The sequence below is a fragment of the Capricornis sumatraensis genome, chromosome 17 (assembly GCF_032405125.1).
Source record: "Capricornis sumatraensis isolate serow.1 chromosome 17, serow.2, whole genome shotgun sequence".
NCBI classification, from domain to species: Eukaryota; Metazoa; Chordata; class Mammalia; order Artiodactyla; family Bovidae; genus Capricornis; species Capricornis sumatraensis.
The window spans coordinates 59,073,505-59,144,748 of NC_091085.1; the positions used below are offsets into that span (position 1 = coordinate 59,073,505).

A 71,244-nucleotide genomic window follows, 5' to 3' on the forward strand; every position below is an offset into this window, starting at 1 on the left:
GTTTACTTTATCTAAGGTAGCTTCCCAACCCAGGGATCGAACCCAGATCTCCCACATTGCAGGTTGATTCTTTACCAGCTGATCCACTAGGGAAGCCTGAGAATACTGGAGTGGGCTTCAGTATTCTTCTCCAGCAGATCTTCCCAACCCAGGAATTGAACCAGGGCCTCCTGCATTGCAGTCTGATTCTTTACCAACTGAACTTTCAGGGAAGCTCAAAAGACACTTAATCACTGTCAGTTCCCTTCCTGCTGTCTGCTCAAAATGCTTTCTTCCTTAGACTTCTTTTCATTTCTCTGAAAAATTTTTGGGAAATCTTCTTTGGGCTCTCCTTTCTTTTTTAAACAGCAGGTCTCCCCTTAGTTGGTTTCTCAATGTCTGTGGTTTCCACCTAAAACTCATTCATGATATACAGATGACAATGACTTATCTAGTAGAGAATTTCTCTGTTAAAATGTCCTGATTTCATGTAAAAGAGTAGTTCTTGTATGTTGGGAAGTGGTGGTATTCTTGGCTAACAATGTTTTTTTTCTTTGGTAGGGCATACTGAAACAATTAATTCTATTGCACAGTCTGAAAACAAGTGGACTAACTGAAATTAGAATATTATTTATGTAGCATGGAATTAGTTCTCTGAGAAAACCAAGTGGTCAGATTGCCCATAAGTATGTTTGTATGTATAAATCGGTTATTTCAGATAAATTAATGAGAAAAGTTAAAATTGAGAAAGCTCTGTTAAACTTTATTTTTCCTTACAAAATAGATAAAAATCCATCTTAGTGGTAGAATACTTTGATCTGGCTTGGGAGACTCAAACTGAAAATGTGTCTGCCTACTTGAAATAGGCATCCCCCGCCCTGCCCTGCTGAACTCCATGTATCTTTAGGTCTCCTGTGCTCAGCCCCCGCCTCCAACCCCATTTTCTCATGGGTTAACTCTAATCCTCTACCAACTTATACTTTATGTGTATTTCATGTTCTGTCTTTCATTTTGAGCTTTTATGCAAACTTACGGATTCTCCTTCGTAAATATCCTGGAATCCATTCCGCGCTCTTTATCTCTGTACCCTGCTGTTAGCACTGTATCATCTCTTTCCTGGTCTGCTGTAGCAGTTTCCTAAGATGTCTCCCTGCTTTGGTCTTACTCTGCCCATTCTCAGTTTGCTTCCACACTGCTGTGGAGTAATTTTTCTAAGCCACAGATCTGACTGCATCATGCAGTTCTCTATCTGAAAACCCTTTAGTAACTGCTGTTGCTCATAAGATTAAATGTGCTCTCTAGCATAGTGCACAGGCTGTAGGCGATAATTTCCTCTCTCTCTCCATCACCTTTGGGAACCTCATATTTCTGTTCTGAGCTTCCATACCCACGGTGAACATGGTGAATTACTGTAGCCATCTTTTTTGGAGTGCCAGTATCTTTGTGCTGCCATGAGTTTGAGTGCACTATCCAGAAGATCCTTGTCTGCCTGGCGATTTCTTACCTGAGACTTGCTTGCATTGTCATCTTTGTAACCTCTCTCCAGGTTAATTCACCGTTTCCTTCTCTGTTCCCACAGCATTTTGTAGACATAGACTCTTGCTGTGATTTACGTACTTCTTTGTCCTTTCCACCTTTTTTTTTTCAATCATCCACTTTATTTTTGAATTACATAGTATGGCTTTTCTTTCCTTTTAAAAAATATTTTTTTATTTGGCTGTGAACTCTTCACTGTGGTACGTTCCCTGACCAGGGACTGAACCTGGGCCCCTTGCACTGGGAGTGCAGAGTCTTAGCCACTGGACCACCAGGGAAGTCCCTTGTCCTTTCCATCTTAATGTGAATTTCTTTGGATAAGAGACTATTTTCATCTGTTTTTGCCTGCTATGTAGAAGATTCTTCATAAATATTGAATGAATGGATTTGGTAGCAAATATTGGTTTATATTTAGAGGAGTATTAGTTGTCATTTTAAGCTTTTTATGTTAATATTTAATATTTTGTTCTAAAGATGGTGGAACCAGGGCAAGATTTACTGCTTGCTGCTTTGAGCGAGAGTGGAATTAGTCCAAATGACCTCTTTGATATTGATGGTGGAGATGCGGGGCTTGCAACTCCAACACCTACCCCTCCCATACAGCAGGTAAGAGTTTTCCAAAGCATCTGTAAAAAATGAATTTTTTCTTATTTTTATTTTCTATTATAGAAATAGGTATTAATAAGTTTTAATTTTAAATATGCATGTGAACATTATTGTTATTTTGAGTGTTAGTGTTCATTCACAAGGTGGAAAATACTTGTAGTGCAAATCAAGACGTTTTCTGCTTTGATATATGGTGATATAAAAGCAAGAGATGAATTGCTTAGAGTTATTATGCGAGGACCACTAATCTCAATACTTGTCTTTGTAGTTTATAGGAACATTTTTCTGAGATTTCAAACATTTTTCATTTTTTGTGTAGGTTTCATGATACACATTCTCTGAAAGCAAAAATAAGATTCTGGTGTTACTGTAGTTTAACGAAGATATTGCAAATATTGTTATTTTGTACCTGGTATCCAGTGGTTTTACATTCCATTTGAATGTAAAGCTTGGTTTTTTTTTTTAAATTTTAATGAAATAAATACATCTCTTGTTCTTGAAACAGAATTCACTGCCATCATTCTTTGTTTCTTTCTCTGATGTTTTCTTTCCAGTCAGTGCCACTTAGTGCATTAGAACTAGGTTTGGAGACTGAAGCAGCAGTTCCTGTTAAACAAGAACCAGAGACGGTACCTACTCCGGCACTTTTAAATGTTAGGGTAAGAATTATTTAGATTTGGCATTGCTATGAAAATAGTTTAGGATTATAGTCAGAAAATAACCTTTATTATAAAATAGTTTATTTCACTAGTTCTGCTTTTTGCTGCTTTCCCAATATTTTACTCTCATCTACTTTCATGACTGAACAACTGAACTCAACTTTATAAAACATTTCTTTCACTCTTCTGTTAGTTATGTTGATCAAAAGATAGGGAAAAAAGCACCTTTATAGTTTATTTATTGAAAATGATCAAGAACTCATGAAGTACAAATGAACTACACATCCCATTACATTTTTCATTTTAATAAGTTTGGTCCATTGGCACATATAATTATTATGTGATATTACTATGCTTTAAATGTAGAGTTCCTCATTTCATGTTAAACATAGCAGTTTTGTTGTTGGCAGCTATGCCTTATGGGGTCTCAGCTTCCCCTATCAAGAACTGAACCCTGGTCCTGGCAATGAAAGCCTGGAATCCTAACCACCAGGGCATCAGGGAACTCCCTAAACATAGAAATTACTTATTTAAGAGCCCTAGGGGTATAAATTATTAGATAAGCTGTTAGGTTAAAATTTGATGACTTTGTGATAAAGTATTATTGAAAGTTACATTTAAAATTGATAAATTATAATCTAGAAGATTCTTGCTAGAGAAGCCATGGAGAAATAACAGATACTTTGAAGGGGGCAGAAAGTAGAAATAGATTTAAACTTATAAAAAATATCTTAGTTGTTAGTTGTAGAAGTCACAGACATACTGTTATCCTCAGATCTTGACTATTTAAAAAATTTTTGTCCAGCTCCTAACTCCCATTCCCAACTAAAAAAAATAAAATGCTATATAGCTTTGTCTTAGACTTAAAGGAAGAATCCATATTATCACTAATATTTGTAATTTACCTGGGTGGATTTTTCATATGTCATAGGAACTTAAAACTCTGCTTGGTGGCTTTATCTTAGTAAGTTAAACGTCAGTATAGTCTGTGCAATAGACAAAAAATACTCTACAGGAATCATAGAATGTTAGACATGAAAAATGATCCTCTGAGAGCCCACCTCCGGGCATAAAGTGATTTGCCTAGGGTTATCTTATTAGTTGGAGCCGTGCTGGGATTAGAAATTATGTTCCTAGTCCTTGTGTTATGTAGGGTTGTTGTACATCACAGCTTACTTGGGATACTCTCATTTTATGGTTGCTGCCCTCAGCATTACTGCTATACCTTGTTTTCCTTAAAGTGGTGTATTTTAACTTGGTGGTGGTTTAGTTGCTAGGTCGTGTCCGACTCTTTGCGACCGCGTGGACTGTAGCCCTTCAGACTCCTCTCCATGGGATTTCCCAGGCAGGAATACTGGAGTGGGTTGCCATTTCATTCTTCAGGGGATCTTCCCAACCCAGAGATCAAACCAGCACCTCCTGTATTGGCTGGTGGATTGTTTACCACTAAACCACCAGGGAAGCCCTTTAAGTAGGTAGTTGATAGCTAATGATTATTAGAAACGAAGTGCCAGTGGTTAGCTAAGGTTCTTAAGTCAGTTTTAAATTTTTAAACGGCCTCCTCTGTTTATGGATACGAGTTGCACTAGAGAGTAAAGAATTTTTCACAGGTGTGATGTATATGGTTTTCTTTTCTAGCAGCAGCCTCCATCTACTACAACGTTTGTGCTGAATCAAATAAATCAGCTTCCGACCTTGGGATCTACAATTGTAATGACTAAGACACCACCTGTAACCACGACTAGGCAAACCATCACTTTAACCAAGTTCATTCAGACTACTGCAAACACACGCCCTTCAGTCTCAGCACCAGCAGTACGAAATGCCATGACTTCTGCACCTTCAAAAGACCAAGTTCAACTGAAGGACCTGCTAAAAAATAATAGTCTGAATGAACTCATGAAACTGAAGCCACCAGCTAATATTGCTCAGCCAGTTGCAACAGCAGCTAGTAAGTCTTTGTTTTCAGTAGTGTCAAGTTCCTGCCTTTGTTAAGATATGTCAGTATGTTTTCAGGGATTTACTTAGGTCTTGAAAGAACTGAGCATGAAAGATGATGTCTACATGACTCTCCTTCAAGGGAGCAAACATTTAAAAGCTTTAAGCTTTGAGATAATGTGTGAAATTGAGAGGCTACATTAACACCATAAGATCTCGAGTTTTGTATATTGTGAATAGCTGGCTGACATTTTTCTCAGTCCTTTAAATCATTGCTTCTCAAACTTTATACCTATGAGTCACCTGGGGATCTTTTTATTAAAATTTTTTATTTATTTTGGCTGTGCTGAGTTGTCTGTTACTTACTGGCTTTCTCTGGTAGTGGCGAGCAGGACTACTCTCCATTTGCAGTGCTTGGGCTTCTCATTGGAGTAGCTTCTTTTGTTGTGGAGCACACACTCTAGGGCGCTTGCGCTTCAGTAGTATGGCTCTCAGACTCTAGGGTGTGGGCTCAGTAGCTGTGGCGCATGGGCTTAGTTGCCCATGGCATGTGGAATCTTCCCAGACCAGGAATCTAACCCATGTTGCCTGCATTGGCAGCCTGATTCTTAACCACTGGACTACCAGGGAAGTCCTTACATGGGAGTCTTGTTAAAAAACAGAATCAGATTCAATAAGTCTGGGGAGGGGCCCAAGATTCTGTGTTTCTAATGAGCTTTTTAGAGTTGCTGTTACTGGTGGTCTTTGGACCATGCTTAAGGTAACGGGCTGATGCTTTGCTCTTTTAATTCATATAGTTTTATGATCTTACCTGTCATTAGCGTCATTGCTTGTTGGTAGTTGTGTTTTTAGTAAATTTTTTAAAAAATGTATGAACTTTTATTGTAAAAATAGTTCACTATATTTTCTTTGACGTGAGCACTTATAATGCTTTTTAAATAATAGCTTTATTGAGGTAATTCACATACCATTGTACCTTCTAAAGGGGTACAAGTCAGTGGATTTTAGTATATTCACAAGAATTGTTCAACAATTACCATTAGGTAATCTAATATTTTAAGTGTAGGTTTAGGTCTAAAGAGAAAAAGCTCAACAGTGCTTTGACCACTTTTTTTAGAAATTCATTTGTGGTAAAGAATGTAAATTTTACAGTTAATTTTTCTTTATAGAGTGGCTTTTATTTATTGCTCAGTTATTTAACAGATAATTTATTTGTTTATTTTTGGCTGAATTGGGTGGCTTGCTGGATCTTAACTCTCTGACCAGGGATCAAACCTGTGCCATTGGCAGTGAAAGCATGGAGTTCTACCACGGGACTGCGGAGGGATTCTCAAAATGTGAACTCTTGGGAAGGATATTCTTTCCTTCCTTTTTCCATTGAGTTAAATAGTATTTGCCTGCATGCCTGGTGATTTATACTAATATGTAACATCCCATTCGGCCCTTGGAATGAGGTTACAGATATTGAGTAGAGAGTTCTCCTTCCACACAACTGCTTTATTTCCAGTTGTGGGAGATACATTTTAACATCTGATGCAGACCGTATGTGATTTTGCAGCAGAATTGATTGATTGGAAGTTCTAATGTCCTTGCATTTGTGAAGTAGAAGGCCGGGGGCATTCTGAAGGAATGGGCAAGGAGTGTTTGTAGAGTGATGCAGAACTAACATTGTCTCCAGTGACAAATGTAATAAAAAATATCAGATAATCTAATTTTTCTGTTTGAGTCCATACGGTTGTGCTTTATGGCTGTAGGTTACTGTCTTGAACTAACTGGAGCCTGGCAACTTGATGCTCATTGAGAAATCGTTTTAACTATCTTAGGACTGATTTCCAACCTTTGTCATGGAGAGCAGGACTATGACCCTGACCTAGCTGAGGTGCAGGGCAGCATCTGATCTGAAATGGCTCTTGGGAGACTTAGGGCTGATCAGCAGTTAGTGAAAGCTGATTTTCTTTAAAGTCTGGGTTTAATGAGGAGAAAGACTGCTGCTCTGCCATTGTGAGGAAAGAGTTGAGAGAGCAAAACGGTAGATTTGAAGCTGACCAAGTAATATCTAGTACAGTAACATCTACATCCAATGTAACAGTTTTTAAAGATAGATGACTGCAAGTCAAGGCCATTCTTGTGTGGAAACCTGAGAAGTTGTCATACTAGAGGAGGGACGAAAAAGAAACACGGTGAATGAATACTGAAGATAAACTAAGTTTTGTGTTGTAGGAGAGGGTCATTTTTTTTATTGAAAGGGAAGAAAGATGAACAGTGAAATAACAAACAGCAAGGTTTCCCACATTCTCTGTCTCTCTTGTCTTTTGTTTTTGGCTGCCCTGCCTCGCTTGTGGGATGCTAGTTCCATGACCAGGGATTGAACCCAGGCCCTCAGCAGTGAAAGCATGGAGTCCTAACCACAGGACCACCAGGGAATTCAGTGCCTGTTCTCTTCTGTTTATCTGTGTGGATACTGCCCTTTTGTAGTCCTTAGCCCTTTGGGTTTCTCTTTGGATTCTGGTCTCGGTTGAGTTCCAGTCCTTTCTATGAAACTGTTCACTGGCTCTTCCATGTGAAACAAATCTGTGTCCCCAAGTTTAAATTTATTATTTCTGTACCAGTTTCTTTATCTAATGCTTTAATCCTAGTCATTGTGTAGTCCAAAGTGACAGGCCACCAAAGTACTCCCCATCTTTTTGATAGAGTATGTAAACAAGATGCTGATGCATTCTCCTGATGCGATTTCCACAGTGATCTCAAGCATTCTCAGTACTGGGAATGCTTCAGGGATGGCTGGAGGCTGGTTACAGGGGTTCTGGGTTGCTCAGTCAAGCAGTTCTGCTTTGATTGAGAGGTTCTGTTTTTAATGTTTAAAAAGAGTGTGTAAACCACTAGTATAGAAGCCCAGGTTCTTTGTTTGGATCTTTATTCTGAGGGAAGGAAGACCAGAGTTCCTTGATTTTTAAATTTTTTTCCCCTAATTAAAAGAAATAATTATTTTGCCTAGAAAGTTAATGATGCCTCCAGATCAAGTGAGATTGACTCTGTCTCTGTGATAACACAAGGTGTTTTGTTTTGTTTTGTTTTTTAATGAACTAAGTGAAGTGTCTCAGAATAATGCTGCTGCTGCTGCCACTGCTAAGTCACTTCAGTCGTGTCCGACTCTGTGTGACCCCATAGACAGCAGCCCACCAGGCTCCCCCTTCCCTGGGATTCTCCAGGCAAGAACACTGGAGTGGGTTGCCATTTCTTTCTCCAATGCATGAAAGTGAAAAGTGAAAGTGAAGTCGCTCAGTTGTTCCTGACTCTTTGCGACCCCATGGACTGCAGCCCACCAGGCTCCTCTGTCCATGGGATTTTCCAGGCAAGAGTACTGGAGTGGGTTGCCATTGCCTTCTCCACAGAATAATGCTAGCCTTTGGTAATTGTTTTGAAATAAACTGCCAAATAGTGTTCTGGTTGAGGTGTCTTTTTGATAAATAGTTTTCAAATTTCTTGTACACACATTCTTTTTGTTTTTAGTTCTTATCTGCATAATGACATGTAGCTTTGAATATTTTTATCCTAATGTTTAATTGGAAATAAGCAGATTTGTATTCTTTGGTTTGTGAAGTGGGTAAACTTTACTGAATTTTTTTTTTAAACTGTAGGAAAATTGTTTGTTTGAACAATGTCTTGTTCTAAAATGTAAGTTGTCTCTCCTCATCAGCTGATGTAAGCAATGGCACAGTAAAGAAAGAGTCTTCTAATAAAGAAGTAGCAAGAATATGGATAAATGACATGAAAATGAGGAGTTTTTCCCCAACCATGGTGAGTTTCAAAAACTGTATCTGTTTTTGTGTGGTATGAAAATACACTTGGCTGTACCCTTGGCTAAGTGTATTTTTTAGGTGAAGGAGAGTGTCTCAGCCACATAAACTAAGCATTAAACCTCACTGGAATAAGCTAATGTGTTCTAAACAAGGTGATTGTAACTTGCATATTTGATAGAGTATTACATAAAATACTAACACCTTTTTTATTGTGAATCCTGTCTGATAAGTAAAAAAGACTGAGGAGTTAACCAAAAGTATTTCATAGTTACAGTCATTTTATGATTGAGCCTTATTATATAGCTAGTTAGGAACTGTCAGATATATAATGGTTTAATTGTAAGCAATTATATGATAACTTTTTAAAATTTATTTTTAATTGTAGGATAATTACTTTACAATGTTGTGTTGGTTTCTGCCATACATCAACATGACTCAGCCATAGGTACACATATGTCCCCTCTCTCTTGAATCTCCCTCCACCTCCCACCCCATATAATAACTTTTTTTTTAAATTACATTTTGAAAGTGCTGTATGCTTCAGGTAAATTGATACTATCAGTTCAGTCCTCAGTTGTGTCCGACTCTTTGCGACCTCATAGACTGTAGCACACCAGGCCTCCCTGTCCATCACCAACTCCCAGAATTTACTCAAACTCATGCCCTTTGAGTCAGTGATGCCATCCAACCATCTCATCCTCTGTTGTCCCCTTCTCCTCCAGCTTTCAATCTTTCCCAGCATCAGGGTCTTTTCAGATGAGTCAGCTCTTTGCATCAGGTGGCCAAAGTATTGGAGTTTCAGCTTCAACATCAGTCCTTCCAATGAATATTGATGACTGATTTCCTTTAGGCTGGACTGGCTGGATCTCCTTGCAGTCCAGTGGACTCTCAAGAGTCTTCTCCAACACCACAGTTCAAAAGCATCAGTTCTTCAGCACTCAGCTTTCTTTATAGTCCAACTCTCACGTCCATACATGACTACTGGAAAAACTATAGCCTTGACTAGATGGACCTTTGTATGAAAAGACAAAAAAATTGATTCTATACCTGTATTTAATAATTGTTTAACCCTGCCTCTGTGAGATGGGTTTCTGGTTCCCCCTTTTAATAAACATAATTTAACACCATGTGGTTTAAGTAGTAATAGAAGATACAGCAAGAGGTGTGTTGTGATGCTCGCAATAAGGATTATAAGTTTGGAGGAAGATGAGACTCAGGTGGCCTGGTAGGAGTTCAGTTTATGGAGGAGGTGTCATGGAGTTGGGTTGAGTATGGAGAAACTGAGAGGGCATATTAGGAAGGGAGCTACAGCATCAGTAGGCACAGAGAAGGTGGTTGCTCTGTGCTTGGGATACTTGGCTTGCGGGAAGAAATTGGAATGGTTGACTGGGGGCTCTGTGAAAGGTCTTGAGTTTGTTAGATTTGGGAATTGGAGCAGCACCAGGGAGGGCGACTAGATGGAAGTAGAGGGACATGTTAGTGACTCAGGATGGATTAGGAAGAAGAAACAGGTTAGGTGGTTGTCAGGTAATCCAGAAAGGAAGTGACAAGGAACTAAACTTGAGGAATTTCAGAGGTGAATGGAAAAGGTAAGGGGAAAGAAAAAAAATGAGAAAATAAGAGGTGACTGTACATAACGATACCAGAGGATTGGTAAGACTGGGAATGGAATTTGGACTTGGGGGGACAGCAAAGCAACTTGTGCCTGAGGTTTTGAACAGGGGCCAGGAGAATAAATCCTGGCAGTATCAGTTTACTTAGTGATTGTGTGCCAATAGCTTACTTGAAAGTTGATTTTTTTGAAAATAAGTATGTATTTTTCTTAAAGATTTTAGTGTTCAAGTTTCTAGTCCAGCCCATGTTGCCCATAACGTCAAAAGTTCTGTATTGTCCTAGTAGTTAAGTGACATCTAACAGATTGCAAACTGGTAGCTTGTGGACCAGAACCAGTTGACATGTGTTTTGTTTGGCCTCCACATTATTTTGAAAAATCTTGAATGTGTCGCTAACACATAAAAATACCTAGAGTTGTAGTGAGCATCTCCTGTGTGTTAGTCACATGTTCCCCATGTGCCACAGTGTCCCTCCCCTTCATTTTGCTCCTTCACCCTAAGCTTGGTGTCAGTTGCCACTTTCTATCCAGCTGGCTTAGAAATATTACTTTTCTGGTCCCTGAATTTTGTGACCAGCTAATCCTCCAATTATATCTGTGATAAAAAATTTTTTAAGGTAGAGGGAGAAGGGAGGCTGGTCATTTAGTATAGTATATATTCCTGTTTTATAGATGAAGAAGAGGTGCAAAGGGTGGGTAGGGAAGACTGAGGATGTAGTGATTTGCCCAAGGCTACACAAATTCAGCAGAATTGGGGTTTGTGTCTGTTTCTTTGACCAGCCCCATTTGGTCCCTTATTTCTGAAACTGGGTTTCATTTTGGCATACTTCCTGAGAATATTCAGAGTTTTTTTGACTTTTTTTTCCCTAAAGGACTTCATGGATTGATGTTGGCTGAATGTTTATCTATCGTTTCCCTATTCCTTCCCACATTTATTGAGTATCTGTGTGTCATCATATTCTGCCCTAGATTAAGTAAAAATGAAACAAAAGAGAAGCCTGATCTTAACCTTTTAATACCATTTTATCCTTGGCATTACGTGTAAATCCTAACTGGGTTTTCTCTTTGTCTTTCTCTGGTCTCACAGCTTCTCCCTGCATTCTTCCTTGAGTAAGCCCTCATTCATAAAGAGATTCCCTTTATAGTTTGCTGGTAGTGAAAAGAAGCTTTTTTAGGGCTTCCTATCCCCTGTTCTCCCTGTCTCTACCCCTTTAAGATTCTGTAGAGGAATACAAGGTAACATGGCTATAGTGGCCATTCACTCACTTTGCCTGGGACTGTCTGGGCTTTTCCTGGTCTGCTGTTCTCCTGGTGTAGTTACTAATAACTCGTCATTTTACTCTGAGATGTGCCAGTGTTTGGAGAGATGATGATGTGGTATTGTTTTTGTGTCTGTGGAGACACAGACGTCTGAAATAAATTCAGTGTTTCAGAAGAACATTTAAACTCCCGAGTTTTCTGGGGTTTTGGGTTTAGGACCCAAGGGAAAGAAAACAGATGGAGGTGAAGTGAAAAGAGGGTGGGAGTGAGACTTAGAGAGAGTTCCTGCCCATGAGGTTGTAGAATGTGCTGCTGGGCTCAGCCACCTTTTTCCTCCAAACCTCTTGTTCTTTCTGTTCTTGGAATTGGAATGAAGAGTGAGGACTGGAGGTTAGAGAGACATCTGGGCATCAGGGAGGCTGGTGGGCAGTGTTGAAAGGGAAGCTGGTTTGAGAAGGTGGTGGAGCCCTGTGGTGATCCATGTGTGTGTTTGTGATAATATCACATCACAGATTGTCTGTGCTCATCATTGGAGAAGCAGGGAAGCCATAGAGTATGACCTAGATTTTAGGAACCTATAGAATGGCACGTCCTACTTCCAAGATGAAGATAGTGGGTATTCCTGCAGAAGAGTATTTCTGTGTGTTGGTTGGGCCTCCGTTCTCTGGACTTACTTGATTTTGCTGTCTTGGTATTACAGAAGGTCCCTGTTGTGAAAGAGGAAGATGAACCAGAAGAAGAAGATGAAGAAGAAATGGGTCATGCGGAAACCTATGCAGAGTATATGCCAATAAAATGTATGTCTTTGAGATTTGTTAAAATAATGAACAACCTCTGGGTTCCTTTTAAACTTAAAAACTTTCCCCCACACATTGTTACCTATTAGGATCTGTCCATGTTGGGTACCTCAGGATTTGATAAGTATGAGCTGTGTATGAATATGTTTTAAACTATAATATGTTTTAAAATAGCTACATGAAAATTCTACTGTGAGTTTTAATTTTCCTACACAAATTTAGAACTTTGTTTTGGAATGAAGTCTTTTAAAACCCAAGAGCGAAAAAAGCTTTTTCCTTTCAAGTTAATTTTGCTCATATCAGCAGTGATTATAAAATCAGAGTAAATTACAGAGATGTAAACATATATCTTAGCGTTATAGTTTATACAGCTTATCTAAAACAAGCTATAAAACCATGGGAATCTTGAAATGTGCTATTTGAATTCAGTGGTTTAAATTAACACCATTTCTTCCTCTTTTCCCCACAAGGACCGTGATTCAGTTTTTTTTTTTTTTTTAAGTGGCCAGTATATTAAGTTGAAAATGAGTAATTTTTAGTTTATGTATAAATTTTTTCACCTTTTCATTTTCTGAGGGTAATATAGGAAAATCTGTGGCTAGAATTTGTTTCTCATACACTCTGGGTTTCTATAAAAAGTCACTAATAAGACCACTTAAACTAAAAATCTGTTTACCAATTGTATATGGATTCTAGTTCCCTGCTTTCTAGATCATTTAAAATGAACTTAACCTAGGAGTGTGCACTGCCACTGCAGAGAACCTCGTGGCATGAATTGAGGCAGTGTTTTCCTAGATCTGTTTAATCAGCAAGTCTCTTTCGATAGATTTATTTATTTTACTCTCTTTTTAACTGGAGGATAATTACTTTACAATGTTGTGTTGGTTTCTGCCATATAACGTGAATCAGCCATGCTATGCCTAATCACTCAGTCATGTCCGATTCTTTGCAACCGTATGGACTGTAGCCCACCAGGCTCCTCTGTCCGTGGGAATTCTCCAGGCAAGAATACTCGAATGGGTTGCCATCCCCTCCTCCAGGGGGTCTTCCCAACCTAGGGATCGAACCCAGGTCTCTTGCATCGCAGGTAGGTGTTTTACTGTGTGAGCCACCAGGGAAGCCCGAATCAGCCATGTCTATATGAATCCCCTCCCTGTTGAGCCTCCCCACCCTCACAAGTCTCTGTTTAAACCATAGGTAGTTGGTAAGTAGATCACGTTAATTAAATGTAAACAGTACTTTACATCAATCAGTGACTTTATATAGGATCCCAGGGTGTATAGTTACCTACATTTCTCTGTCAGAGGAGAAATGCTGTAATATTTTATGATAAGAGTGGAAGTGTTATTACTCAGAATAATTAAAATGAAGTATTTTTAAACCTTTGTTTAGTAAAAATTGGCCTACGTCACCCAGATGCTGTAGTTGAGACTAGTTCTTTATCCAGTGTTACTCCTCCTGATGTTTGGTACAAGACATCTATTTCTGAAGAAACCATTGATAATGGCTGGTTATCAGCATTACAGCTTGAAGCAATTACTTATGCAGCCCAGGTAAGCCATAATATTTTTTAACTATGTACAGTTTTTATTTTTAATTTTAAAAATATATATACTATATATATATATAGTCACAATATATACTAGTTTTAATTCAAAGTTAAGTTTTCCTTGAATGAAAAACTTGTGAATGTGATTTTTTTTAGTTTTATGTATTAGATAATGAAAAGGATAGCATGGATTTGGTGACTGCATTTATAGTGGAAATGATAAATTGTCATAGCCTTTCTGGGGCTCACTGGTAACATGTGTTAAAATTAAAAATGCATATATCCTTTGACCTAACAGTTCCATTACTGGAACTGGGAGACTGTTTCATGGAACTATTAGATAAGAACACACATATCAGGCTATTTGTTGCAGCTTTTCCCCCCTAGAGACTGAAAGCTAGAAAAGATTTGAAAGCTCACACCCTTGGGGAGTGATTGAATAAACTTTGGTGTTATCATATGGGTGTTGTACTAGCTTTTATCTTTGGCCAGTTGTCTTGAGAGGATTTCTGATATACTCCATTTTTGTAAAATAAATATGCAACCATCCACTATATTTATGTGTTATAAAAAGGTTTGTATTTGATTGTATAGTCATTGAAAAATTATGGAAGAATGCTCACCAGTTTGTTAGCTTTAGTTACCTGCTACATGCCAGGGTAGCAAGGGGAAAAAAACAAAATCAGACCTCGAAGATAGGGCAGATTTGGTTCCAGACCACCACAGTACAGCATAAAATGAGTCACATGAACTTTTTTGTCTCCCGGTGCCTGTAAAACTTAGTGTTTACACTATGATGTCTGCTAAGTGTACAGTAGCATTATGTCCCCCCCCCCCCCAAATGTATATACCTTAATTTAGAAATAATGCTAAAAAATGCTAATCTTCACTTGGGCCTTCAGCAAATTGTAATCTTTTTGCTAGTGCAAGGTCTTGGTGTTGGTGTTAATGGCTGCTGACTGATCAGAATGGTCGCTGCTGAAGGTTGGGGTGGCTCTGGCAGGTTTTAAAAATGAGACTGCAGTGAGGTGTGCTGCATTGATTCCCTCTTCTTTTCGCTGATCGTTTCTCTGTAGCATGCAGTGCCGTTTGATGACATTTTACCCACATTGGAACTTCTTTCAGGGTTGGAGTCGGTCCTCAAACTGTGCCACTGCTTTTTTAACTAAGTTTATGTGATAGTCTAGATCCTTTGTTTTCATTTCAACAATCTTCACAGCATTTTCATCAGGAGTAGATTCCATCTCAAGAATCTACTTTTTCCATTGAAGTCTTGAACTCCTCAAAGTCATCCACGAGGGTTGGCATCATCTTCCAAACTCGTGTTAATGCTGGTAGTTTGACCTCTTCCCATGAATCACGAATATTCTTACTGGCATCTAGAATGGTGATTTCTTTTTCAGGACGTTTTCAATTGATTTTGTCCAGATCCATTAGAAGAGTCACTATTTCTGGCAGTTACAGCCTTACAAAATGTATTTCTTAAAGAGTAAGACTTGAAAGTTGAAATTACTCTTGGGTTCATGGACTGTAGAATAGCTGTTGTGTTACAAAGTGGGCATGAAAGTGACATTGATATTCTGTGTCTCCATCAGAGCTCTTGGGTACATCATCAGTGAGCAGTATTACTTTGAAAGGAATCTTTTATTCTGAGCAGTAGTAGGTCTCAACAGTGGCTTTCGTATATTCAGTAAACCATGTTGTAAACAGATGTACTGCTCTGTTGTTCGATTTGCAGACCACAGGCAACATAGATTGAGCATAATTCTTAAGGGCCCTAGGATTTTTGGAGTGGGAAATGAGCATTGGCTTCCGTTTCTGGTCACCAGCTGCCTTAACTCCTCATAAGTCAGCCTGTCCTCTGAAGCTTTAAGCCAGGCATTGACTTCTCTTAAGCTGTGAATACCCTTGATGGCATCTTCTTCAAATAGAAGGCTGTTTCATCTACATTGGAAATCTGTTGTGTAATGTTGCCACTTTTACCCTATTATGTTCTGGATAACTTGGTTTAGCTTCTACATCAGCACTTGCTGTTTCTCCTTGTGCTTATGTTATGGAGAAGACTCCTTAAACCTCATGATCCAGCCTCTACTAGCTTCTTCTGCAGCTCTCACTTGTCTGTCTTCATAGAATTAAAGAGAATCCAGGCCCTGCTCTGGATTAGGCTTTGGCTGAAGGGAATGTTATGGCTGGTTTGGTCTTCTATCTCGACCACTAAAAGTTTAATATCAGTAATAAGGCTGGTTTTCTTTCTTATTGTTTGTTCACTGAAGTAGCACTTTCAGTTTCCTTTAAGACCTTTTTCTTTTCACAACTTGGCTGTTTGGAGTAAGAGGCCTAGTGTTCAGCCTATTGTGGCTTTCAACATGCCTTCCTTATGTTATAATCATTTCTAGGGAAGATCCCTGGCTGCCTGGTGGTTAAATCTCTGTACTTCCAATACACAGGCTGTGGTTTCCATCCCTGATCAGAGAACTAAGATTCCACATGCCCTGCAGCCTGGCCTTAAAATAAAATAATCATTTCTAGCTGTTGATTTAAAGTGAGAGACATGGTTCCCATTCCCTCTATTTGAATGCTTAAAGAATCCATTGTAGAATTATTAACTGGTTTAGTTTCAGTACTGTTGTGTCTCAGGAAATAGGCCAAAGGAGAAAGAGAGAGATGGGGGAAATGGTCAGTAAGTGAAGCAGTCACAGTACACACAATGTTTATTAATTATGGGCAAAGTTCATGGCACCCTGAAACAATTACAGTAGTAACATCAAAGATCACTCATCACAGATCACAGTAACAAACATAATAATAAAAAAAGTTTAAAGTATTATGAGAATTACCAAAGTATGATACAGACATGAAATGAGAAAATGCTTTTGGAAAAATGGCACCAATAAAATTGCTTGATAAAACATTTCTGTCAGTTCGTTAAAAAAAAAAAAAAAATGCTGTTTCCCAGAAGTGCAGTTAACAGTACATGCTGCAAAATGAAACAGAGTATTCCTGTATAGTAAGTATAGTTTCCACACTAAGCTAACTGTATGTCATTGGTATAAAAATAGATAATATTAATATATCGCTAAAATAATATGAGAAACCGATCACCAAAATATCTAAAGGAAGAGATTAATTATCAGCATTTTCATTTCAGCAACATGAAACGTTCCTACCTAATGGAGATCGTGCTGGCTTCTTAATAGGCGATGGTGCTGGTGTAGGAAAAGGAAGGACAATAGCAGGAATCATCTATGAAAATTATTTGTTGAGTAGAAAAAGGGCTTTGTGGTAAGTGCTAAAGACTGTCTGTGGGAACTTTCATTTGCAAATGACCAGCATATGAGGATGGGTCTTAATGAGTACATGTATTTTTGTAGAAGTGTCAAGGCCTGATTTTATTTATTCCTGAATACTGCTAGAATGATAGGATTTGCATTTAATTTGTGTATTTTTCTTTTCCCTTTCTTTTTTATAGGTTCAGTGTTTCAAATGATTTAAAGTATGATGCTGAAAGAGATTTGAGGGATATTGGAGCAAAAAACATTTTGGTCCATTCATTGAATAAGGTATGAAAGTCTTCTATTCAGTTGGTCATTCAGTAAATATCTGTGAGGCAAGAATGATAGTTTCCACTTTGTAGGGTTGTTAAGAGGATTCAGTTCAGTAGCTCAGTTGTGTCCGACTCTTCGCGGCCCCATGAATTGCAGCACGCCAGGCCTCCCTGTCCATCACCATCTCCCGGAGTTCACTCAGACTCAGGTCCATCGAGTCCGTGATGCCATCCAGCCATCTCATCTTCTGTCGTCTCCTTCTCCTCCTGCCCCCAATCCCTCCCAGCATCAGAATCTTTTCCAATGAGTCAACTCTTCACATGAGGTGGCCAAAGTACTGGAGTTTCAGCTTTAGCATCATTCCTTCCAAAGAAATCCCAGGGCTGATCTCCTTCAGAATGGACTGGTTGGATCTCCTTGCAGTCCAAGGGACTCTCAAGAGTCTTCTCCAACACCACAGTTCAAAAGCATCAGTTCTTCAGCGCTCAGCCTTCTTCACAGTCCAACTCTCACATCCATACATGACCACAGGAAAAACCATAGCCTTGACTAGACGGACCTTAGTCGGCAAAGTAATGTCTCAGCTTTTGAATATGCTTGAGTTATTTCACAAAGAGTATAGTGAGTGCTAGCCACAATTGTTGATTTTTGGTTTAGATAATGTGCCAGGTGGGTTATGTAGTGGCAAGTAAAATAGGCATTGTCTCTTTTTATGGGGTTCATTCTCTCAGTCTTCAGGGCTTTTTTCATTTATTGTTTTTATACAACTGCTATTGATGGATGAAACTAATACAGTGCATGTAAGAGGGCAGTGTAATAGAGCTGTGTGGACAGGTGGTGTGTCATTGCATCATGAATTGTGGTTTGGAGACTGGTTTTAGATATTTGTATATTCAATGAACTTGTATACCTGTACCTGTGTTCATGTTAAAACAGTTCTGTCATTTGGAAGAAAATAAGTTTCACTTTCTAGAAGCACAGTTTAATGTTCATTTAGCAAGTTTTTATTGGCCTACTAGGCACCAATTCCTGGAGTCACAGGGGTAGGTAGACTAGACAAACCTAATTCCTGCAGGCACTTCTCTGCGAGGCCTTTGACAGTGAATAAATAAATGTACATCTAGTCCTAAGTGAGCAAATGTACAGACTAGTCCTAAGTTGCTTCAGTGTTGCTCTGCCCATCAGTGACTTTTTTTAGGATAAGGTTTACTAAATGGGTTGGTAGGTGAAAGTATTGTGTCTTGGATAATTACCAACAGTTCAAAACTAAAACATGTAATGGGCATCTAGAAATATTTTTAATTTCTGAGTCAGTATAATTGAGGAGGGCTGCAGTCACTACTGATCATAATTCTTATATATCCCTCAGATCTTAATTACAGTGCTTTGCATATAGAAAATGCATAGTAAATATTGGTAGAATGAATATTGTGCCTTTTTCTTGGGGAGAGTTTGGTTTGTAATGTTTTTTGAGGATAGACTTTGAAAACTGGATCCTTATATATTAATTATATATATACACACACACACATGTGTGTATATATGTATGCACTGGTGTGTGAGAAAGTTTGTGTATGATCTTAAGAGGTCCTTTGACTTTCCTAAAGCCCGTCATGGTACCATCATTTCCTTGCTATATAGATTTGGGTGGGATAAATACTTCAGAGACAAAAGTGTATTGGTACCATCATTTCCCTAGTGTATAAATTTGGGTGGGATAAATATTTCAGAGACAGAAGTGTATTAAGTTCTTCTCTTTTCTTTTTCAGTTTAAATATGGAAAAATTTCTTCCAAACATAATGGGAGTGTGAAGAAGGGTGTTATTTTTGCTACCTATTCTTCCCTTATTGGTGAAAGTCAGTCTGGTGGTAAATATAAAACGAGGTTAAAACAACTTCTACATTGGTGCGGTGATGACTTCGATGGAGTGGTATCCTTTGCAACAAATTTTATGTTTTTTAATGACATGAAAGTTAATGTAATATATGGGAATTCTGAAGTTAAGTAAAAAGACTGCTGGAATCAGAGCTTTAATGATTACATAGCTTGCGAGGGAGTCAGATAGTTGATTCTGTTTTGTAGCTGTCATATGTGAGGCCACTGTTTAGTCCCTGCTTTAGGAAAATGTTAATAGGTATGGGACATGCTGAATATGCAGCCTTAAAATAGAATGTGGACCTAAATACCAAGAAGCACCCAGCTTTGTAAGATTTGTAACAGATTAATATGATTGGAGCCAATGGTTCTAATGGAGTGGTGGACCCAAGAACTGTATCAGTGCTAGCAGAATGACAGAATTCATATAGCATCAAAGTTGTCCTGTGAGAGCTTTGGCACCTAGTGATGTCTGAAGAAGTTACGAAACTCCTTTCAGCCACCTGAAGGACAGTGTAACAGCAGTTAATCAAAAAGAAAAACCACAGGCCCTCACCAACCCCCCATTTGATTTAAGCAGTCTTCATTTTCCACAGTAGTAACTTTTTTTGTATCTAGGAAAATATTTAAATATCTAGTTAAGATTAATGCCAAATTCAGTGAATGCTTTTGTGGCTAGCACAGTGGCAGAAATCAAGGAGAAGAATCACATAGAGGGCTTTGTTTATATTTGTAACTTTAAAAAAGAAAACAATCTGTAGCAGATACGGTAAAATGTTAGGGTTTGATGAAACAGATGATAGGTGTATGGGTGTCAGTAGAAAAAGAAAAAGTTCATGTGCAGGGCCTTGTTACCAACAGCATCCCTCCCTGAGATAATCATGATTTATTTTCACTCCAGAATTTTTTTCTGTTTTTGTTTGTTTGTTTTCTCTTTAGGACTCTTGCGTGTTTCCCCAGGCCTTAGGGAAATAAAAGTTAAGTCTTTCAGAGATTAGAGACACTTGGTACTAAAGTGACATGTTCCTTAATTTATTCTTTACAGATAGTTTTTGATGAATGTCATAAAGCAAAAAACTTATGTCCTGTTGGTTCTTCAAAGCCAACCAAGACAGGCTTAGCAGTTTTAGAACTTCAGAACAAATTGCCAAAAGCCAGAGTTGTCTATGCTAGTGCCACTGGTGAGTATTTATTTAAAAGATAAAGATATTTTTTTACATGTTATTTTTTCAGCTGTAATATGTTTTGTTTGGGGGTTTTTCAGGTGCTTCTGAACCACGAAATATGGCCTATATGAACCGTCTTGGAATATGGGGTGAGGGAACTCCATTTAGAGAATTCAGTGACTTTATTCAGGCAGTAGAACGGAGGTAATGGAATTTACAGTGTACATTATTTGTTCTCAGTAGCAATCTAAAAGAGGTATTATTGCTAAAATCTTTTCCATGTATGTTAAAGCTCTACTATATTTAATGATAGTTACTGTGTGTTTTAATTTTATTCAGAGGTGTTGGTGCCATGGAAATAGTTGCTATGGATATGAAGCTTAGAGGAATGTACATTGCTCGACAGCTGAGCTTTACTGGAGTGACCTTCAAAATTGAGGAAGTTCTTCTTTCTCAGAGCTATGTTAAAATGTATAACAAAGCAGTCAAATTGGTAAGCCTTTTTTCCTTAACTCCAAGTATTTTTAATGTACCCGACGATGTTTTTGTTAGTTTTATCCAGTGTAATGTCTGTCAGCTCACAGTATATTTCTGCCGTAAAACAGCAGATGAATTACTGGATCCTTGTTTTCCCAGTTTTCTCTGTTACAGTAACTTAAAAGAAATAACCATTTATAGCATAGCATGCATAGCTTTAAAAATCAACATAACTGTTTCCTAAAATTACTGTATTAGTTAATAGGAATTTTGAGACAGCTCTGTGTGAGTGTCCTAAAAAACATTTGTTTAGAGGTTCCCAAGTTATTGAAAATTCTTCATTGAATTAATGTTAACGGTGTCTTACACATTCTTTTGATTGAATTAGTCATATTGAAGTAAATCACACTCGAAGATTGAAATGTCTGTTGTTTGTGTGCCTTCAGTGGGTCATTGCTCGAGAGCGGTTTCAGCAAGCTGCAGATCTGATTGATGCTGAGCAGAGAATGAAGAAATCCATGTGGGGTCAGTTCTGGTCTGCTCACCAGAGATTTTTCAAATACTTGTGCATAGCGTCCAAAGTTAAAAGAGTTGTGCAACTAGCTCGAGAAGAAATCAAGAATGGAAAAGTAAGTTGGAGAATGCATTAACAGATGCGTCTTTGGTTTTGTTTTAGTCTTTGGGGTGTTGAAGTTTTCTACTTATAAAAGCCTTTGTTTCTAAAGGATAGTTGTAAGAGTATTAACCAGTGAGGCTTTAAAAAATACGTTTTTATGACAATAAAAGGAATATGTATTTATAAAGAATTTGGGTAGCTCAAAAAAGTATAAACAAACAAACATCACTATAACTTGGCTATCCATAGATGTAACCACTGATATCATGGATATGTAATACTGCAGAGGTTTTCGTTTTTGGTGAATATATATCTACTTAAAGCACAAAAAACTGGAGCAGGGGCTTCAGTAGCGTTCACTGCTGTAATACTGTCACCTGGCTAATTCTTGTTTGAAATCTTTCTAAGTTTATTTATTTTTGAACGTGCTGTGTGTTTGTTGCTGCATGGGCTTTTCTCTGGTTGCAGTGCTTGGGCTTCCCATTGCCGTGACTTCTCTTGTTGTGGAGCATGGACTCAAGGGCATGTGGGTTTCAGTAGTTGTGGCTCAAGGGCTTAGTTGCTCTGTGGCATGTGGGATCCTCCCGGATCAGGGATGGAACCCATGTCTGCTACATTGTCAAGTGGATTCTTTACCATTGAGCCACCAGGGAAGGCTTGAAATCTTTTTTTTAAAACTAAATATATAAAAGTATGTGTTGTAAGAAACCACATACATATTTTTATTTATAACTAATAACATTCTTTTTTTCCCTCCAGTGTGTTGTAATTGGTCTGCAGTCTACGGGAGAAGCTAGAACATTAGAAGCCTTGGAAGAGGGCGGGGGAGAATTGAATGATTTTGTTTCAACTGCCAAGTAATGTTTATGGTTTTGAGTCTTTACTAAGATGAATTTAAGTGTTAGCATTTCCTGGAGGCAAAATTTTTGCCTTTTAATTTTTTCTGATCTCAGTTTTCATAATCCTGTGTATCCATAGCAGTATATCTATTGAAAAACAGTAACATAGAAATACTGAAATGTTAAGTATTTTAACATTATATGTCCAGTATTTGGACTAATGGAAGGGCTTGATTTCTGTTTTGTACATCTTGGAATTCTGACAGCTTGGTTTAAGTTTCAGTTTTGTCTTTGCTTTGTATATTTGAAACTGCCAGTATCCAGCTGTATAATAATGGTTTCGTTTGTCCCAGTTTATTATGCTTTCGTGTCAGCATTGCAGATAATCCTTGAAAAGTCAAAAGAATTTTAAGAAAGGCTTTAGACGTTATTTTTTGGCTTTGCGTAACCAAACAATTCCAACTCTGGGAGTAAAACTAGTAAAATAACTTTTGCCACCATGGTATCTTTTGCCTTAGGGGATACATTCAAGTGGCTCCTTTTAAGACCTTAGGGGATACATTCAAGTGGCTCCTTTTAAGACATAATTTAAAACTCCTTTAAATTCAGAGCATGCACCTGCTAATCTGTATCTTGCCTAGTACTGCCTCTGAGATGATAGGTACAACATGGCTAGTGCAGCATCTCCAATATGAGATGACCTTCAAGTATGAAATATGCACCAAGTTTCAAAGACTTAAGGAAATAGAATGTAAAACATTCCATTGTGACATTTTATAGTGACAGGTTGTTTTCTGTAACTTTTTAATGTAGCTCCTGAAAGTGAAAGTCGCTTAGTCCTGTTCGACTCTTTGTGACCCCCATGGACTATACAGTCCATGGAATTCTCTAGGCCAGAATACTGGAGTGGGTAGCCTTTCCGTTCTCCAGGGGATCTTCCCAACCCAGGGATCGATCCTAGGTCTCCCGCATTGCAGGCATGCAGGGAGATTCTTTGCCAGCTGAGCCAAGAGGGTAACCCACGAATACTGGAGTGGATAGCCTATCCCTTCTCCAGCGGATCTTCCTGACCCAGTAATTGAACTGGGATCTCCTGCATTGCAGGCAGATTTTTTACCAACTGAGCTATCAGGGAAGCCCTAATGCAGCTTCTAGAAAGTGTGAAAGTTGTGCTTGGTTTGCATTACATTTCATTTGGATAGTCTTGCCTAGAATACTGAAATTCTTTTGACCTGGATTAGCAGTATCTTGTAAGATTGAATGAACTTTTTTGTTTTGTTTTGTTTTTTAGTAAGACATAGATTTAATTATTTTTAACTCTTTCACATACCTGAAAATGGAAATACATGTGAAATAAATTGGTTAAAGGATTGTTAAAGTCCTTTGTATTCAGAGTCCAGCTGTTCTGAATCACCTTTTGAATCAGTCCCTTATGTTCAGTTTTTCCACATGGAGTCCTCCTGTGCTGCAGCATTTCTGAAAAAGAGAACATTGGTGCAGAGTTCCTAAGCTGGCTTTATAATTATGTGAAGCTAACCAACTTGTATCCAATTTGGAGATGCTGCTAATAAAGTGTACTTATTTTAAGCAGATACTTTCAGTAATATTTTATATATAATAATTTTGCATACTGAGCCACTGACTGTCACTTTTTTATCTCTTCTACGAACAGAGGAGTTTTACAGTCACTCATTGAAAAACACTTCCCTGCTCCGGACAGAAAAAAGCTTTATAGTTTGCTGGGAATTGATTTGACAGCTCCAAGTAACAGCAGTTCACCAAGAGATAGTCCTTGTAAGGAAAATAAAACAAAGAAGCGGAAAGGTGAGTATTTTCCTTTAAATGGTGCTGGAAGTAATATAAACTTAAGCATTTTGATGGAAGCTGTATTTCGGGCATGTACTGCCTTCAAAAGATGCTTACTCCTTGGAAGGAAAGTTATGACCAACCTAGACAGCATATTAAAAAGCAGAGACATTACTTTGTCAACAAAGGTCCGTCTAGTCAAGCTTATGGTTTTTCCAGTGGTCATGTATGGATGTGAGAGTTGGGCTATAAAGAAAGCTGAGCACCGAAGAATTGACGCTTTTGAACTGTGGTGTTGGAGAAGACTCTTGAGAGTCCCTTGGACTGCAAGGAGATCCAACCAGTCCAACCTAAAGGAGATCAGTCCTAGGTGTTCATTGGAAGGACTGATGCTGAAGCTGAAGCTCCAATACTTTGGCCACCTGATGAGGAGAGCTGACTTATTTGAAAAGACCCTGATGCTGGGAAAGATTGAAGGCTGGAGGAGAAGGGGACAACAGAGGATGAGATGGTTGGATGGCATCACTGATGCAATAGACATGAGTTTTAGTAGGCTCTGGGAGTTGGTGATGGACAGGGAGGCCTGGTTCTGTGGTGCTGTGGTGTTCATGGGGTCGCAAAGACTCAGACACGACTGAGCGACTGAACTGAACTGCCTTCCTTAAATTGGATCATGTAGTGTTTGGTTTGTTTTTAAAGGAGGTGTCTTTTATTTATTTGACTGCATGTCTTGTGGGATCTGAGTTCCCTGACCAGGGATTGAATCTGGGGCCAAAAAGCACAGAGTCCTAACCAATGGACCACGAGGGAATTCCCATGGCCCATGTCATTTTGAATACACAAGTAATCCCCATTTTAAACTGGGGCCTTAACAGTTTGGTGCTGGGCACTTTATTGAGCACTGCCCACGCATGGTCTTGTTTAACTGCAAGGGATCCATATGAAAGGCTTTATTTTTTCAGTTTTATAGACAGGAAATTAAGGCACAGGAAGGTTAGGTGCTATCCGTAGGTTCACGCAACTACTGGATGATAAATGGGGAACCAAAATCTGGACCTTTGTTGTTGATGCTGTGTGTGTGGGTGTGGGAGAGTGTGTGTGTGCATATGCGCGCTTGCTCAGTCGCTTCAGTCGTATCTGATTCTTTGCAGTCCTATGGACTGTAACCTGCCAGGCTCCCCTGTCCATGGGGATTCTCCCGGCAGGAATACTGGAGTGAGTTGCCATGCCTTCCTCCAGGCCATCTTCCTGACCCAGGAATCAAACCCACGTCTCCTGCATTGCAGCAGATTCTTTACCCACTGAGCCACCTGGGAAGCCCGTGTGTTTATATAGTCTTCTTTAAAGAGACTTTTGTTAGTTTATTAATTATTAGGCATACACTCATTTATGTTTGTTAGACATTTTATAAAAATTGCAAAGTTGGATTTGTGTTTAGGTGCTTACCAAGCTCTTTGCCTTTTAGAAGTTAACATCTCAGGCTCTTCCTAAAATGCTGATAAGAACATACATGATGCTGTGTGTTCTAAACACAGTGCCTGACACTTTAACCTTAAGTTTTCATCTGTTGCAGGAAATGCTTTTTCCCTTATATTTTTAGTATGCCTGAAAGCAGGTTGGCTGTTGTAATTGGCATTATTTTTTATTTTGTTGACACAAAAAGTAATGCTGTGGCCTAGAGTCAGTGACCTATTAGAGTGGTCAGTGGATGGTTATGTTTCCCTTTTCTGAATTATCTTCTCACCATTTCATTAGTATGTGAACCTTTTTAATGTTCTTGTCAGTTTTGATTACTCTAGATATCTTCTATGAATTTCCAGTAAGATAATTCCGATTAGCACCTTGTTTAACTTTTAAAAATGCAGTTTTGTAGATTTTTTTTGGTAGTATTCCATAAAGTATTTAAGTAGTTTAAAAACTTGTAATTATTAGGCCTTGTCTCTCAACCTGATATACACATTCTGACAGTGCCAGAGATTATTTCATCTTTGTTTTCCTGAATTTTGAAACTTGTGCATTTGAAGGCTGTCTTGAGTTTATACTTATGTACATAATTTCTCCTAAAAATAATTGTATATAACCTGATCTTTTACAGAAGTTCAAAAGGCTATAATTGTTCATGAATTTTTCATTGTTCTTGTATGCTGCTGCTGCTGCTTAGTCGATTCAGTCATGTTTGACTCTGTGCAACCCTGTGGAAGCCTGTGCAGCCTGCCAGGCTCCTGTCCATGGGATTCTCTAGGCAAGAGTAGTAGAATGGGGTGCCTTCCCCTCTTGTTCTTGTATACTTATGCAAATACTTTTCTTCTGTAGTTCTTTTTTGAATTAATTAACTGTATTAGCTTATGAACTAAATATAATTTCCTAATTTTTACCACAGTGCATTTTGACTCTTGTTTGGGTTTGGTGGGCAGGTGAAGAAATAAATCGAGAAGCCAAAAAAGCACGAAAAATAGGTGGCCTTACTGGTAGCAGTTCTGATGATAGTGGAAGTGAATCTGATGCCTCTGATAATGAAGAAAGTGACTATGAGAGCTCTAAAAACATGAGTTCTGGAGATGATGATGATTTCAACCCATTCAGAGATGAGTCTAGTGAGGATGATGAAGATGGTAAGTTCTTTAATATTTTAAATATAAACGAAAGGGTCCTTATTTCTGTGTATTTGAAATGGGATATTGTACTAAAACCTTTTCTTTTCCTGTAAAAATTATCAGACAGATTCTAATCTTTGCTTTGTGGGAGCTCCAGGCTTGTCTGTCTTCTGGCAGTTGAGCTCATTTATGAAAGGTCATGATGTCAATTTTGTTCAATTACGTTTAACCTCAAACCATGGCATTTACCTCATGGTGTATGGATGTACTGGACTGCTATAGTTAGTGGTTTGCAAGTTGTTGGTCAGCAATACAAAAAAACTCAATGGTAGTTTCCTTTGAAAATTCTGTACTTGTGTTAACAGATGATTTATGTCTTTCCTTAACTTTCAGATCCCTGGTTAATCAGAAAAGATCATAAGAAAAACAAAGATAAAAAAAAAAGGAAAAGTATAGATCCAGACTCTATTCAAAGTGCCTTATTAGCATCAGGTCTTGGATCAAAACGACCTAGTTTTTCTTCTACACCAGTTATTTCACCTGCTCCTAACAGTGCACCAGGTAACCACGTGGATGTTTGCTTTGTCTGTGAAATGAACTTTCAAACAAAACAAATATTTAAACTGTGTACTGATTTTTAACACATGTACTTTATCTAGCTAACAGTAACACCAATAGCAACAGTAGCCTTATAACAAGTCAGGATGCTGTGGAAAGGGCCCAACAGATGAAGAAAGACCTACTAGATAAACTAGAAAAATTAGCTGAAGACCTCCCTCCTAATACCCTGGACGAACTTATTGATGAACTTGGTGGCCCTGAAAATGTTGCTGAGGTAAATATGACTTGAACACGGTTGATTATGTCCTAGGTAATTTTCTTTTTTTGCCACTTACAAATCCTTTAGAATGAATAATACCTTGTTTCCTCATAAAATTGTCTAATATCCTCTCTGAGATCTGAGAACCCTTGTTCTACTCTAGTTGTTAGTCATCCTAGAGCAAGTGAGTTCCTTCCCCTAGTGTCTTGAGTGTCTGCCCCAAGACTCAGGTCTCTGTTACTGCCCCTGTCACACAGCCGTTGCTGCCATTGCCATGTGTCGGCTTTCTCCACTGAATTTGGACTTTGAGAGCCAGGCTTTGTGTTGCAGGGTTTCCTCTCCCCCGGCGTGTGGCGTGGGAGAGGACGCCCACTGCACATTGGCTCCCTTCTCCCTTTCACTCCACCGTGTTTCTCCAGCGGGAGTCCTGAGCTTCTGGCACCACAGTCAGATACCTTAATTGTGAGCGACATCGTTTGACTTTGCAGATGACTGGCCGCAAGGGGAGGGTTGTAAGCAATGATGATGGAAGCATATCTTATGAGTCAAGATCTGAACTTGATGTTCCTGTGGAAATACTAAATATTACAGAAAAACAAAGATTTATGGATGGAGATAAGGTATGTCTTTCTAGGATGCGTTTTGGTGAAAAGAATTATGCCCATACATTTCAGTTAATCTTGAGGTTTTTTCTTTTAATATAAATCACGTATATTGAATGTTTTTTTTTTTTTAAGCTGATAGTAATTACTGAACATTTTACATGTTTTCATAGTTTTCTTATAAGTTGAATGCGGTAAGTGTCATGCACAGAATAAGATGCAGCTCTTGATAGTTTTGGGGCCTTTTGAAGTCTTTAATCAGAATATTAATGTATCATGTTCTTTCAGGTCATATTAGTGGTCATACATCTAATGCTTACTTGAGTGTCAGTGTAATTTTGAATCTGGAGATATATTTAAGCATGTCTAGATTACTAGGATTCTTTAGTTTTACTGTTTCTTATCTTGCTCTGCTATGTTCTATTAGGATGATTTACTCTGAATGAATGTAGATTACACTTGCTTATTTAATGACTGCAGAGGTTGTGGTTGCCTTCAGAGGCCCTTTCTGTATGCTCTTATTTTTAAGTAAACTTCATGAATTGTAAGAGTCTCAGATCAGTTCTTCCTCCATCTAGTTGGAATTGCTTATAAGCGTTTGCTGATGAGTTTGCTAAAAAATAGGTAGGTGTAACACTTCAGCCTCATTGCTTAATTTGAAAGGGGTAGAATAAAATCTTATATGTTTATCCACATTTTGCTTTATATTTAAAAAAATTCTTTTGCTTCTGGAAGTGGAAAATAGATGATAGTTATTATCATTATCAGAGTTATCTTTTAAGTGTATTTAAAGCTTTTGTTCCGGAGAAGGCAATGGCAGCCCACTCCAGTACTCTTGCCTGGAGAATCCTATGGACGGAGGAGCCTGGTAGGCTACAGTCCATGGGGTCACTAAGAGTCTGACACGACTGAACGACTTCACTTTCACTTTTCAGTTTTCACTTTTCACTTTCATGTATTGGAGAAGGAAATGACAACCCACTCCAGTATTCTTGCCTAGAGAATCCCAGGGACAGTGGAGCCTGTTGGGTTGCCATCTGTGGGGTCGCAGGGTCTGACATGACTTAGCAGCAGCAGCAGCAAAGCTCTTCTTATATATTTTAAAGATTGTAGGTATAGGTATTATCAATTATTTTATGTATTTGTTTCACTAGTAATTTAGGCCCATGTCCATTAGGAATTATGTATTAGTTGGGATCAGGTTTGGCTGTTAAGTGACAGAAAACCGACTATCACAATGGCTTGAAGTGGAAGTTCGTTTTTCTCATGTAGAAATTTTGTTAGGTAGAACAGCACTGGCATGACCCCTTGAAGACTAGGTCGCTTCTGTCTTGGTACTTTATATGCAGACTTGCATTTCCAGGTTAACCTCCATATTCCATGACAGCTATTTCACATTCAGTCATTACGCCTCTGTGTTTCAGCCAGCAGAGAGGAAAAAAGAGGAAGACATATCTTCAATTAGGGACATTTCCTGGACATTGTGGTGCTGGGTGGAGTGTGTCCATACTTAGCTGTAAGGGAGACTGGAAATGTAGTCTAGATTTTGAGTGTTCTTGTAACCATGCACAGCTAAAATGAAGGGTTCTCTAATTTAAGGAGAATACGTAGTGGTAGATGTTTTCCTGCTTGTCTTTGTGCAAAAGAGATCTTTTATTTTTTCTTCTTCCACTTGATACAGAATATTGCTATCATCTCAGAAGCTGCCAGCTCAGGTATTTCATTACAAGCGGATAGAAGAGCTAAAAATCAAAGGCGAAGAGTTCATATGACTCTGGAATTACCATGGAGTGCTGATAGAGCGATTCAGCAATTTGGTAAGTCCTGCACTGAATTTCACTTCATTGGGGAAAACACTTTAATATTGGACATAGTAAAACTCGACGCATGTGTCAGTTTTGGAGATACTTTGGTATTGCATGTACCTTAAAGTATAGAGTACATCATAACTGTCTTTCTTAGTCATAAAAGCTGTAAAAGACCTGCAGTAGGGCTTTCTGGCTTTATATTCAGTAGGGCTTTCTGGCTCCTTAGGAATATCCTTCTTGCAGACCTCTGGGGATGTACATTACCTTTGTCAGCAGCTGCCACTTGATGTCCTTTTCAGCCACCAGTGGCTTGAGTGAGGGCACATTGCTCCTCCCTTCCCCTCCATCTTCAGGTCCCATGACCTGGCAATTTAAAAAAATAGAAAAGAAAAATTAAAGAAGTTTTTTTCTGAGAATCCAGAGCAGCTGTGCATCAGCAACACTGTGGTCAACCAAACGGGTAGCACTTAACAATGAGATTATCACTTAACAGTTTTATGGGAGTTTTTGTTCTCTTGCAGTGAGGAGTGTTACTCTGAATACAAATGCTGTTCAAGTCATTGTTTGCAGTTTTTTCCTTTTTGGGGAGTTGGGGTGATCACATTCTTTACTTTTCAGGATACCAGCTCACTTTAAGTGCTAGGAACAGATCTCAGAACACTAGTATTGGCAGACACAGTCAGTGACTATTTTTTTAATGTCGTTACAGGACGAACTCATAGATCAAATCAAGTTACCGCTCCTGAATATGTCTTTCTGATTTCTGAATTGGCAGGAGAACAAAGATTTGCATCTATTGTTGCTAAAAGACTTGAGAGTTTGGTAAGTTTTTTAGTTACATAGGTGTGTGTAAAAGATGGTGTATGTTACTTGTCTTCTCTGCCTTGATTGGAAATTTTATGTTTGGATAGGGCGCACTTACACATGGAGACAGAAGAGCAACAGAATCTAGAGATCTGAGCCGGTTCAACTTCGATAATAAGGTACCTTTCAGCTCTCAGTATCCCTGAAAAATTGTGACAGTGTATGGTGTCTGTGAGGAACAGAAAGGTCAAGTGGTTACTGTTTAAAACTTTTTAAGTTGCCTCCTCTTATGATTTTGCTGTAAAATCATGGCTTCCTGTAACATGGAAAGCAGTTCGGTCTTCAGTGATCAAATGTGCAGTATAATGATCTCTTTCCCGTGGGAAAAGAGGATTATAATAAATACTTGCGGAAGAATCAAGTAGGAGTTCCCGGTAGTAAAGAAAGTTGTTTGTTTATTGAATGCCTGCTGTGTGCAAAGGTGTGAATGAGGCACTAGGCCATGTAAAGTTTACATAAAGGTAATTGAGTCCTGCTATTTTTTACTGTTTGGTACAATAGTAGTTTTTATAGCATTCATTTGGTCATGTAATTGAAGAGTATCCAAATGCTGAAACTGGTTAAATGTCTTTGTTTTTTTATTGCAGTATGGAAGAAATGCTTTAGAAATTGTCATGAAATCCATTGTAAACCTCGATTCTCCTATGGTATCACCACCTCCAGACTATCCTGGAGAATTCTTCAAAGGTAACTTTCAAAAATAATCATAAAAAAGGAAAATGAGTACTGACAAGTCTCACCTGTTAGAAGGTACTAAAACCCATTCTAAGAGGTGCTGTTGCTTTTAGTTTTCTTTGGACATAAAATGTATGAAATTTAGAAATTGATGGTTATCAGACACCTAAATTGACCTCTTATAATACAAGCAGTAGATTTACTAAATTTCATTCAGGTAAAGTGACTTTACTCTTGAGTTTATTGCATGTTGTATAATTTTAGATTACTAGAGGAAAAATGGTTTTATTAGATTAATTGAAGATGACTACGTCAAATAACTTTCTGCATTTAATTTTAAGTACCTGGGTAAATCTGTGAAGGTTAGTGGGGAGTGTATATATTGATAAAATTGGCCATATATTAACAGTTGTTAAAACTGGATAATGGGTACGTGTGGGTTCATAGAATATTCTCTTTTTACATTTGTGTATATTTGGAAATTCTTGTATTAAACAAGTCCTAAATAGGGCTATAGAAATTCTTATATGTATAGATTTTACCCCATTAATATTAGTAGTCTGAGAGATTTCAGTAGCTCAGAAAACTGTGAAAGTATTTTGGAGAATAAATAGATGTAAGACACTTGAAACATTGTCATTATTAAGTTAGCATTTTTTGCTAGGAAGTCCTTTCCAAGAACTGGTGTTTACTGTTGGTAGTAGTCCGTATTGACACAGCTGGCAGGGCTGTTTATAATCATTGATGGCATTTAACAAAACAAAAACTTATAAAACTTTGGCCCTGTTATTTTTCTCCCTTTCCCTTTCCTTCGTGTTTTCTTTTTGTTTGGTGATTGGAGGGATTGTCAAAACGACCCACCGATTTACTTCTAGTTCTGAAATAGTACATGTTATTTATTCACTGTCAGTAATGAAAACTAACCTGAAAGTGAATAATGAGGAGCCAATACTCTGATTAAGTACCTGCCCACTTCCACTCTCATCTGGTAAGGTTACAAATGTTGACAATTTGAACAGGAGCAGCCTAACAAACCCTTGTCCATGTTTGTCTAAACACAGAGCTTTTTAAAAACATAGTACTTGCAAAGTACTTTTCTCAGTATATCACAGACATGTATCTCTTATAAGTTATTAGCTATAGCATGAACACATTTTTAACAGTTGTGTAATACTCTCCATCTAGCTTATGTAACAGTTCTTCAGTTATTCCTTTATTGATAATTCAAGTAGTTTTAATTTTTTTTGCATCACAAAGTGCTGGAATTATAATGGCTATTCTTCTATTCAGAAGAATTCCTTCTGTTCAGGTAATTTCTTCATAGAATGGGTTCCTAAAATGAGAATTTTTTGCATTGGAGGTCTTTGGCTACAGAGTTGTCATGTCACCTGCAGAATCTAAACATTTTAAGCACGTAGCAGTCTAGCTAATTAAATAAACTTGTAAATAGGATATAATTATGTTTCCTGTTGACCCTTTTCTCTTTCTTAAACCCTTATTCAGTAAGTCTGGGTTGGAGCCTGGACACCAGTATTTTTTTTTTTTTTTTAACAAATCATCCTCTTAGTAACATAATTCAGAACATGTTGACCGTTATACTTGTTGCTTATCTTTTGCATCTCCTTGTCAATACTGATAGGTAATGTTTGGAAAGGAAACATGATTATTTCCTTATTTACGTAGTTATTTAATCACTATCCTACTGTGTATTCAAAATTGATTCTGTGAGCAGAGCAGCTTTGAGAGAGCCTAGAATCTCCACTGCTGAAGACTGTTGTTGGAAAGATAAGACATCTTAGTGAAAACAGTATGTATAATGTGAAGTTGAAAAGTGAAATAGCTCAGTCGTGTCCGACTCTTTGCGACTCCATGGACTGTAGGCTACCGGGCTTCTCTGTCCATGGGATTTTCTGGGCAAAGGTACTGGAGTGGGTTGCCATTTCCTTCTCCAGAGGATCTTCCTGACGCAGGGATCGAACCCAGGTCTACCTGCACTGCGGCAGACGCTTTACTCTCTGAGCCACTAGGGAAGAGTTCTAGGATTTTGAAGTGCCTGAAGATTTTTAGGGTCTGTGCGTTCCTTTTAATTCAACTAATAGGAATTATGGAAGATACGTATGCTAAAACGTGATCTGGTTTAATAGGTAACAGCTCATTGAGTCATTTGAGCTGTAACATTTTTTATAAATTTGTTTTATTTTAGATGTTCGACAAGGACTGATAGGAGTTGGCCTAATAAATGTAGAAGATCGTTCAGGAATTCTTACTCTAGATAAAGGTAATAGTATGAGTTTCATATATGTACATAACTGTTGCTGATTATTACAGCCCATATTGTTGTTTGTTTTTGTCAATTTGAAGGGGAAGTTTCAAGTCTGTTGGTCTGTCTTTCAGTACTTAGTGTTCACAAAGAATTCCTGCTACTATGTTTATTCAAAAAATTAGACCTCTATTCTCTGCTTTCTATGTATCAGCAATTCTCAAACTAGGTTGCAGGTATGAGCAACGGTTGAGCTTTTTGAAAGTACTTAAGCCAGGCCAGGAGCTCAGGCAGTAGTAATTTTCCAGAGCTCTAGGCCTAGAGTTCTACTTGTGCAGCAAAAGTTGAGCTTCACTGACTTCTGGCACTTAATAACTTTACAAGTTATGACTTAATGTTGGAAAACATTCTTATGTGTTAAATTGTATTCATATTTTCAGTAAGTGAAGTTGAAGATGCAAAAATCTAATTTGGCAAACATCTTTTGACCACATAGTATAGATGTATTAATAGCTAGAGGTAGAAGCATTCAAAGTATAGGCCCGTTCTGGAAACAGTCCAAGAATTGTGAGGGAAGACTTTGGAGAAGAAAGTGAGACTTGAACTAGGCTGAGATGAATAAACTTGTTAAATTGCCATTTGAATGCCTTAAATCGTTCATAAAATCTTGTCGTTGCAGATTATAACAACATAGGAAAATTCTTAAACAGAATTTTGGGCATGGAAGTGCATCAACAGAATGCTCTATTTCAGTATTTTGCTGACACACTTACTGCAGTCGTTCAAAATGCCAAAAAAAATGGAAGATACGATATGGGGATCTTAGGTAAGTTGGGAAATTTTTAAAATGTCATGTGTATTCCTCATAATTTTTTTTATACTTATGTGTTGCTTTTTCTTATTCAAGATCTTGGTTCTGGAGATGAAAAAGTGAGGAAAAGTGATGTTAAGAAGTTTCTGACTCCAGGATATTCAACATCTGGCCATGTAGAATTATACACAGTAAGTCTGTAAAATGTGCACATTCAAATATAGTGTGCTTTTCTGATAGACTTCCTAAGAAGTGAGTTTAATCTAAATTTCATTACTGTTTTTTTTACAGATAAGTGTGGAGAGGGGAATGTCCTGGGAGGAAGCTACCAAAATTTGGGCTGAGCTGACAGGACCAGATGATGGCTTTTATTTGTCATTGCAAGTAAGACTTACTTCCTTTAAATGTTAATTGTTAAAATAATCTGTTTTCATTGCCAGCATTGTAATTATGTTGGCTTTGTACTGATTTTCCTACTGTATTTAGCTTTCTCTATTATGATAATTTATCATTGTAAGTGTGATATATTTTTAATAGTTTTTGAGGAGTATTATTAAATGCAAGTTTTAAATTATTACATATTTGAGGACTTCCCTGGCAGTCCAGTGGTTAAGACTTCATGTTTCCACTGCAGGGGGCATGGGTTCTATCCTTGGTCAAGAAACTGAGATTCTCCTTACCACTGAGCATGGCCCCCCCAAATTGCATATTCTTAGTGAATTGAACTGTTTACGCCATAATATAGTGAGTGACCTTCTTTAGTCATAATAATGCTTTATGTCTTCAAGATTCAGTTTTCAGTTACTAATGTAACTACTGTCATCAGTTTAGTATTTGCATGTGGACGGAGCTAAGGGGAGAGAGAGAGTGTGTATACGTAATTTACAGTAGACATACACATGTACACAGATGAGTGCATAATTTATTTGTCCTGATTAAAACTATGGAATTTTAGTTTCACCTTTTCTCTGATACTTCGGTCTTCTTTCTTCCACACCAATAATCCTTGTGCTTCAGGGCACACAGGATGATAAAATATTATGGGCACTCTACCCCAGTATTCCTGAAAATACTTTTTAAAAATAACTTATTTGCATATACCTTCCCCCATTCTATTTAAAGAATAGTTATACTATTTCTACACGTCGGCATCTGACAATGATATAGTATACTTTTCTTTTTACCCTTAATTAATCTTAGTTCTATAGGTAATAACAGTTTTACCAGACATGGAGTCTATTATTTCACATTTTCTTTTCTTGAATATCTTATTAAGATGCTACTATTTACTCTTCTGAGATAGAGTTGCTGTCAGAGTTTGATGGTGTTCTAATTTCCTTTCCCTTTTATATTTAATTGTTTTTTTGTGCCTGTATGTACGAAGGATTCTTTAAAGTTTGGTCATTTTATTAGAGTTTATCTTGTGTTAGTCATTCTTGGTCAGTATTCTTAGGTAGGTGGTATGCTCTTTAATGTGTAGTTTCAGATCTTTATTTTAGAAAGTTTTGAATTATTTTTATTTGTAAAATTTTTAGTTATTTTCTTCCTTGAATTTCTCCATTACTAGGACTCCTCTTATCCACACTTTAGATCTTTACTTGCCTTTAATATTTATTTTCTTTTGAATTCTTTTTAATCTTTATTTTTTTTCTTTAACAGCTTTATTGAGATGTAATTCACATACTGTACAGTTCACTCACTTAAGTGTATAATTTAATGATTTCTGGCATATTACAGAATTTTTTAAAGTTAGGGTAAAATACATAACAAACTTGCCATTTTAAAGTGTACGATTTAGTGGCATTGATTATATTCATAGTGCTGTCCAGCCATCACCATTACACAACTCCTCCAGCCTCTGATAACCTCTCATCTCTTTTCTGTCTATAAATTTGCATATCTTGGTACCTCGTATAAATGGACTCATGCAATATATGATATTTATGTATGGCTTCTTTCACTCAGCATATTGTTTTCAGTGTTCATCCATGTTGTAACCTGTGTCAGTTCTTTATTCCTTTTTGTGAGTCTTCTCTAACACCACAGTTCAAAAGCATCGATTCTTCTGTGCTCAGCTTTCTTTATAGTCCAATTCTCACATCCATACATGACCACTGGAAAAACCATAGCCTTGACTAGACGGACCTTTGTTGGCAAAGTAATGTCTCTGCTTTTTAATATGCTATCTAGGTTGATCATAACTTTCCTTCCAAGGAGTAAGCATCTTTTAATTTCATGGCTACAATCACCATCTGCAGTGATTTTGGAGCCCAGAAAAATAAAGTCAGCCACTGTTTCCTCATCTATTTGCCATGAAGTGATGGGACCGGATGCCATGATCTTAGTTTTCTGAATGTTGAGCTTTAAACCAACTTTTTCATTCTCCTCTTTCACTTTCATTAAGAGGCTCTTTAGTTCTTCTTCACTTTCTGCCATAAGGGTGGTGTCATCTCCATATCTGAGGTTATTGATATTTCTCCCGGCAATGTTGATTCCAGCTTGGGCTTCCTCCAGCCCAGCGTTTCTCATGATGTACTCTGCGTATAAGCTAAATAAGTAGGGTTAGACTCTAAAGAAAGATGAGCACAGAAGAATTGATGCTTTTGAACTGTGGTGTTGGAGAAGAGTCTTTAGAGTCCCTTGGACTGCAAGGAGATCCAACCAGTCCAACCTAAAGGAGATCAATCCTAGGTGTTCATTGGAAGGACTGATGGTGAAGTTGAAACTCCATTACTTTGGCCACCTGATTTGAAGAGCTGACTCATTTGAAAAGACCCTGATGCTGGGAAAGATTGAGGGCAAGAGGAGAAGGACGACAGAGGATGAGATGGTTGGATGGCATCACCGACTCAATGGACATGGGTTTGGGTGGACTCCGGGAGTTGGTGATGGACAGGGAGGCCTGGTGTGCTGCGATTCATGGGGTCGCAGAGTCAAACATGACTGAGCGACTGAACTGAACTCCATTGTATGTGTATAGCACTTTTTGCTTATTTGCAAACATTTATGGAATGACAAACTCTAAATGAAGACCTGATTCAAGAAGTAACTGTGTAAAGGAAACCAATTATGATGATGCCACAGGCAGGGTAAAACCGTAAATACGCTGTCTAGAGTACGAATCCTGAACTTTTTATGAGAGGGGTCAGATAGTCAGTACTGTAGATCTTGCCAGGGCGTGTATCATCTCTGCTGACTCTTCTTTGTGAATTTTTTTCCCTTCCTTTCTAAGGTACTTTCTCCCTCCCTTCCTTAAACTGTTGTTAAGCATAAGATCAGGCCAGATTTTGTCCATAAGCCTGGTTTATGGTCCCTAATTCAGTAGCAAAGCTCTCAAACTGGATCTGGTTCTGAGGGGTGGGGAGGGAGGATTGTGTGTGTAAATTTTATGATTCTCGTGAGGTTATACAGAGTAATAGATAGGGATTTCTTGTACATGAGTTTTCCCAGTGGTAGCATTTTATACAACTATAGTACAATATCAATTAAGATATTGGTACAGTTCACCAGATTTTATTCAAATTTCTCTAAGGCCTTGGATAGGATTTTGATTGGTCCATATAGGATATTGGTTATTGTCTTTCATTTGAAATTATTGCCAGAATTGAAGCACTGGTATATTTTGTTGAAAATGCTGATCCTTACCAGTTTCCCTGGAGTGAAAGGATGTGGTGACCTTGCCCTTTGTTACTGTCTGCATGGGCTCAGACAGCTGGATGTGAGGAGTGGGCCTTCAAAGAGACATCTGAGATTTCCCTGGTGGTCAGTGGTTGAGATTCCACACTTCGAGTGCAGGGGCCATGGATTCCATCCCTAGTCAGGGTACCTAAGATTGTGCACACTGGGGCGCAGCCAGAAAGTTAAAGAAAAGCAGGCATTCTTCCAGGAAGGCATAGCCTGTTTCTTTGAATCTCCTCAGCAGTAAGCACATATGACTTAGAATTTGTTTAATGTGTGTTGACATTAGGAAAGCCATGTCAGAATCATTGACACAATTTTTAAAATAATGTTTATTTATTTATTTTTGGCTGTGCTGGGTCTTCATTGCTGCTTGTGGGCTTTCTCTGGTTGTAGCGAGCAGGGGATACTCTTCATTGAGGGGCAGAGGCTCTAGGCATTGAGGCAGTAGATTTAGTGGAAGGACCTAGTTGTTCCTCAGCATATGGGATCTTCCCAGACCAAGGATAGAACCCACGTCCCCTGCATTGGCAGGCAGATTCCTATCTACTGTACCACCAGAAAAGTCCACAAAATCACTTCCTCTGTAGTGTGATGCTTATTTTATAGCTATAATAATTATCACTGTCAAGGTAGATCACATTGTTACATGCTTTAACATCGCCTTAAAGTATAATTAGAGTATTTCACATCAGCTGATAAAAGATTTTTAAATGTACTTTTCGCTCAACTAATGTTTCATAGACTTCATAGTAATTATATAAACAGTGTTTCAAATCATGTGAACAAGTAAAAGACAAAGGATCTTTAATATCCACAAAAGGTAAAACACTGAGTCGTTTTATCCATTTAAGAATTATCTTAATATAAAAAGTTATAGCTTAGCAAACAATTTATTTTGTAGAAAAGGAAGTGTTAGTTGCTCAACTGTGTCCGACTCTTTGTGACCCAGTGGACTATAACCCATAACCGCCAGGCTCCTCTGTCCATGAAATTCTCTAGGCAAGAACACCGGAGTGGGCTGACATTCCCTTTTCCAGAGGATCTTCCCTACCCAAGGATCGAACATGGGTTTCCTGCATTGCAGGTTGAGTCTTTATAGTCTGAGCCACCAGGGAAGCCCTGTAGAGGAGGGCTTTTTTGTAGAGGAGCTGGGAAGATAACTTTCAAACTTTTCCTTTTCCTTCAATTTGGCTCCAGAGACTCTTGCTTTGAAATTGTTCACCGTTATTTAGAACAGATACTAATTTCCCAACCTTTTATTTCCTTGAGTTAAATGGTGCTTTTTACAACTCCTTTGTCTTAGGATTTCTCTCATAAAGTCCAACTTTTAAAAATTTAAAAAAAAAAAAAAAAACGGAAACACCATGTTCCATTGTTTGTCTAATGCATCCTTTTCTTCCACTTCTGCATCATATTGTGTATTATTTGTTCAACATTGGCTTTCTCCTATTACAGCATTACTGTCTACAGATCAGTTTGTGCTATTTCATGTGGTATTTCACCCTCACAAACTGTAGGCTTAAAATTAGATGAATTCAGAGGACTGTGAATGATCAAAATTGTTTTCTTGAAGGTTGTATTTCATTGTAGCTTCAAGGGGAGTAACATACCTTAGAATTATTTCCCATGAAAACCCTTCCTCCCACTACTTAGATTCCTCTGTCACATCTCTGAGCCTGTCTAGGCTCTGAGTCCAGTGTCATGGACTAGAAGAAGCAAAATTTTCTCCATTGGACATTGTGCTTTATGTCTTATTTGACACAATTTTCTAAACAGTATCTTGACCTTCAGCCTGCCTCAAAGTTAAGGCCTTCACCTTGTTTAACTCGATTACACAGCAGTGTTATCCTTTCTTCACAGTTCTGTGTTTACCTACACATCTGGCATTATAGGCTTACCTGGTGGCTCAGAGGGTAAAGCATCTGTCTGCAATGCAGGGGACCCGGGTTTGATCCCTGGATTGGGAAGATCCCCTGGAGAAGGAAATAGCAGGCCACTCCAGTACTCTTACCTGGAAAATCCCATGGACGGTGGAGCCTGGTAGGGTACAGTCCATGGGATCACAAGGAATAGGACACAACTGAGCGACTTGACTTTCACTTTCTTTCACTTTGGCATTATAATCTGTCAAAGGATAAGATTTGCTGATGTGATGGTACAAAAAGCAAGCCTGTCTTAAAATGTACAATGTTGACTATATATTTTCTCACCTTTTTTTTTTTAATAGATAAGAAACAACAAGAAAACTGCCATCTTAGTTAAAGAAGTGAACCCTAAAAAGAAGCTTTTCTTAGTTTATAGACCAAATACCGGGAAACAGCTCAAATTAGAAATTTATGCTGATCTAAAAAAGAAATATAAGAAGGTATTTTTCCATTTGTACATGATGTTGTATTTGAATACTTTTTCATAATGTATTGAAAGTATGTTTATGTTTATATGTGAATTTTTTTGGTCAGTTTTCCTATTTGATTGCTGGAATATAGTTTTCAGGAAAAGTTTTTAACTTCTAAAAAAGTCTTGTTAAATTAATATCCCAGTCTTAATGTTATCAACCATTAGGAAAATTATGATTATTTGAAGCAGCTTATGTTGTCAAAAAGGAAGCTTTAACAGTGCTGACTACAAAAATTAGTATTTTTTAAATGAAAGGAAGATGTACAAGACTAAAATACCTTCCCACCAGCTCTTGCTTTTATTGTGAACTGCTGCGTTTACATTTTGCAGTGATTTCTAGAAAAATAGTGAATGCCTGTTATTTCTAACTTTACTATGTAATTATTTTGTTGTTAGCATTACCTTATATTACTATTATTCCTAGCCATTTTCCACTTGAAAACAGTTTGTAATTGTTAGCTATTTGAAATATTCATTACATAGGGAAGCCCTCATGGGAGAGCTTTAGCATTCAGATGCAAGCAGTATCAAGGGCCAGGTTCTCTATGCAAAGATGAGTTTAAATTGACTTCACAGATCAAATTAGGCAACCAGTGTGTGTTTCAGTGGAATTTTCATCTTCTTTTCACAGGTAGTCTCAGACGATGCCGTGGTCCACTGGTTAGATCAGTATAATTCATCTGCAGATACTTGTACTCATGCTTATTGGTTAGTATTTTTGTTTTTCTCACCATTTATTCTATTTGTCAAGGTTTAATTTAAATACCTCTTTACTCTCTGGCAGTCAGTCCCTGTAAGTATATGGGCAGTTATCAGTTGCTTGTTGTTTCTTCAGGCAGAGGTACACAGTGGAAGTTTTTGACCACATACTGTTTACGTCTCCCCTTTGCTATTCATGGATGTTTCCTTACTTTCAACTGACTATCATCTCCCTGCAGGGGCTTGGGATTGAGACTTAGCTTTTTCTTTCTACTTCTCTCTTCGTTTCCTTCCTTTTTTTCTTACATTCCCCCCACCCCGCCCAAATTTTATTGGTGTCTCGAGTCAGTTTTATTTTTAAGGCTAAGTAACATCTAGGAAACCACAAAGATGCCTCAAGTAGCTAACAGCAGTAGAAAACTTGACTATTGAGCCCTGGAACCGATCCTGCTGTGCTGCTAGGCTAGCCAAAGGTGTTGTCAAGTCATTATGTTCATTTCAGGGCATTGAAAATGGAATATCTTGGCCCACTTTATGAAAAGGGGCTCAAGATTTAGATGAATTTTAGCCAGGTTTTTATTCAGACACATGTAAGTAGATAGCTTTGCTATGATATAAGCAAGGTTTTGTTTTGTTTTGCTGAGGCCTTTTTCGTTTATCTGATCTAGAACCATATATTTGTCCTTTAATACTGTAGAAATGACTGGCAGAATTATCTTATAAACTGGCATTAGTCCAGTAAACAAACATATTAAAATGACACATGCAAAACGGCTATCAAAACCAATACATCAGCCCTTTTATAGGGAGCCAGACCCCAGAAATAACTGTAATTTTAAAATTAGTAGTGATACCTTAAGTTGGACAGGATAATCCAATATGTGAAAAGAATTGCAGGCTCTGAAACTGTCACTTAAGGTAAATGATAGGGCAGTTTCCATTTGAAATTCAGTAGGTGTGAGCCTGGTGTGTGTGCATGTTCATATATATATATATATTTATTATTATTATTATTATTTTTAATCTGTTCTAGGCGTGGCAACTGCAAAAAAGCAAGCTTGGGATTAGTTTGTGAAATAGGTCTTCGTTGCCGCACATACTATGTATTATGTGGCTCAGTACTTAGTGTCTGGACAAAAGTTGAGGGTGTTCTTGCATCTGTCAGTGGCACAAATGTGAAAATGCAGATAGTTCGCCTAAGAACAGAGGATGGACAACGAATTGTAGGTGAGTCTTTTTTCTCCCTTTGATTTGAGCTGTGAGAATAAAGAAAATTAGATCCTTGTTTTTCTTATTTTGCTTCATAACATCTTAGAATCTGTGTATTCCAGTGGTGGGGTAAAGTTTCCTTTCTGTGATGTTTTAAAAGGATGAACGGAAGTTGAGCTTTTAGATGTCTGTAGTTGGTTGAGGCTGAGGTTCTGATGTTGTGCTTCTGCGCTGCAGCGCTCTTGCTCCCTGCTTCCCTCCCTGTTGACCTCTGTGAGGCTCTCTGGTATGAAGACGAGGGATTCTCTGACATCTGTCTCTTTGTGTTCGGGCCACGTGAGACTATGGAACTCAAAGCCACTGTGCACAGAGGCTGGACTGAAGTCATGCAGGAGCAAGGGAGACCAGGCTGGCCACTCCCACCAATCCCTCAGTGACAGGCTTCACTTCACAGCAGTCCACCCAGTTACTGTACTTGCCTTGTCACGTGCTCTTTGTTTCTTTTGCAACGACCTTTCTCTGTATCATGAGTTGCCTGTGGGCCAGAGTCAGTCCATGAGCATTTTTTTGATCCTCAAGTATTTTTGGTTGCCAGATTTCAGTTGAGTTAGTTGCCACCTTGTAAAAAATCAAAAGAATGGATTTCTGTCTTCCGTTTTTTTTTTTTTTTTTAAAAGATTCTACTACAGAGAAGCCTGGAGTATTGAGCCCCTGTTCCCACATGAGAGAAGTTCAGATTCCCTTATACAGGATGTATACACTGTCCAGTTTGCTGACTTCCACACTCTTCCACTTAGAAGTTAGTGTTTCAGTATGCATTTGAATTTGTACCACTATCTGGAGTCTCTCTGGTACATTAGTACATACCAAAGATGGTGGTGCTTGTGTGCGTTTCTAGACTGCAAAGATAGTGGCTAGGAAGATCCTGTATCTGGCTTTCTCCTGCCTCAGCAGGTAGGTGGTATTGCCCTAGACACATGAATGTGCTCAGGCATTTGTGGGTAATACTGCTGAGGGGTCAGGCTGCTTCTGAAGGGGCCAGTTCAGTTATTTAGTATTCATTTAGTTTGTGTATGGAATCTTGTTCATTGACTTAATATTATAACATCATTTGGAATTTTCTGTGAAGCTGTAAAATACAGTATGAGTTCTCCTGGATGCAACCTTTATAAATTGTTTTCTCCTTGCAGGTTTGATCATTCCTGCAAATTGTGTGTCTCCTCTTATAAATCTCCTTTCAACTTCAGACCAGTCTCAACAGCTTGCAGTCCAGCAGAAACAGCTCTGGCAGCAGCGTCACCCCCAGAGCATTGCCAGCTTGAGCAGCACATAAGAACAGACAGGTTTCAACATGGATGTATCTGAAATGCTGTTGAAGCATATCATTTGCATAAAAATCAGGGACAGTTTCCAAAGAATTATAATTTTTTTTCAGTTGTGCTCTCTCTAGTTAATTTTCTTGGGAATAAGGACAAACCTGGAATAGATAGCAAAACTGAAAATCAGCAGTGCCGACAGTGGTAGTTGGTACATCTGTCTTTCCTTGTGCTTTTCCCATGGTACTTACCGTATGCTTTTACTTTGGGTGAGCAGAGGGGTATGTGTGTGTATGTGTCAGTCTGTTTGTTTGTTTGTGAGTTTGTTAAAAGCTGCGAACCATAACTGGTTTAAAAATGCTTGGAACTTCCCAAACTGGCTTTACTTTTATGTTATACAGTGCTCAGGGTTAACGCAGTACATCCATGCCATTGCTGTGGGACTTATCCCCGGATGCATGTGTTTTGAGTCTATAAATAGAGAAAATATATATTGGTTTCTTTTTCCAACTTATTAAAACAATAGGTTTATTAAAGCATGAAATGAAAGGTTGCATATCATGCATTCAGGTTCTTTTCTAGTTTTTGTTCTGACAGTGCATGTCTTTGAAAGCATGCGTAAACAAGATTAACACAGAAGTCAAGTAACAGCGAAACATTTGTAGATGTACAGCATTGGTTATTGCATTTTTATAGTGTTTATACCTGGGTGTTGCTTCAAACCCTGCAAAATCTCCTCCCATTCTTCCTGCCCCAGGTTTCTTGTCAAGGTAATGAGTACACACATTTTTTTGGTGATAAAACTCTTAAAAGTTAATTTTAATGTATTAATAGCATTCCTAATGTGTGCTGCAAAAAAGGCTACAAGCCTGTTTTTTCTTAAAGTTACATCTTTCTTAACTTAAAGATAGTTGTAGAAAGGAATACAGATTGGCTTCTGTCTTGCAAACAATCCTTTTTTTTAACTTCATTATCTTAATTTGCTTTGTCACTCTTAAAAATGAAAACTTTGTACTTGAGTTGTAAACTAGACAATGAGGAAACACTTGAGGCTTCTGCTGTATGTTTATTTCTTGTTAATTGTTGTTACACAGTAACTTGAATATTGTTTAACGTGTTGTAAGACATTGTAGAGTTTATCTCAAGCTGTTAAAAATGGTAATGTACAAATGTGAATAGACACTTATCTATAATATGGGTAAGTTTTGTTTCGCCTATAATAGATGTTTATAAAAACAAGTGAGGGGACAATTGGTCTTTTTGTTTCCTTTTTTTTCCCCCTTTACTTTTTTTGCTTGCACAGGTTGCACTATTGAGAAACTGAGATTGTATAAACCTGGTCAAAAGCTGCAAGATACCACAATCTTGTAGATGTCAAATAAAAAGTTATTATACTAACCCGAAGTGGACTCTTGTTTAGGCCCTCACCACCTGCAGAAGTAGCCTGTGATGGAAATGCTGCAGAACTCGGCATGTTGCTCAACATTCCAGGTAGCCTTAGATTTTGGCTTCAAACCCACCCCACAGAATCAAAGTGGTGTTGAGGAAGAGGTGAAATAATAGTGCTTTCAGATGTTCTGCAAGTTGAACTGTTCTCCTTTGTTCCTTTCTAAACTTCTTGCAGGATCTGGTGAGATACATGTTCAGTGATGGGTAAGCTAGAGCTAGCTGTCATCCTCTTGTGTTTCTACAAGCCTGAGTTTAGTTAGGTCACGTTCACCGTAAGTTTTCTTTCTTTGGATGTATTTATTCTTGATGCCTAAAAGAACAAATTGAGAATAATTTCGGTTCTTTGGCATATTTTGCCCAGTGGATGCAACTTTTATCCTCAGTCTATCCTTATATCTCAGGCAGTGATCCATGTGAATATCAACCAGTGTCCCTTGTGAGGGCCACTAGACCCAGCTGGCAGCCAGGAGCAGAGTTGTCCACCTGCACCAAAACTTCCCACTTAGTTCTGTTTTAAATCAGGAGCCTAGTCTGCTTCCATCAGCACCCCAGGGGAGATAGAGCTGTGGAGAGGAACCCTAACCATCCTGCTCTCTCCAGTGAGACAGAATGGCAGGGTTGTGGAAGAGAGACTGTCTCTCGTAGGCTTGGCCCAACTTTGCTTTTTTTGTGTGTGCGGGCATCTTTTTTTTTTTTAAAGCAGGTTATGGTTTTTTCCAAGCAGCTTCACTATGAGGATTCTTTAAAATGAAATTAGTTGACCCTCACAATTCACAATGTAACATTTGCTCTTGGAATAGCTATCTTGTTACAGAGGGGGATGTGTATGTCCTGTTCTTTGTAGAACAGCTTTGTTTTGCATTTTTAAAAAAGGTCCAGAAATAAGTCCTGTGAAAACTCTCAGAGTAGAACTCAGAAAGGCAGCCGTGTAAACGGATGGGGAGCTGAGGTGCCGGCTGCCCACGCTCATGGTGGTGCGGTGTGCACGTGAGCCCTCGGGGCCTCTGCCCATGCTCCTCTCTGGAGGTGAACAGACGACCTTTACACTGTGCCCTTATACAAGTCAGCAAGTTTTAGGTTGGTCAACATGGGGAAACCCAGCATTCAACGTCCTCCTCTGTCAAAAAAAATCAAGTCTCAAACAAGAGCTAACTTCTGTAAAACGGGTCTTGTATTTCAGGATCCGAATGCCATGTCTGAACCCAAGGACCTTGTTGAACTGTATGTGAGTCCATTTGGCCTCTGTAATGCCTTTTCTCCCTTTTTAGCAATATGGCTCTGAGCACAGAGATCTGGTTATGAATCATGTTCGTGTTTTCAGAGTTTACAGTACCGATTGTGCTGAAAACCACTTTCCCAGTCCAGAGCTGCTCAGATGGTATTGGGGGAGGTTAGTGTTCCCCTGATCTAGCATCCTTCATACCACAAGGTCTCTAGCTGCAGTTTAGTGGGATTATCCAGATATGTATCAATGATACAAATTCCTAAAAGTATTAATAAGGTATTTTTAAACACAACTTGATGAGAAAGTAAATATCTTAAACAATTTTCCCTTTCTGCTGCTAAATTGCCGCTACAACTCTTCAGTATCTTTACTTCACATCTGTATATAAGTTAGTAAGAACCTGCATCCAAAGCAATGTAGGAGTGTGTGTATGTATATATATATTTATTCCAATCCAGTTAGCACTTCAGAAACCTTTTTGAGTTGCAACAGTAAAACCTTTTAGTTTTATCTTGCTTCATCTGTAAAGGTAAAAGTTCTAGATTACCAAACTCCAGGGAAATATTAATGTTTTAGAGGCATAATTTTCTGGCTGTACCCCCTGGGGCATTCATTTGCTAATCTCTATGTGATGCTATCAGAACAACTTCTAACAGGGATGACAACCAAGGGTACCAGGACAGCACTTAGAGTTGTATAATGGGAACCTTTCCCTCATTCCCCTCCACTTTCCAAGGAGGGGGAAGAAAAGCGATAGATTAGAAATGGTTGATGCATCTCAATTGATGAAAGTAGGAACAGAGGAAAAGTATTTTCCCTTGGGTCCTTTTCTTGATTAGATGTTAAGAGGAAAGTCCCTACCCAATTACTCTCTTAAAAAATGTACCTGAATGACATTCAGTAGTTTCTACGAATGGTGTTACATAAAGAGGCGCTGTGAAACTGGTACCTGGTTAACAGATGTTTGGTGAATGCAGGCACCCCAGTGGTGGTGGGCATTGGTCGACTATCCTTCCTATATCTGAGGTCTCCTTGGCTAACACCATACCCAGGTGCATGCACTGTGCACGCCTTGCTGCTGGGATATGCAGCAGGCAGTCCATGTTGTGGCTACAGCTGTGAGCAAAAACCATTTGTAAAAAGTCCTTGTTGGATGCCAATTGTCTAATACAAGGCAGTGCATTTTAAGGGCATGTAAGTGAGGGAAACACATTTAGATACCTGCAACTCTAGCTAGCTAGTAATTTTTCTCTGAGTACTTAAGGTGAAATCCAAAACCCACCTTCTAATCTTACGCTGTACTTATATATATGTACATAATGTGTATATATAGAAATGGTGAGTTCTTTTGAATTCTGAATGTAAATATTTCTTGTAAATTGGGACCCCACCCACTTGTTTGTCTCTTTTCCCTCCTCCAGTTCTATTTATTCTTTTCTTGGTTTCCCATAGGGGGCTTCTTATAATATATTTTTTTCTTTTTTGCTCTAGAAATGTATGAAAAACTTTAGTTGAATTTGTTCATGTATTTTAGAATTCGGTTTTGCATCTTTACTATAGAATTCCTGTGTCTGTTTTGTGTTAATATTTTTCAATATGCCTGATTGTGTTTTGCATTTTTATTACAAATTTTTTACTGTGTGCAATGCATTGTATTGGGGGAATGTACTTGAGTGCAATTTCTGATACTGTCATTATATGACTAGCTATGCTCATTTATGTTGCTCTTTGGAAGCTATAGTGAGCCTGTTTTCACCTGAAAAAATTTCTTCCCAAGACTTCTTTAAGCTCCTCTAACTTCTTCAGTGCATTTGGGATTAAACTCAACTCTTCAGTAAACCTGACTTGTTTCTACCCTTGCAATTATTCAGGCCTGCACCACGTCCTTCATCCTTGTGGCTTTCCAGCCGAGAGGAAAATCTTGTAGATCTGAACAGTGATGTATGGGCTGCTGCTGCTGCAAATTTTCTGTTTCTTAAAGAAGTTGAGTCTGTCCTTTTAGCCTTCAAATAATAATCAGAAACTTACTTTTCCAGTGAGCATGGGTGATCTGCTTCTGTGCCACCAGTTAAGGGGCAGAGACAGGCCCAGTATGTGCTGGTGTCCATCCATACTGGCAGGTTAGAGAACGTACTTCCAGGGACAGTTGTCCTCCTGAGTAGAGCAGCACAAATGCTTGTGCAGGCTTCCTCAAGGGCCGATGCTGTGTGTTAACTGTGGAGGGGACAGGCTGGTGGGATCCCTTGAGCTGTTGAGTTGATCTTGACTAGATTGGCTGTAAACCTAGGAGCTGAGAGGGCTGGAGGCATTCTTTAACAATTGGATTAGTGTTGCCAGGAGGGCCCACCCAGGAGTGGCTCACAGACGTGGTGGTAATCATTACCACCACTGTGGTAACAGGCAAACACTGTGTATCTACAGATTTTGTACTTTTAAGAAAATATTCCTCCGTAACTTTCGGCAAAGACACCACGAGCGTTTCTTGGGCCTTTCCTTTATGTACACGTTTCATTTGTTGCTCTGAGCTTGGTAGACTTTTAGAAGTTGTCTGTATTTAGGTGAGTCTTGGGAACCTAGTGTGTTTTGAAAGAGGGCCTGTCAGAGGTAAGCTCCTCTGTCAGAGGCTTTCCTTCTCTGACTCCCAGGAAGCAGTTGAACCACATGGTTTGCAGCAGCAGCTGTCAGGCTGAGGCCACACTCCTGTAGTGCAGAGTTGAGCAAGGGGTGCCACCTGCGACGTAGGCTGTCTTCCATACTTGCAGGTCAAGCCTCCCTGGGGCTGAGGGTCAGTCCGCAGGCTCCTTAGTGAGAACTCCCTGACTTTTCCACCCATCCCCTCGTCCTGAGGGCCTTTCTTGCTATGGCAGTATTTGTGGCACTGAAGAGGATAAAGAAGCTTGAGCCTTCTTTCTGACTTCCACTTTACGGGGCAGATAGCTTGTATTTTCTACGTAGCACATTGCAGTCTCGCCGCCATCAGAAAAAAAAAAAAAATCATCCTGTTCATGGTTTATACTGAATTTGCAAACTACTGATATTATTTTTCAATAACCACTTGTATCTACCATCAACCATGAGAGGTGGGAAGAGGTACGCTGTATCTCTGCAATAAAACTTTTGCCAGGTTCTACCTCCCGCTGAGCAAAGGATACTTTTGTACTTAGGCATAGATCTTCCTCCTTTACTAATCTGACATGGTGCATCTTGAGACAACATGTGATGGAATCCAAAGACAATTTGAAACAAAGGTGGATGTAAAACTCTTTCAGTTGTTTCTGTTGTGTTCTTTTTTACAATCTCTCTTTTTATATTGCTACTCTGTTTTGAATGTCCGTCAGTGTATGAAGGGTACGCACTGTTCTGATGATACTGCACTGCTTCTTCAGCCTTCTGTGGTGATACAGTACCAAGTGTCCAGAGACAATTGTTCTAATCATTTTGATTTGTAACTTAAAAAAAAAAATTGGGTCTCATGCAATAAAAAAATGTATTGGCTGCAGTTAGCAAGGTTTATACCCTTGCAAGTAAAAAACGATCAACCATGAAGCGTAACACAATTCTGTATTTTGGTTTTTGTTGTTGTGTTTTCTGATTTTTGTTTCTCTCTCTCTTTTTTTTTTCCTTTTTTTGTATGATTCTTAAATAAATTAAACTGGCTAATATGCTGCTTTTATCAGTGTGTTTTCTTTGACTGGGCTCTTGAGTACCTGTTGGAGCTGTGTCAGGGCTCACCACGCTGATCTAGAGAGCTTCTTTCCATTGGGGGCTTGGACTTTTTATTGGCTTTGTATTTAAAAAGAATTCTAGAAGACTTCTTATGATGAGGATAAAAGGCAACCCAGCGCTTGTTAGAGCAAAAAAAATGGCTGTGCCGCTGTAGAGCTTCAGTGAGTTGGCACTGGGTGCCTGGTCCGGGGGGCTCAGATCACAGGTGTCCTCTGCAAGGTGCCGCAGTGCTGGAGAACTTGGGGATATGAGGCTTGAAAATTCATTCCTGCTGCTACACAGCCATCCAATCCGTGAGTCTGAGATTGGAGCTCTGCTGATGAAAAACAACGAACAGAAACTACTGCAGACAGCTTAGCGTGTGCCAGTCACTGTGGGTGCTTCCCATAGTCCTCAGTCCTCTGCTAGTTCTCAGAGGAAAAGCTTTTTATTTCTAAGGCTTGTGGAATTGGTGCCTGTATTTCATATTTCTTCACTAAGTATTTAATAAGCCACTGCTATGTGTCTAGCATCAGGTCGCATGGCTGTCTTTGGTAGGGATTCTTCATGGGTAGTTATTTTCATGTAGAGACAGCAAATAAGCGATTAGGTGAAGGTTCTGGTGGCCATGGGAGCTAGGAAGGAAACATCAGGAATTCCGGGTGTGGGGGGTGTGGTAAAATGGAGAGGAGGTGAGCCACTATCCACTGGCACCAGACTGCTTCCTGGAGCCTGTGGTGGACAGAGACGGGGAGGGTGGTGAGCTCTGGGGCTCTTGGATGGCGAAGTAGTGATAGGCGGAGAGATCCAGTCAGATCCTTGCACTGGGCACGGGAAGCCAGAGAATTTGGGGATGAAGAGGAGAGAAGATACTACAGGACACCCAGAATGGTGAGTAGATCCTGTGTCCTGTGTGTGTGTGTGTGTGCGTGTGTGTGTGTAAGCCTCCCTGCCTCTATTCACCTCTATGCCATGTGAGAGCTGGCACTCGCTTCACAGATGAGATGGGCACAGAGGTTGGAGAACTGCAGGGGTGGTCTGGACCAGGGATCCATGCCACTCACTCGTTCTCCAGATGTGGACAAAGGTATTTTTTAAAAAAACGTTTAAAAAAATGTTGAGTCTGGCTTGTTTGTGAGTCCTCTTTGAGGGCTTTGAAATGCTTGAGAGCATCATGTTCAATTTGTAGCTTGAAATGCTTAAGGGAATTTAATCAAATTTGTAAATGGTGTTCATGTTTAGGGGAATTCAGCCTGCCAAACACATGAGATAACCGAGCATTAATTGAAGAACAAGTGAAAGGGAGTGTTTTACATTTTAACTGAAATCTCACAAAAATACTTATAAATTGAGCTTCAAGATTTAAAGAAAACTTGTTCTTAAATGTATAATCTTAATACATTGAGTATTAATCTGAATAAGAAGAAATGAGAGGCCAGCCTTTGTGGAGAGCCTCCGTCGTCCTCACTGAGTTTTCCCGTTAACAGTTCCAGTGTGCTTTGACTTTATTCCCTTCAGGGATTCGTCTGTAATCTGGGTCTGCTTTCTGCCTCACATGCTGCTGCCCTGGGCCTCCATACCGTGGGCCTTCGGGGCCAGTCCATTCTTAGCGGGGGCAGGGAGAGACGGGGGCTGTCCTGTGCATAGTGTGGTGTTGAGCAGCACCCTTGTTGCCTACCCACTAGATACCAGTCGCACATGCTGCGTGCCCTGCACCCTGCCAACAGTGAAAACCCACAATGTCTCCAGACATGGCCTCTTGATGGGAAAAACTGCCTCTAAGCAAGTCGGTCACACACAGGCCAACACTGGTGTCTGATCTGTGTGTCTGCATGCACATTTGTGTTTTATAGAGGACAGGGCCCATGAACAAGGGGGCAACACCCTTGAGATAATGGAAAATACAAATGTTAACTGGCTAGGGGGTTTGGAGTATGTACAATACGATTTCCATAAGTATGAATATTTATCAGCTAGTCATTTGAGAGCATGATGTAAAGAAGCCATCTGTGAAGGCCTTTATGGAGAGAAAGGAGGCTAAAAGAAATGTGCAAAATGTTTATTTTTAGAGCCCAACTCTCAGCAAGTTGGCTCTGTCCTCCGAAAGCTGCCCACTCTGGGCGTCAAGTGCATCTTTGGGTTAGGAGAGGCGAGGGCCACACTGCCGGTTCCAAGCTACCATCCCGTTAGGAGTCACCACAAGGTAGCGTGCAAAGGTAAGACGGCGAGGTGAACATTAAATTAGTCTGGAATACTTAATTTTTATGTTTGTGATTGGTTGTTTACTTGAATAAGTAACGCCAGCACCTGACAGAAGTCAACAGGCAGATGAGAACGCACACTGAACATTCTCTCTGCTCCTCCCGCTTGGCCCTCATTCTCCTTTCCAAGGCAGTCATTCTTGCCAGTTTCTTCACTATCCTTTCTTGGGGAACTTGAGAGGGTAAATTTTTGAGTATCACAAAAAATGCTCTAGCTTCTGTTGTTTATCTGTGGTTGTAGGCAAGATTCATTCTCACAAAGATGGATGTGCAATTACTGGAGAAAGGCAAACTAGAATAAATTATTACTTGTAGAAAATAGAGACATTCATGAACCTTCAGTAGAAAGTCAAGTGTTCTGTGAAGATGCCCAATGTTGAGAGGCATAAGAGGTCCCTAGAATGTACTTTTTTATCTCTAGTCTTAGATCAAGATAAGTTATAGAATCCTCTAAATTTCTGCATTACTTTTGGATTTCCGTTTAGCTGTGTCCACAGTGTCTGTTTTTACATGCGTGTTTCCTGTTACAGAGGTATTGCTATGCAAATCGGATTATTCTGTTTGCTGATTAGACTTAAACAAACTTTTGAGGTCTAACACAGGGATTGGCAAACCATGGTCCACGGGTCCATCCAGTCCACTGTCTCCTATTTTTGAATGACCCTAGAAGCTAAGAATAGTTTTTATTTTCTTAAATGTTTGAAAAAATACATTTTTTTGTTTTTTTTATATTTATTTATGGCTGCATTGGATCTTCGTTGCTGCACATGGGCTTTCTCTAGTTGTGGCGAGTGGTTACTTTTCATTGCGGTGTGCAGGCTTTCACTGTGGGGGCTTCTCGTTGTGAAACATGGGTTCTAGGCTTGCAGGCTTAATTGCCCCTTGGCATGTGGAATCTTCCCAACCAGGGATCAAACCCATGTTCCCTGCATTGGCAGGTGGGTTCTTAACTACTGGATCACCAGGGAAGTCCCAGAATATTTTGTACCATGTGAAAAATACCTGATATTCAAATATCAGTGTTCACAAAGTCTTATTGGAATCCAGGCATGCCCATCATTTGATGTATCATCTAAGGCAATGCTATAATGGCAGACTTAAACAGTGAGAGATAATGTGGCCTGCAAAGCTTAAAATATTGATTATATGACCCTTTTCAGGAAAGCTTGCCAGCTCCTGGTCAATAAAACAGAAATAATGGCAGAAACATAACTGAAAATTAATAAATTTGGGTGTAGACTTCTGATCAAAACTCAGCTTGATGTCAAGTATGGTTTTACTGTCCAGAGGCTATAAACCACACTGGAGTCACTGCTAAGTTAATCATGATACTTAACCCACAGCCTGTCTGGTTATCAAACTGTTGGGTCTGACTGCCTAGTTAACTAGATTCTTAGGTCGGTGGTCTCCGAATGTTTCTGCTCACATAGTCTTTTTGTTTTGTTTGTTTTTTTGACTGTGCCCCATGGCATGCAGGATCTGCAGGATCCTACTTCCTTGACCAGGGACCACATCTGTGCCCCCTGCAGTGGAAGCACAGAGTTCGAACCACCGGACCGCCAGGGAAGACTTTGATCACGTATTCTAGTAAGCATTTCTGAGGATACGTCCACTGTTAATTTATTAAATTATTTATAAGTCCTGTGTGTGCTTCTGTGCTAGTATGTATGCAGTAAATCCCACATACATAGAAGTTTAAATATACCCTCAACTCCTACAAGTCACCTTCTTACCACCTGGGGCAGGTTCACTCCACTTTGGAGCTGATGGCCCCAGAATGGTATCAAGTTTCCTAACAATTTCAAGACTTTTCTGATGCTTTTCCCTTAGGCAAAAACGGTACATATGTTGTCTGACTGCTTTCTTAGGATGTTAAGAGTTTTGAGAATTCTTGGAGCTTCATCCCATCAAACCTCCCTAATCTTATAGATGAACTAAGGCCCAGATAGGTTAAACAAGTTATTTGAGGCCTAAAGCGTTGCCTCACAGTGGATCCAGAGCTAAAGCTTATCCCCTGAGGCTTTTCCACTGGACCCTGCTTTCTCCTTCATCTGTTGTGTTCCCTGGCAAATCACTCTGTGACATACCCATTAAACTAATAAGGGTCCATTCTGCTACTGCTGCTGCTAATTCGTGTCAGTCATGTCCGACTCTCTGTGACCCCATAGACGGCACCCAACAGGCTCCTCCATCCCTGGGATTCTCCAGGCAAGAATAATGGAGTGGGTTGCCATTTATCATTCTAAAACCACTCATTTAAAAGGACCTATCTTGAGTTCAGGGTTTTTGAGCATCCACCTGTTCTCTTTGCTTGGCCCTGCAATAAACCTTTCTTTGCTAAAAAAAAAAAAAAATAATAAGCTAAAGGGACTTATTTGAGAGTTTCATACAGATTTCTTTTCTTTCTTTTCTTTTTTTGTTGTGCTATCTTAGTTGTGGCATGTGGGATCTAGTTCCCTAAGCAGGGATTGAACCTGGGTCCTCTGCACTGGGAGTGCAGAGTCTTACCCACTGGAATCTGTAAATGTGACTTTTTTGGGGATAAAAGGTCTCTGCAGGTGTAATTAAAGTTCTTGAGATAAGATCATCCTGCATTAATTAATTCTGGTCTTCAATCCAGTAACAACTGTTCTTAGAAGAGCCAGGGAGAAGACACGTAGAGAAGAAGGCCATCTGAAGGCAGGGCTGCAGTGATGTGACCACAAGCCAAAGAATGCATGTAGCCATTCTGGAAGCTGGAAGAGGGCAGACTTCTGGCCCCCAGAAGTGAGAGCAAGTAAGTCTCTGTTGTTTTAAGCCACCAGTTAGTGGTAATTAGATAATGGCAGCCCCAGGAAGCTAACACATCTTTTATGGAAAGTGAGTTGTGAGCAGGAAGAAGGTTGTGAACAGGAGTTACCACCTGCAAATGGGAATTGGTCTTGCTTTGCCTCATTTCTAGGAACACACTGAGGCCCTTTATGGAATGTTCTATATGCCTTGACTAGACATTCAAGGATTCAGGTCTTTCCTTTATGTGGCTCAAACTCAAGGAGACCAGCCAAATGCAATAGTGGGCAATAGCAGGGAAATCTTTTCAGAGGTGCGATAGTTGAGCTGGGCTTTGAGGAGTTCGCCAAGTGAAACACAAGGGCAAGTTGGTGTGATGAAGGCTCTGATGTGGGAATGAACAAGCACCAGGGTCGTAATCTAGTCTGGTCTGAAGAAGAACTCATGGGAGACAAGGGGTAAGGAAATGGCTCCAGTGTAGTGGGGTGAGAGAGGACAGCTAAACAGGGCAGCCATGCCTGTAATGATAAGCTTCATCACAACAGGGGGATGGTCTTCTCCTGCTGTTGCTGCAGTAGTGCCTGAGACATAGTAAACACTTCATAACTATTAATATTTGTTGAATAAAGGGGATCCTCCCCTCCCACCATGATCTCAATGGATGTAGGAAAAGCATTTGGGATGAGGTGGGAGGGAGGCTCAAATGGGAGGGGATATATGTATATTTGGGGCTTCCCAGGTGGTGGTAGTGGTAAAGGACCTGCCTGCCAGTGCAGGAGATATAAGAGATGCAGGTTCGATTCCTGGCTCAGGAAGATCCCCTGGAGGAGGGCATGGCAACCCACTCCAGTATTCTTGCCTGGAGAATCCCCATGGACAGAAGAGCCTGGTGGGCTGCAGTCCATGGGGTCGCTTAGAGTTGGATATGACTGAAGTGATTTAGCATGCACATATGTATATATATATATAGCTGATTCACTTTGTTGTATAGCAGAAATTCACATAGTATTGTAAAGCAATTATATGCCAACAACAACAAAAAAATCACTTTAAAAAAAGAAACAGCATTTGGGTTTCCCTGGTGGTCCGGTGGTTCAGAAGCCACCTTGCAGTGCAGAGGATACCAGTCTGATCCCTGGTCAGGAAGATCCCACATGCTTTGGGGCGGGTAAGCCCTTGTTTTGCAACTACCAAAGCCTGTGCACCCTAGAGCCCTTGCTCCGCCACAAGAGAAGCACCGCAGTGAGAAGCCCGTGCACCGCAACTAAAGAATAGCTCCTGCTCACTGCAACTAGAGAAAGCCCAGCAACAAAGACCCAGCACAGCCAAAAATAAAATTTAAAAAAAGGAAGTCTGATTCTAAAAAAGCATTTGACAAAATCCAACTCTTTTATGATAAAAACACTCAAACTAGGAAGAGAAGGGAATGTTCTCAACTTGATAAAAGGCATCTATGAAAAGGCCACAGTGAACATCATACTTAATGGTGAAAACCTAAAATCTTTACTCCTAAGATCAGGAACAAGGCAAGGATGTCTGCTCTTACTGCTTCTATCCAGTTCTGTCCTCGAGGTTTTAGGCAGAGCTATGTGGCAAGTAAAAGAAAATGCATTGCATTTGGAAAGGAAGAATAAAAACTCTGTATTTGCAGATAACATGATCTTATATAGAGAGTATCCTAAAGAGTCTACATGCAGACACAACTATTACAGCTAAAAAGTGAATTCAGGAAAGTGTCAGGATAGAAGACAATATAGAAAAATAAGTTGTGTTTCTACACAGTAAAGATAACCCTAAAATTAAGAAAGCCTCACAAATGCATCAAAAATAATGAAATACTTAGGAATACATTTAACCAAAGAAGTACAAGGCTTGTAGACTGAAAACTATTTAAAAATTTGTTGAAATTAAAGGAAAAGAACTAAATGATTGGAAAGACATCTTGTAGTCACGGATTGGAAGAGTTGACATTGAAATTAAAATTGCAATATTCCCTAACTTGATGAACTTCATACAAGCTGTATCAAAATTCCAACATTTTTTCTAGAAAAAAAAAAAAAATACAAGCTGATCCTAAAATTCGTAGGGACATGCAAAAGACCCAGAATAGCCAAAATAATCTTGAAAAAGTTGGAGCACTCAGACTTCCTGAATTCAAAGCCTACTCCAAAGCTACAGTGTAGTAGGGATACAAGGATAGAGTCCATAGATCAGTGGAATAGAATTGAGAGTTTAGAAATAAACTCACACTCATCATCAACTAATTTTCAACAAGGGTGTCAAGACCATGCAATGGGGAAAGAATAGACTTTCCAACAAATGATACTGAGACAACTGACTGGATATTCACAAGCAGAGAATGAATTTTGTGTATGAATCCATACACAAAAATTACCTAAAAATGGATCAAAGGCCTAAATATAAGAACAAAAAGTAGAAAAACTATTTGAAGAAAACTTAGGTGAAAATTTTCATGACCTTTGACAAGATATGATACCCAAACCACAAGCAAATAGACATTTAAAAATAGATAGGTTGGACTTCATCAAAATCAGAAACTTTTGGAGCATTCCCTGGGTGTCCAGTGGTTAGGACTTCTTGCTCTCATTGTCAAGGGCCTCGGTTCAATCCCTGCTTTGGGAATGAAATCCCACAAACCACGTGGTGCTGGAGGGGAGTGTGGGTAGAATTAAAACCTTTTCTATACCAAAACTGTGGGCTTCCTCATAGCTTGGTTGGTAAAGAATCCACCTGCAAAGCAAGAGACCCCGGTTCAATTCCTTGGTTGGGAAGATCCCCTGGAGAAGGGATAGGCTACCCACTCCAGTATTCTTGGGCTTCCCTTATGGCTCAGCTGGTAAAGAACCCGCCTGCAATGTGGGAGACCTGGGTTCGATCCCTGGGTTGGGAAGATCCTCTGGAGAAGGGAAAGGCTACCCACTCCAGTATTCTGGCCTGGAGAATTCCATGGACTGTATAACCCATGGGGTCGCAAAGAGTCGGGCACAACTGAGAGACTTTCACTTTTCATACCAAAACTATCAAGAAAATTAAAAGAGGGCTTCTCTGGTGGCACAATGGTAAAGAATCTACCTGCCAATGCAGGAGACACGAGTTCGATTTCTGGTCTGGGACTATCCTACATGACTTGGAGTAACTAAGCCTGTGAGCCACAACTATCGAGCCTGGGAGCCACAAGAGCTACGCCCATGTGCCACAACTACTGAAGCCCACACACCTAGAGCTGATGCTCTGAAACAAGAGGAGCCCCTGCACCCTAACTAGAGTGGCCCCCACTTGCAGCAACTAGAGGAAAGCCTGCACAGCAATGAAGACCCAGCACAGCCATAAATAATAAATAACATTTTTTTTAAAAAAGAATCCGCCTGCCAGTGGAGGAGACACTGGTTCAATCCCTGGATCTAGACGACCCCACTTGCCTCGGAGCAAGTAAGCCCTTACACCACTACTGTTGAGCCTGTGCTCTGGAGCCTGGGAACCGCAACAAGAGAGTAGCCCCTGCTCTCTGCAACTAGAGAAAGCCCAGGGTAAACAATGAAGACCCAGCACAGCCTAAATAAATAAATGAAATGAAACAAAGTTAAGAGATAGCCCACAGAATGGGAGAAAATATTTGCAAACTATAAATCTGGGAAAGGACAAGTATCCAGAATAAAGAAGTCATACAACTTAACATAAAAACTCAAATTAAAAAATAGGTTAAAGGGGGGTACCTCTGTGGTGAGTCAGTGGCTAAGACTCTGAGCTCCCAATGCAGGGGACTCAGGTTCACTCCCTGGTCAGGGAACTAGATCCCACATGCCACAATAAAGATCAAAGCTCCCAAGTGCCCCTTCAGCCAAATTCAAAAAGAAAAAATGCAGGGATTTCCCTGGTGGTCCAGTGGTTAAGAATCTGCCTTCTAATACAGGGATGCAGGTTCAGTCGCTGGTGGGGAACTAAGATCCCACGTGCCACAAGGCAACTAAACCTGAGCGCTGTAACAAAGAACCTATCCACCAGAATGAAGGCCCAGCACAGCCAAAAAAAAAAAAAGCGAATCAAAACCATGAGATTCCAGTTCATACCAACTAGGATGCCTAAAATAAAAAAGCCAGATGATAAAAGTGTTGGTGAGGATATGGAGAAATTATAAATATTACAGATTGCTTGTAGGAATATAAATGATAGTCACTATGGAAAATAGCAGTTCCTCAAAAAGTGAAACACAGAGTTACTAGGTAACTCAGCAGTTCCACTCCTGGTTATGTACCCCAAAGAACTAAAACATTTTCACAAAAACTTGAACACAAATGTTCATAGCAGCTTTATTCATAATAGTCAAAAAGTGAAAATGAATGAAATGTCCATCAGCTGATGAATGGATAAATAAAATATGGCCTATCTATACAATGGAATATTATTCAGTCATAAAGAGGAACATAGTCCTGATCTATGTTACAAAACGGATGGACCTTGAAAGTATTACACTAAGTGAAAGAGGCCATACACATATTTTAACTGAGTCCATTCATATGAAATGTCCAGAATAGGTACGTCCATAGACATAGAAAGCAGATTAGCAGCTGCCTAAAGCTATGGGTAGTGAAGAATGGGGAGTGACTATTGGGTTTCCTTTGGGGGTGGTGGAAATGTTCTAGAATTAGATAGTGCTGATGACTGCACAACTTTGTGCTTATACTAAATCCCACTGAATTGTGTATTTTTAAAGGGTGAATTTTACACCCTTTAAATGAATAGATCTAAAAAACAAGGAAAAATATTTTTCCGTGATGATCTGTGGTGGGACTTCCTTGGTGGTCCAATGGTTAAGACTCTGCTTCCACTGCATGTGACACGAGTTTGATCTCTGGCAGGGTAACTAAGATCCCACATACCCCTCAGCATTGCCCCCCACCCAAAACTATGATCAGTGAGGGGATGGACATCATTCTAAAAATACAATATGGAGAGAATAGCCCACAAGGTTTGTAGAAAGGACTGAAGCAGACCTCTGAGACCTGGATTTTTGCCCCAGGTCTGTCAGCCTATGAGCCCTCTGCTTATAGCTTCTAGCCCTGTACTGGTCCAATAAGTAAACCATTGGCTATTGTGGCTACCAAACTGTTGAAATGTGACCAGTCCCAATCAGGATGAGCTGTAAGGGTAAAATACCCGGTGGGTTTTGAATATAGTATCAGAAAAAGAATGTAAAGTATCTTAATAATTGCTTTATATTTATTATATATTGACTTAATACATTATATATTTAAATCATGTTAAATAAAAAAGATTAATTTCATCAGTTCTTTTTACTTTTTGAAATGTGATTATTTAAATTGTTAAACTATATATGTGGCTTGCAATACTTTTCTATTGGACAGTGCTACTCTAGAGTATTGGTCCCCTGGGAGCAGGGTAGGAAAAGGATGATATTAATTTACCCCCGAACTAACATCCTTGACGGAACCAGCCTAAAGCTGATCACAAGGGATCCTGGGAAGAGGGGTGTCGCTTGTACCTTCACTTCTAAAGGAAGGAGGGAGGGAATGGGTGTATCCTTTACCTCTGGGGCAATAAGAATCCTCACTAGATCCAGATGTATCTGAGAGTCTGTAGCTAATAAAAGATATTTGCAAAGCAGGGCGATTAAAAATGGCAGAAAAGGGCGGGCATCTTGTGTCTTTTGAGAAGATTTACTATTTAAGGAGACCTCCAAGAAATAATACCTTCAAAAGCTTCATCATCTGATGTAAAATACATTTCATGATTGCAGTTCAGATTTGAGAAGTGGGCTGTGGTGGGGTAGGAAGAGGGTCAAAAATTGCAATGTAATCTACAGGAGAGAAGAAACTTGGTCAAGTTTATTCTTGTCTTAGCGCCTAGAACAGTGCTCGCCACACAGCAGGCGCTTTTTAAATATTTGAACGAGTTAAGATGCAAAATTAGGTGGATGAGACGGTGTGTTTTTCGCGGGAGGAGGCCTTCGGCTTTTGTCCAGTGTCAAAGGAGTCTAGGCCGCCAAGGGGTTAACAACCACTTAATACCGACAGGGACGTGAAATTTATTTGAAATCAATGTCAAGAAGTGGTTGATCTTATTCTGGGGAGAAGCCAGACCTCGGCGTCTGGAATGATCTACGTGCTTAAAAATACCACTCGCCACCATTTTCTCCAGGTAATTTTCCATCCCTGCCCCCACAGTCAAGGAGGGGGGGGGCGAAAAAGTAATTCCGCATCCTACCTAGCTTTAGAGAAAAAAAAAAAAAGAAAAAATGAATCGGTACAGCAACAAATCTCCAGGCATCGCCAGCGCAGCAGAAGAAAGGGACCCAGGTGGGCCTCGGGCACTGCCGGGACCCCAGCCCCCCAAACTTTGCCAAGTTGCGGGCGCCGAGTGCGCCCGGAGGCGCGGGGCGCGGCCGCGGGCGGCACCGCCCCCTGACGCCCGGCCGCGGCGCGCCGGGCCGCCCCCTCCCGGCCCCGGCCGGCCCCGCTGGCTCCGCTCAAAGTTTGCGGCCGCCCCTGCGCCCGCGCGCCCGCCCGATGTATGGGTGATATACTGCAGCGGGTGTCAGGGTGAGGGACGGCCATATTTGCCGGTGCGGCCCGAGCCGTCAACAACAAAAAGTGCGCGGGAGCTCGGCGGGCGCACGGACGGGCGCACGGACGCCGGGACCGCCTCGCCGCCGCCGGGTCTCGCCGCCGCCGCCGCCCTCGCGGGCCGGGCCCCGCTGCGCCCCGGCGCGCCCCTCCGCTCGGGGGGATGTCTTACAAACCGAACTTGACCGCGCACATGCCTGCCGCCTCCCTCAACGCCGGTGAGTGAGTGCGCCCCGCGGGCTGCGCGCGCCGCGCCCCAAGTGCAGCCAAGTTGGGGGCTCGCGCGCCCGGCCCCGGCCCCGGCTCCCGGGAGCCCGCGGCGGCCGGGGTCGGCGGGCACCGGGTCCCGGCCCGGGGCAGCGCGGCCGCCGCCGCCATGATTCCGGCGCGCGCGCTGCCAAAGTTCGCGGGTGCGACCCGCGCCGCGCCGGGCCTCGGGTCGGGTCGGGGCTGGGGCCCGGGTCGCGGGCGGCCGCCGCGGTCCCCCCCACGCCGGCGGCCCCGGCTCGTGGGGAGCGCGGCGAGCGAGGGCGGGGGAGGCTTTCTCGGCTCCTTTTTCCTCCGGCTTTTGGGCGGCTCGGCGAGGGCCCCTGCCGGCGGGAATCGGGAGCGGCCCAGTCGCGCCGGGAGCGGGGCGCCGGGAGCGGGGCGCGGGGCCGCCCTTGGGGACCTGAGGGGCAGGCCCGGGCGGGGGGTCCGGGAGGCAGGGGTGCACGTGAGCAAGGCCGGGCCACGCGCAGGCGGCGCTGCGGGGCGGCGAGAGCGCCAGGTTGCAGCCGCTCCCGAGGGCGCGGGGCCGCTGGGGTCACCGGCGGTGCAGGAGAGGTGGTCTGTGGACGCCCGCCCGGCCTGGCCTGGGGGAGCAGGTGCCCTAAACGGGGCGCACGGGAGGTCCCCTCAGGCGTGCGCGGAGTGAGAGAAGTTGGAGAAGACCTGGGGCTTCGGAGTTGCCTGCAGGCGGAGGGCGGGGGAGGCATTGAGCCGGGGTCCCGGCTTGGAGCCCCCAAGTCTAGGTTTAGAGGGGCCTCCTCCAGGAGCCGTGCTCTCCGTGTGCTGGGGCTGAAGCTGGGCGGTCCCAGAAAACTCCTGCATAAGTTGTCCGGAAGCTTTAGGCTGAGTCCGGGGGTCTTGCCTCAGAGACCGGGGCGGGGGCGGGGTGTGTGTGTGGCAAGGGGGCACGCGGGATGTGTCTGGCTGGTGGTAAAATTTTGTGGGGTTCGTAGGTGACTGACTCTGTCCCCTCTCACCGAGGTTCTCCTTTAGACTCTTGGTGGGAAACTTCCAAAAAAGCGAGGTGCATGGGGGTAGGGGTGGAGGCAGGGGCTTGGCAGGGAGGAAATGGGCCTCCCTGGTCAGAAGTGCCACGCTGGCAGTTGGCCGAAAGTTTTGGGCCTTGTCTTCTAATGTTAACTCGGTAACTCCAAAATCTGAAGGGCGCCCCAGAAAAGCACTAAGTGTATGTGCATGTACGTATATCCCTATACGTAGGTGTATATATGTGTGTGTGTGTGTGTGTTTAACTTCTTGGACAGAGATTTGGGGATTGGAAAGGGTTAAGATTCAGGGTGTGGATGGCTGTGGGGGTAGATAGTTGAGTTGGTCAAGTGTGGGCCCTGTCTGAGCCCCAAGAGCAAACGGCCCCTATTTTCAGCTGAAATGTTCTCATCTCTCGGGTCTGCACACCTTAAGAGGCAGGCTTTGTGGCCAATGTTTCTCACTGCCTCCCTCATCTGACTCTGGGGTGGGATGGGTGGAGGGTCTTGCCGCTGGCCCAGGTCGGCAGGAAGTCTCAGGCTCCCCTGGTGCAGTTGAGGCAGGGACCCTGAACCTGGCCCTTTGGGGACTGGGGTCCCAGAGGGAGCAAGCCACCCGCTTAGGCACCCTGAAGCCCTGCTCTGGGCTGGCTTAGCACCTGTGCCCAGATTGTCTTCCTTCTCCTGTGGTGAACTCAAGGAGGAGCGCTGAGGTCTCCAGATCTCTGGTGTTCGGGTGAGGGGCCACCCGCCCCCTGCCCTCCGCGTGGACCCCTTTAGAAAGCCCGCATCTCCCTGAGCCATTTGCATCCAAGATGGACTCTCCACTGCCGCTCCTCCGGCTTCCTTGTCATCATCCCTCACGCCCTCCAGCCCTGCCTCCTGCTCGCGAGTTGCCAAGCCGCGGCCTGGCCGGCGGTGGCAGTGGCGGAGTTAGACAAAGCCCCCGCCTCCCCGCCAGAGAGCCCCCCCAGGCGCCCCAAGTGGCGGGAAGGCCGCCAGCTCCCCAGGCCCGGGCCGCTCTTTGTCTGGCGTGGGGGCGGGGAGCCGCGCCTGGCCCCAGGAGCTGCTGGCCTTTGCCAATCCCTCCCTCGGCTCAGGGCCCTCCCTGGTCCCCGCACACTGCGCGCATTGTCTGCGATGCTCTGAGACGACCGCGCTCACGCCCTGTCTGGTTTTCTCCTTGGCCTTGGGCAGCTGGACCGCCGGCCCTCCCTGCATCTGCAGGAAGCTGTGGGCATGAGTGGAACTTGGGGCCCCTGCGCCAACTCTTCCCAGGGCCACAGACACCCCCCTCTGAACACTGAGCAAAGGACTGGCTCAGAGTCGGGTCGCCTACCACATCACCCAGGTGGCAGGCAAATCAAGCTCTGGGCTCTGGCCTGACCTGTCCACACTGCTTCCACGCCCGCAACCCATTCCTTCTCCCTCTCTCAGGAACTAACCCAGCACGTGGAGGAGCAGGTTCTAGAGCCTTTAGACATTCTGTTGGGAACTGTTACCTCAAACAGATGGAGAAGCTGAGGCCGGAGAGAGAAGGGCCATGTCTTAGGTCCCGCAGCCCAGTATGGCGCAGGTGGCCTGGCTCCCAGTCCAGACCCTTGCCTGCAGGAGAGAGGATGGGTCAGGAAGACAAGACATACAGAATACAGTAATAGGAGGAGAAGGGCAGGAGGTAGGGCAGAGAATGCACTCATCTCCTGCGGGGAGCTGGAATCTTCTAGATGCTTTGAAGAGCTGAACAGTGCCATGGACCCCTCCTCCCCCACTCTTGCCTTAGCATCCCAGCCTTACAGAGAGAAGTGTAAGAACTTGCAGTGGTCAGGACTTGAACCCTGCCTGGGGCAGTGAAGCCTGAGCTACCCAGACCACACTCACCACCCACATCAGAAGGCCAGGAAATTGGGGTTTGGCTGATGTGGTGAGGGGAGCTGGGGGGGGGCACCCACTACATTCCCTTGCTCTAGCCATTGCACACCCATGGTTGCCTCGGATGGAGGTCAGAGACGTGAGTGTAGCTCTGTAGCACAGGTGTGTGAGCAGCCCTTTTTAGAGGCATGGCAGCTGGGTGCTGTGCTCAGTCCCCAACTTAGAGGTGCCAGAATCCGTGTTTCCTGTCTGGGCATCCCATGCTTGGGCATGCATCTGGGCCCCAGTGGAGAAATCCAGGGCCAGTCAGGTTGGGTACAGAACTGTCCCCAGCTCCTGGACAGAGGGACAGGTGTGAGGTGTTAGCTTCTTCTGTGCTGTGTGGCCTGGGGGCACTGCCCACCCTCTCTGGTCTGTGTTTCACTCTCTGCAGTGAGGGGTTCCAGGGCCCCTTCTAACTCTAGCAGCCTGAGCCCCTGAACTTCCTTCCTCTCCTGCCCCTCCCCTTGCCCACACCAGATGAGCAGCTGGTCGGTTTGGCCGGCCTGGCACCAGCTGTCCATCCCCGGGGCCAAGTCTGCAGAGCCCGCTGTGTGCGTGAGAGAGAAAGAGAGAGAGAGAGACCGTTTGGCTCCGGGGGCGGCAGGCAGAGGGAAAGCTGCTCCCGGGCCAGGCGTGGAGGCAGGCGGGCCGCTGCTGAGGAGGGCTAGGTAAATTCTCCATGGTTACCGCTGTTTGTAATTCCGCAGGACATCCTTTACCCGCTAATGGCCACTAGGACGCCATTATGGGTCTGCGTGCTTCCAGCTCCTGAGCTGGAGCTGGAATATTCCCTGCTGCGGACCTCCCCATCCCCCATCCAGGAGACTTCATTCTGAGCCAGGCCCTGGCCCCACGTGGTCCCTCCGCTGAGGGACAGCATCTTCTAGTGTGGCAATTCATAAGTCGGGTCTTACTCCTCCCCTCGGGGGGCATAAGCCATCCAAGCATAGATTCAGACTGGCAAGAGTCTGGTCCCCTCTTTGGGGAGGAGTGACGGGAGCTCAGAGAAGTTGAGGGACTTGTCCAGGGATACATAGGCTGTGATGTGCTCCAGACTCCTGACACGGTGTCCAGTGGGCTTCTCAGGTGGCACTAGTGGTAAAAGAACCCCCACTGCCACCCCTCGCCAATGCAAGAGATGTGGGTTTGGTCCCTGGGTTGGGGAGATCCCCTGGAGGAGGGCATGGCAACCCACTCCAGTGTTCTTGCCTGGAGAATCCCATGGACAGAGGAGCTTGGCGGGCTGCAGCCCGTGGGGTCACCAAGATTCAGGCACAACTGAGCGGCTAAGTACACATGCACACCAGTCCCCGGCCAGGGTTGGCCTCAGAACTCCGAAACCTTCCCGTCTTCCTCACTGTGTAGTCCCGCAGAAGTCTGGGTACCTGGGAAGTCTTAGCCCGAGTGTGGACCAGCCTTAGTAGCAGGTGGGCTCTGTGGCAGCCATGGTTCCCTAGGCTGTCAACCTCTGAGGCGCAGGACCCAGCAAAGGAAACTTGAAAGGATTAGGCTGAGAATAGCAGCAGATTTCTTCTTTGCTCCGAGTCCTTGGTGGTGTGAATGGGAAGGAGCTCTGTGATTGATTAGCAATGTCTGCTGGGGTGGGGGGTGTGAAGGGCAGCGGTCTGTTAGCTACTTTTTACTGTCAGTCATTTAGGCCAAGTGTCAGCCACCACCAAACTGGAGGACGGGAAGAGGGAGGACGGGAGGAGGGTTCTCCGTTCTCGGAGACAAAAGACCATTATTGATGGCACGAGTGTTGACAGCACGAGTCCTGGGCAGGGGGACTCAGAGTCCTTACCTTGGCAGTGGCTACAGTTAGCCAAGGCTACTGGATTACCGACTTCTGTCTCCTCCCCCACAGCTGGGAGCGTCCACCCGCCCTCCACCAGCATGGCGACGTCTTCACAGTACCGCCAGCTGCTGAGTGACTACGGCCCGCCATCTCTAGGCTACACCCAGGTATGGCGGCGGGGGTGATGCGAGGTAGGGGGGACCCTGGGGGCGGCCTGGGCACAGAGGGGAGGCAGTGGAAGGAGTAGAAATGATGGAATGGCGTGGTCACCCCAGCTTCCCCAACCAGGGCCCTGGCTGGGCTCGTGTTCGGGGCTCAGGGCCTTGGAATGGAGAAGCAGCGAGAGGTTCACGGGGGACACTGAGTGACAGGAAGGGGTGGGAGAGCCCAGGGACGCTGGCGGTCCTGGAGCCACCGCTCCCATTGGGCCACTGCCCCACGCGTGTCCCTGGCCGGTCTCCTTGTGCTGCTGCCTGGGCAGGTGAGGTCCGGCCTGGACTCTGGACCTGAGCTTGGACGGAGGGGAGGGGACCCTGTTCCCACTCACTCGCCGCAAGATCATGGCCCCAGCAGGGAGGACGGGGCCTGTAGCCTAGTGGAGCCCAGGTGGGTTCCATCTAGAGCTGGTGGCCCCTAAGTTTTACACCGGGTTCCACCGGTCACAGGGCTGTGATCCTGCCCCTCTCCACCCCAAAACCAGCCGAGACTGACTTTCCCCTTCGGGTCGGGGGGGCCGTCTGTGGAGGCAGCTTCCCCTCTTTAGGAAGTGCTGCCTCGAGGGGGGCGGGGAGGGCGCCTGCGCCACCGGCCGAGAGATTCTCTCTCGTGGCTGCAACTCGTGTTCCGAGGTCGCCACGGAGGCCGGCCCTGCCCTGGGGGATGAGGTGGTGGCCTGCTGCCATGCCCCGCCAGGCCCTCCTGCCCCCGGAGGGGAAGCGGGTGGGGGCAAGGGCCCCCCTGAAGAGGTGGTGGCTAGAGGACGGGGCCAGGCGCAGCCTGGACAGACCCCGGAGCGCCCCGGCCTTGAGGTGGCAGCCAGAGCAGAGGAGGCAGGATCGAGGGGCCCAGGGGAGGCGCCCAGAGGATGCCGAGGAGCCAGACAAGGAGAGGAGGAAGGACCGGGAGGCCAGGAAGCAGAGGCGGCAGAGGCGGGGGGAGCAGGTGAGGGCCTCCCTGGGGGGAGGTGGCCAGCCTGATGCAGCTGGTTCCAGAGGGGAGGCCTGAGTAGGCTGGTGGAACTCGGCCCCACTGATCAGTGTGCTTGCTGGGGGCAGTTGGAGGGGGGTCTGGAAGGAAAGGGTTTCCGTGTGGTGGACCCTGCCAATGTGGGGAGGAGGGAGACTCTAAATATGTTCTGGCTTCTGTCTGGGTGACCTTGGCAGTTTTTCTAGTCCTGCTGACCCCCAGGTGTGGCATCCATCTCGGCCATTCACCCTGGATCCCCAGCCCTCCTGGGATCACTTGCCTAGCCATGGCTCCTTCCAGGAAATTCTCAGTGATCACCTTTCTGTTGACTCTTTTTTCCTTATTTGAGATGATCAGAGGGCCTTCTGGAGACTGCTGGGCGGTGGCCTTGAGTTACGGGGACAGTAGAGAGGGCCAGCTCCCTGGTCTGTAGTTGTTGCCCAGAGGGGATGTGCCTGGCCGCAGTGGAGGCATCTGCCCTGGGACTCTGGGCCGGGCCGCCCTCCCTCCGTCCCGCTGCCCCTGGCCCCGTGCCACTGGCATGCATTGGAGTCCTGACTGTGGCACTGGGGTCAGGTTGGGTGTAATCCTTCTGAACACTTTCCTTTCTGATTCCAGGGCACTGGGAACAGCCAGGTGCCCCAGAGCAAATATGCTGAGCTGCTGGCCATCATCGAAGAGCTGGGGAAGGAGATCAGACCCACCTATGCGGGCAGCAAGAGTGCGATGGAGAGACTAAAACGAGGTAAGTCATGGACCCTGGACTCCCCTGGTGGGTGATGCCTTGCTGCTGGCTGACCCCCGGCACTGGCTCTCTACCTGTCTTGAAAGATCTTCTGGGGAAAACGGAGGGTGGCAGACAGAAGCATCCCCTGTGGCCCAGGGGCGCTCATTTTGTTTCAGAGTGACTGTTGAGGCAGCATGAGCTAGACTGTCCTGGGGATCTGAAGGGAAGAGGCTTGGCGGCCAATTGTCAGAGGAGGCATCTGAGAAGGGAAGCCTTGGGACTTCCCTGGGCGGGGTGGGGTCCAGTGGTCAAAACTCCATGCTTTCACTGCAGGGGCGTGCAGGTTCGATTCCTGTCGGGGAACCAAGATCCCATAGGCTGCACAACCCCCCCAAAAAAGCCTTTGTACCCAGATCCCGCAGCTCTGCCTCATGCCTGCTTCACTCCCGCTGGCCGACTCTGGTCCTGGGAGCCCCAGGCAGCCCAGTACAGCGGGCCCCCCCTAGGGGGGAGACCTGGGGCCAAAGGGGCCTGCATTGCCCTGTGCTGTCCTCTCTGGAGCCAGGGCCCCAAGGAGGGGTGTGGGGCGGAGGGTGTGAGCACTTTGAAGTTCTTTCGTGACTGAAGAGGGAGGGAGGGCGGAAGGCTGGTGTCACCGGGAGAAAGGGACTCACGTGAAGATGTGACTGGCCAGCTGACTTCAGAAGGCAGTGAAATAGGTTGGTTGCTGCTTCACGAAGTGAAAGGGGATTGGAGAGGAGAGGAGAAAAGGATTTCTATTTTAGAAGGTAGCAGTTCAGAGCATGGTGGCTTATGTGCGAATTTAATTTTAGGAGGGTTTTTTCTTTTCTTTTTTTTTTTTTAAGGTTAGAGAAGCAACTTTGGAGAAAAACGAGAGGGGAACATTCTGTGGCTCTAAATCTGGGGCGTGATGGCAGGGGGGCCACGGTGGTAATCAAGCCACGGCTCTAGTGATGGGCAAGGCTGGCTGAGGACAGGTGGTGACTACCTATGTGAAGAGACTGATTGCAAAGCCAGATCAGAGAATAACAGGCATTGGTGTAGGGAGGGGAGGCTGGCAGTAGGGGCTGGAAGAGGCCTTGGGGGAGAGAATGAGCTTGACCCCAGCCCAACCGCAGGGGTCATGGGGGCATCACTCGGCCCACAGTCCTGGTAAACTGAGTGCTGGTTACCTAACTGGGCATACCTGAGGAAATGCTGAGCCCCAGAGTCTGTCTGACGGGCTATCTGCAGCCACCCAGCAAAGCTGGCAGTTCAGGTCAACACATGGATACACCTGGCAACTGGTGCAGGGCGCATCCTGGGTGAGCACCTAGTCCTACAGTTGGCCTGACCAGTAGCTGAGAGAGCTTGCCAAGTTTACATCATAGCAAGGAAGGAGGGTCCTAGGGCATGGGGAATCAGGCACCAAGAATGCAATTTGTGTTTTTATTATTCCATTTTTTGGCTGCACCACGCAGCACGCAGGGTCTTGGTTCCCCAAGCAGAGATGGAACCCACGTCCCCTGCAGTGGAAGTGTGGCGTCTTAACCACCGGACCACCAGGGAAGTTCCTATTTATGTTTTTCGTTTTGTTTTTTGGTGCCAAAACCTGAGACTGAACTATTTGTGGTTTTTAACGATGGAAAAAAACTCTGTGACATGTCAAAATTCTGCGAAATTCAAACTTCAGGGTTTAAGCAGAGACTTGTTGGAACATGGTCACACCCATCGCTTGTGAAATGTCTTGGCTCTGTCATGGTATGATGGCAGAGTGGAGTAGCTGTGATGGTTGGCTGTACATACGCCCTTTGCTCAAAGTCTTCAGAAGCTCTGGGGATTAAGATTTGTGAGGTGGGGATACCTGAGTGACTTGGGGTGTCATTCCTAGGGCCCTCTCGGGGTCAGCTCTTAGAAGGAATAGATTCTTGGTGTCAATTAAAATGAAGTAAGTGTTTCATGAAGTTTAGTAAAGCCAAAACAAAAACAAAACCCAAACAAACGATAACTCCCACACCATAGTGATAAAAGATGAGGGGAAAATCACATCGTAGATGGCACCAGTCCCTAGCAGAAAGGATGAAGCAGTGGACCGGGGTGGACTGAGTGAGCCTTCGTCTTGTGCCCGGATCTGGGCAGGCTATCTGACACTCCCAAGTCCTTTGTAGAATTTAGGAAAAATAATGGTTTGAAAGCTCCATAGTGGGCTTCCTAGGTGGCACTAGTGGTCAAAAATCTGTCTGCCAATGCAAGAGACAAAAAATGTGTGTTCGATCCCTGGGTTGGGACGATCCCCTGGAGGGAGGGTATGGCAACCCTCCAGTATTCTTGCCTGGAGAAACCCATGGACAGGAGCCTTAGAGGACTACAGTCCATAGGGTTGCAAAGAATCAGACACAACTGAAGCAACTTGGCCTGCAATCTCTATCATGGGACCTCACTTAAAGAACTTGGGTGGAGACACTTATTCCTGGCATCTGGATGGTAACATGGTTTGTGTAGCGAGTAATGTCAAGAAAAGAGCTTGCTGATTTGTCATCTTGAGCACGGGAAGAAATACTTTTA

The 71,244-nt window shown here is 42.2% G+C and overlaps 2 protein-coding genes across 3 annotated transcripts in view; both read left to right on the forward strand.

Annotated features, from left to right (window-relative positions):
* The first annotated feature begins 1,989 nt into the window (after positions 1-1,989).
* On the forward strand, positions 1,990-45,123 carry SBNO1 (strawberry notch homolog 1). Of its 2 annotated transcripts, none has more exons than XM_068989745.1 (31): positions 1,990-2,121; positions 2,676-2,780; positions 4,419-4,731; positions 8,416-8,516; positions 12,091-12,187; positions 13,580-13,740; positions 16,885-17,018; positions 17,206-17,296; positions 19,051-19,212; positions 20,203-20,338; positions 20,422-20,527; positions 20,663-20,816; positions 21,247-21,429; positions 22,176-22,273; positions 23,928-24,079; positions 26,476-26,673; positions 27,049-27,216; positions 27,315-27,490; positions 27,964-28,095; positions 29,759-29,894; positions 30,595-30,707; positions 30,797-30,868; positions 31,337-31,436; positions 33,628-33,702; positions 34,364-34,510; positions 34,592-34,686; positions 34,787-34,879; positions 40,404-40,541; positions 41,205-41,281; positions 42,306-42,499; positions 43,672-45,123. In XM_068989745.1, the coding sequence occupies exons 1-31, from the start codon at positions 1,990-1,992 to the stop codon at positions 43,812-43,814; spliced, it is 4,182 nt and encodes a 1,393-aa protein (XP_068845846.1). In that variant the 3' UTR covers positions 43,815-45,123. The 2 variants fall into 2 exon arrangements, with proteins under 2 accessions (XP_068845846.1, XP_068845847.1); XM_068989746.1 differs by having other exon boundaries at positions 4,422-4,731.
* A 16,809-nt stretch (positions 45,124-61,932) lies between these two features.
* The window catches only part of CDK2AP1 (cyclin dependent kinase 2 associated protein 1), a 10,232-nt gene continuing 920 nt past the window's right edge, over positions 61,933-71,244 (forward strand). The window contains exons 1-3 of the mRNA XM_068990069.1: positions 61,933-62,026; positions 66,837-66,934; positions 68,571-68,697. Of these exons, the coding sequence (XP_068846170.1) occupies positions 61,972-62,026; positions 66,837-66,934; positions 68,571-68,697 (280 nt within the window). The 5' untranslated portion in view covers positions 61,933-61,971. The remainder of the gene's footprint in view (positions 62,027-66,836; positions 66,935-68,570; positions 68,698-71,244) is intronic.

Bases quoted from the DNA above. Each gene is read 5' to 3' on its own strand.
- SBNO1 (XM_068989745.1), top strand. From the start codon at position 1,990: ATGGTGGAACCAGGGCAAGATTTACTGCTTGCTGCTTTGAGCGAGAGT. The intron at 12,188-13,579 runs GTATGTCTTTGA...ACCTTTGTTTAG, and splicing joins AGAGTATATGCCAATAAAAT to TAAAAATTGGCCTACGTCAC. The intron at 34,687-34,786 runs GTAAGTCTGTAA...TTTTTTTTACAG, and splicing joins GCCATGTAGAATTATACACA to ATAAGTGTGGAGAGGGGAAT.